Raw genomic sequence first — 70,969 nt, 5'->3', positions numbered from 1 at the left:
AATAGCTGCTAGAAAACCACTGCTAAGGACAGGCAACCAACAGAAGACACTTGTTTGGGCTAAAGAACACAAGGAATGGACATTAGACCAGTGGAAATCTGTGCTTTGGTCTGATGAGTCCAAATTTGAGATCTTTGGTTCCAACCACCGTGTCTTTGTGCGACGCAGAACAGGTGAACGGATGGACTCTACATGCCTGGTTCCTACCGTGAAGCATGGAGGAGGAGGTGTGATGGTGTGGGGTGCTTTGCTGGTGACACTGTTGGGGATTTATTCAAAATTGAAGGCATACTGAACCAGCATGGCTACCACAGCATCTTGCAGCGGCATGCTATTCCATCCGGTTTGCATTTAGTTGGACCATCATTTATTTTTCAACAGTACAATGACCCCAAACACACCTCCAGGCTGTGTAAGGGCTATTTGACCGAGAAGGAGAGTGATGGGGTGCTACTCTAGATGACCTGGCCTCCACAGTCACCAGACCTGAACCCAATTGAGATGGTTTGGGGTGAGCTGGACCGCAGAGTGGAGGCAAAAGGGCCAACAAGTGCTAAGCATCTCTGGGAACTCCTTCAAGTTTGTTGGAAGACCATTTCCGGTGACTACCTCTTGAAGCTCATCAAGAGAATGCCAAGAGTGTGCAAAGCAGTCAAAGCAAAAGGTGGCTACTTTGAAGAACCTAGAATATAAGACATATTTTCAGTTGTTTCACACTTTTTTGTTAAGTATATAATTCCACATGTGTTAATTCATAGTTTTGATGCCTTCAGTGTGAATGTACAATTTTCATAGTCCTGAAAATACAAAAAAATGTTTAAATGAGAAGGTGTGTCCAAACTTTTGGTCTGTACTGTACCTTAGTGAGAACTTCAACTCCAACCTGAGTCCTTTGTGCTCTGTCAATCAGCCAATGAGAAGATAAATTTCTTATCCCGTCACATACTTCTCCAGCTGCTCACAGGTATGTGTGCTTTTGATACAGGTCCTCTGTCATTGAGACACAGATCTTGAGAGCAATGTTTCTGCAGACTGCAGCCCATCCTGATACATGACTAGGACACGCTGCCGTTTGAATTATGTGACGGTGGCCATTTTATTACAGTCTTGGAGAACCTCTTTAACCTTTTGGGTGCATTTGTGACATTTTTGTATCCCCAGAAAACTATTTTAAGTTGAGCATTTGTTTTCTCAGTCGTTATTCCCATACTTTTGACCTGCCATATTGAGATTATGCATCACCATGAATAATGAGGTGGATTAAGGGCATATAAATGTAGAGGTTCTGCTCACAATCTCATTTTAAAAGTCGGAGTGAAGAACCACTAACAGGCAGCAACTGTGAACGACCCGACCTATTCGTGTATTCCCATACATTGCCACAAATTAGCAGTGACAGCCGTTATTTGTGATTAGACAACCCCTTTAATTCTTGCACTTATCCTGACCATATAGTGTATTTTTAATCTGTTAAATATGCTATACATTACCATTTTTACATCGCCACCATGTCCTGTTTCTTCCTCTGTGAACGACACTTTTATCGCTTACTGTAAGGAAATGAAGTGATGCATTATTTATTTTAATTTTGCACAATATTAAATTATGTATTTATGTATTTTAGAAAAAATGCACTTTTAATAGTCTTTGTATTTTGTATGTAGTAAGTAGAGACACTAGCATTCATTACCAGATACCATATGACCGTGAGGAGTAAGATAGTATAGTGCTGTGTAATATGGATACGTCTTGTGCTCTCTGCTGGTTTTCCGACGTCGCTCAGTGTATGACCATGTTGCTTCAGATGTATATATGACTGCTTCATAGTAGTGTGTGTGTGTGTGTATATACTGCAAATGACAGACATATTGCCGGTGTGTATCTGTACAGATGGATATGCAAATATAAAGACCTTTTTCTTGTATGTGTTTGTGTCATTGATATGCAGTTATGGGTATCAGAGAGAATTCTTCTTTGTCTCCAAGCACTAAACTATTAGATACAACAAATATACCACATTATAATGCATCAGTATTCAGAAAAAATAAACATTTAAAATGCTATGGACAGTATTGCACCCAGTTTCTTCTATTTCTCCAATACATAAAAAAGGCAACTTCAAAATCATATGGTCTTGCTTAAATTTATAAATGAATGTGTGTAGTTATATACAGTTCCAGAAATATTTGGACAGTAACTTTTGGCATTTTACCGCTTACCAAAACATATTAAAGATAGTTATATAATTAATATGGGCTTAAAGTGCAGGCCCTCAGCTTTAGGGCGTATAGAGCATATACATCGGATGTTTTATCAGATCGCATTCAGACCAATGTTATAATATGGGGCAGTGCAGATCTGCTTTTTTTTTTTTTTTTTTCCTATGCCGATTCGCCTCCACATATCGGATCACTTGCAACCAAACCAAGTCTATGGGTACATGTAAAACATCAGACTGCACTCGGATGTCATTGTAATGAATATCCACTAGTCTTCTGTAAGGTCCTTGGATAGACTAAATCATGTGCCAGTCCTTTGTACTGACCACACATATATTTATACATATAAATGAGATCCCCTCTGAGGATTCTTTTTTCTAAGGTAAACAAGGCCAACTTTTCCAACCTCTCATCATATGAGAAACCTACATCCCTTGTAATAATCTAGTTGCCGCCTTTGAACTGACTCTCAAGTGCCCAATATCTTTTTTTTTTTTTTAAATGTGGAGCCCACAACTGGATCCCATATTCCAGCTGTGTCCTCACCAGTGATTTATAAAGGGGTAACAATACAATGGGATCATAGGATTTTAGTTCTCTTTTTATACATCCTAAAATGTTGTTTGCTTTTGTGGCTGCTGCTTGACATTGAGTACTGCTGCTCAGCTTACTGGCAATCAAAATACCCAAGTCCTAATAATGTTCTTTAGTCCCGAGTCTGTTTCCATATTAATATATCTAATCCGGTATTGCACTGGTTATTTAACCTGTTGATATATTTAGTCCTGTATTGGACAGGTCACTCATCTGTACACTACATATAACACATATTAGCATTAGGGAATATGCACCAATCATTTTTGGCAGGGTACATCTCTTTCAATCATCAAATATATATCTCACTATAATTATGATATCCTTACAATATATTTTATATATTTTCTTACTATATTCTAGTTTACTTCAATTGTAACCATCTATAATCTTCATAGATGGTTACAATAATCATTTAATGATAGAGTGATCGGGTGCTGGTATTTTTCAACAAAGGGACCCTATTTCGAAGTACTAAACAGCATGTTTAAGAAATTTATTAATAAAAGTGAAGTTCTGTTCACATATTTGGTTGATGAAAGCTAGGCTATTATTTCTGTGCTATGGACCTCTTGTTTGTCTATAATGCTATATTACCATCTATACATTTTGTTTGAAACATGGACCTCAATCGGCTTGAAAGACCTGCGGGCAGGTGTCCTGATTTTAGCTAACTGTTTCATAGACCTGTATGAAGCAGTTAGCTCAGGTCAGGAGATATGGTGGCCGGACCAGATCTTTCAATCCGAGCATGGTTCATGTTTCACGGACGTGTGAAACCGGGCCTAAACATGATTATGTATCCAAAACCGTATGCCCAGCTGCCAACCATCCCGGATAAAGCAGGACAGTGATGGATTTGGGTCTGCTCCCTGCTGTCCTGAGCATCTGCTGAATGTTCTTCATTGGAACCAGTAACATAAAAAAATAAACCTAGAAGAATTCGTAGCAGTGTGTAAACATATAAATCCTCTAAAATCACTATTTTAATTCAATTCATTAAAAAGCACCAATACCCATGTGATAGAGAGTGGTGAATGGATGAATAATCTTCTAAACCAGCATATCTCCTCTAAGGAAGATAGATAACACATTATACAAAATGGACTTAATTTGCCCTGTTTAAAATCTATGATCATCCTGCCTAACGCGGAGGTTGGCACCCTGATAACGAATTTTAGTGCCCCCGCTCAACGAAGGCTGTCCCTGTCATGCCCTGTGCGTGAGCTATAGCAGGAAAATAGGTGACTACCTATTCTAATACATATATAATCCTAACATAAAAATTCAGACAGTTATGAAATTTGCAGCGTAGTATGATATACTTATCTCTGAGTAGTACTGTTAACTTGACGCGTTTCCCCGTCAGGTTCATCAGGAGGCCAGCAAAAAGAGTTTGTGCACAGAAATGATGATGATGATGATGATGATGCATGTTGCAGAATGATAGGGTCTAGTACAACCCCTGGCAAAAATTATGGAATCACCGGGTTCGGAGGATGTTCATTCAGTTGTTTTAATGTTGTTGAAAAAGAGCAGATCACAGACATGGCACAAAACTAAAGTCATTTCAAATGGCAACTTTAGGGCTTTAAGAAACACTAAAAGAAATCAAGATTAAAAATGTGGTACTCAGTGAGGGTAATTTTTTTCAGGCCAAGCAGAGGGAAAAAATTATGGAATCACTCAATTTTGAGGAAAAAATTACGGAATCACCCTGTAAATTTTAATTTCCAAAACTAACACCTGCATCAAATTAGATTTGCTCGTTAGTCTGCATCTAAAAAGGAGTGATCACACCTTGGAGAACTGTTGCTCCAAGTGGACTGACATGAATAATGGCTCCAACACGAGAGATGTCAATTGAAACAAAGGAGAGGATTATCAAACTCTTAAAAGAAAGTAAATCATCACGCAATGTTGCAAAAGATGTTGGTTGTTCAGTCAGCTGTGTCTAAAATCTGGACCAAATACAAACAACATGGGAAGGTTGTTAAAGGCAAACATACTGGTAGACCAAGGAAGACATCAAAGCGTCAACACCGGAAACTTAAAGCAATATGTCTCCAAAACAGGAAATGCACAACAGAACAAATGAGGAACGAATGGGAGGAAACTTAAGTCAATGTCTGTGATCGAACTGTAAGAAACCGCCTAAAGGAAATGGGATTTACATACAGAAAAGCTAAACATAAGCCTTCATTAACACCTAAACAGAAAAAAAACAAGGTTACAATGGGCTAAGGAAAAGCAATCGTGGACTGTGGATGACTGGATGAAAGTCATATTCAGTGATGAATCGCGAATCTGCATTGGGCAAGGTGATGATGCTGGAACTTTTGTTTGGTGCCGTTCCAATGAGATTTATAAAGATGACTGCATGAAGAGAACATGCAAATTTCCACAGTCATTGATGATATGGGGCTGCATGTCAGGTAAAGGCACTGAGGAGATGGCTGTCATTACATATTCAATAAATGCCCAAGTTTACATTGATATTTTGGACAGTTTTCTTATTCCCATAATTTAAAGGATGTTTGGGGATGATGACATAATTTTTCAAGATGATAATGTATCCTGCCATAGAGCAAAAACTGTGAAAACATTCCTTGAAAGAAGACACATAAGGTCAATGTCATAGCCTGCAAATAGTCCGGATCTCAATCCAATTGAAAATCTTTGGTGGAAGTTGAAGAAAATGGTCCATGACAAGGCTCCAACCTGCAAAGCTGATCTGGCAACAGCAATCAGAGAAAGTTGGAGCCAGATTGATGAAGAGTACTGTTTGTCACTCATTAAGTCCATGCCTCAGAAACTGCAAGCTGTTATTAAAGCCAGAGGTGGTGCAACAAAATACTAGTGATGTATTGGAGTGTTCTTTTGTGTGTTTGTTTTTCATGATTCCATAATTTTTTCCCTCTGCTTGGTCCGAAAAAAATCACCCTTGCTGAGTACCACATTTCTTATCTTGATTTCTTTTAGTGTTTCTTAAAGCCCTAAAGTTGCCATTTGAAATGACTTTAGTTTTGTGCCATGTCTGTGATCTGCTTTTTTTCAACAACATTAAACAACTGAATGAACATCCTCCGAGCCCGGTGATTCCATAATTTTTGCCAGGGGTTGTACAATGATCAGAACCCATGTTTAAATATGTTCCCTGTTAAGGTCAAAGAAAAACCCTACAGCCCCTCCCTAAAGAGTGCCCTGGTATGTGTAGAGGTCTCCTGTCCCACTATTGGTATTGCGCATGCCCTAAATCTCGAGCACTAGAGGTTGTCTGTAAATCCCTGTTGCACATGTCCAGTGACGTCGGTTCCAGAATACAGGTCACCTGAATGCTCCAATGGTAGTATAAGTATCACGCATGCGTCATGTGCGGCCGGAAGTGACGTCCGCGCTCCTCCGTGGGACGCGGACTGTGAATGTTCACTAAACAACCTCCGGATTATCAATCTAACCTGTCCAAAAATGAGATAAAGGCTCTATCTAAGCTAGAGAGTAATAAGGACCTTATAATAAAGGCATCAGACAAGGGAGGAAATTTGGTCCTAGACCACAAAAAATATCTGACAATGTGTTGGGCAATAGTGAGTGATAGTGATACATATTCTATGAAGAGAATCTATGAAAAGATCTTAGAGGACGGCAGGGATAAGGGTTTAATATCTAATAACGAATTAAAATATCTTGTGCCGGACTCACCAGTGACACCTACCTTCTATGCCTTGCCCAAGGTCCATAAGGGCTTGACCCCCCCCTTAGGGTCGTCCTATAGTCGCTGGCATTGACTCCATGTCACAAAACGTTGGTATCTACATTGATCAAGTGTTGCGCCCATTCGTGACGTCTCTACCCTCATGTACCCATGGTACACTGCACCTGTTGACCCAACTTTAGGGTATCCATGTGGAGGAGGGCACAATCTTGGCCTCCATCAATGTGGAGGTCCTCTAGAGCAGTATTCCACACGATGTGGGGGTGACGGGTGGGCTTTTGCACATAGGACTTTATTAAGGTAAAACCTTTCAGCATTTATTTATTCATCTATATATTTGACATTTTTGTGCATAAGTGCCTCTGATTGACAGTTACTTATTTTCTAAACATGTCAGTCTATGCTCATCTATTCCTGTATTTATACAGGTGGTAATTTTCAATACATTCTTTATTATGTGCACATAACATGTGAGTCAACCACAAGTTGGGTTTGTTTCCATCCTATAGGCTATTGTAGTAGTACAACTCTTATTTGGGATTATTGAACAACCTATTAGGATCACGTCTTTTTCATATCATATATTCTACTTTTTTTGATAAGGTATTTTCCTATTAATTTTTTCTGCATGTTAGTTAGTTTTTTGCCCGCTCTTTCTGTGAAGCACTGTATTTTACAGTTTTTAATTCATTTTTTGATATAATAAAGTTTATTTTACGGTCCAACAATATACTCGTATAAATTCTTTTTTTGGGGATCAATTTCCTGTGGAAAAAGAGTGTGTGTCATAGTTAATGAGTGTGTCTAAGGTGTGTGACCAAAAAAATGTTCCCTTCTTTCGCTTCTGTAAAAGTTTGGGGTTGTGCGCATGCCTTCAACATGGAAAAACCAGTCATTAATTAGTCTTCTGAATCCAAAGCTGCAATAATCTAGCTACCTAAGTACAGGTAGTTTGCCTAGAATATCCTTTTGCATCTTTTTGCCAGTTGTGATAAGATCCACTGATATGGTGTTTGCTTTTCATTCCGTTTTGTGGACACATTTTGCGAGAAACGAGAAATCTGAATGAAACGGTTACATATTGTATTTGCCTTTGCTGGAGAGGAGGATGCAGTAGACGTCCTTACGGCTGTGGATCACGTGTAGGAACACACCACTTCTTCTCATTCTTTGAGTCTGTACTTGGTCACTGAAGCATTGATAAATACTTGCAACAACAGTAACTCAACACAGGAAACAAAGGCTGATAAAGTGGTAATTGTGACTACAGGGGTTTGTACAGGTGTGCTGGATTTATTTGGGACGTGCAGTAAACCTTAACCGAAATCCTATTCTCACGCTGGTAAGCCATTATCCTCTGCGGGTGGATGATATTGTTTATTCTGATCACTAATTCTAGTGTCTTGGTGATGTTGTTGCTAATAAACGTCAATGTAACATGTATCTGTTAGATCCTTGCATTATTACATCCTCATTCTGGAGAGTGCAATCATAGAAGACTGTAAGTGTATTGAACATGACGAACTGTTTGTTCTCGGGAATATTACATAACAGATTTTATTTCATACAGTACGTAATTTGGGTGTAGGCTCTGTTCACCCTGTGGCAACCCCACATGTCAGGAAAATGGGATTCCCTAATCCATTGTTCAATTCTCAGGAAAAAATGGAGGGATAGCCAGCGTCAAAGGATCTTCGTATCAAAGCACTAATTTATTAGAAATCCATTAAAACACCACAATGGGAATACAGGTGAAAAAGGAATATGTCACAAAAACCCTGGATTCCTTCTTTTATTGTTCAATTCTGTCCAGTTTACAATAGGTGGAAATGCATGTATGTAGGTGGATTTCTGTTTTCTAAAGGAGCCAGGTGGGTTATAAAAGTGGGATGATGCGTTCCCAATATTTTTTTTTCCAGAGGTCTCCACCAACCTAAATTTGCAGAACTTCCATACAAATGAATGGAGTGATGTGGGTTGCATCCTCAGGACCTGCATCTATCAGATATTTATGGCATACCTTGTGTATATACCACCAGATTGAGAAAAAAATTAAAACTGGTTGTTGCACAATGGACCATTATCACCTATCCATAGGATCTGATTACTGGACCCCCAATAATCACTATAATGGGGATGCTGAGCCAAGAAATCTCCCTACCACTTCATTTTCTTTGTATGTATCTGACGAAAACATCCAAGTATGTTCATGCATTAAGGAATATTGTTGGTCCCTGGATCCCTCTCCTACTGACATTGCTATGAAGATATATATATATATATATATATATATATATATATATATATATATATATATATATATATATATATATGAGCCAACAGGTCATTACTAAGGAAAGGAAATAATACAAAAAAAATTGCCTTACATAACAAAGTTGACAGCTGAGATGTAGAGTATGAGTTGTGGACTAAATCTACAAGGAAGATGAGATGTCTGGAGGTAGAAGGCAGAATGTTTGCTCCTGAAGGAGTGCAAGGGACTTTAAATTATTTCCATAAGCATGGTAGGAGATCAGTACAAGTGTAAAGACACGTATGATAACCTCTGCAGATGGGGATTTGTTAGTAATCGAAGCCATTGTCACTGGGGGTAAATATAAAAGTATTCACACAGGGTGCACCAACTGCAGTCCTTAAAAGCCACCAACAGGTCATGTTTTCAGGATTTCTTTGGATGGAATTGTCACTTGAGTAATACTTAGGAAGTCCTGAAAACATGATCTGTTGGTTGGACTTGAGATGGGGAATACTGTATTACACCATATACAATACACTGTAGAGAATATTTGGAAATAGACAAGTGAGTTTTCTGCCTTTTCCATAACCCAAATACAATTGTATGAAATAGTTCGAAACTAAATCCTAGTTAAGGTGGTCGTTCAAGTGGGAAGGGTAGAGAATGATGGGGGTCCCTTCGCTTAGTCCCTCTTCATTCTTACTCTTTAAGTCCATGTCTTTGCACAAAATTGAAAATCTTTTTAAGGGAATTTGGCACTTCAGAAAGGAATACATGAGTTACAGGTGAGCATCTATGAATGTGGCTCTTTCTTTTCCAGTTTAAGGGAGTTGTGATATGCTGGGCTGATGGAACAACACACAAAATCTTTAAAGGGTTTGTCTGAAGTTAAGATTCTCCTGATTGACACTTTGGTCCAGCATTATGGTTGCTCCTGTGGACTAAATTATATGCTCTCCTATGCTGCAATTGGATATTTGCCTCTGGAGCATTGGAAGTGCAAAGGTGCATTTGAGCAGAGCTTACAAGCTCCATAGAAAAGAGTTTGTAAGAACTTTTCTGCTTGCTAGGAAACCCGTCACATGTTTTAATGTACAGTGCCTTGACAAAGTATTCATACCCCGTGAACTTTCTCACATTTTTTCACGTTACACACAAATGTATTTTGTTAGGATTTATGTGACACACCAATACAAAGTAGCAAGTGTTTGTGAAGTGTAAAGGAAATGATACTCTGTTTTCTAAATATTTAAAAAATATAAATCTGAAAACTGTGACGAGCATTTGTATTCAGCCCCCAGGAGTCACTACTTTGTAGGATCACCTTTCTTGCAATTTCTGCTGCAAGTCTTTTAGGGTGTCTCTACCAGCTGTTCACATCTAGAGGCTGTAATTTTTGCCCATTCTTCTTTGCCTTCTAGCTCTAGCTCAGTGAGATTGGATGAAGAGTGTCTGTGAATAGCAATTTTTAAGTATTGCTGCATCTTCTTAAAGCACCACTCCAGCAGGGGAGGGAGGAGGTTCAGCACTGGAGTGGTGCTTCCAATGTAAGGTCCCTACGCCCAGTCTTATAATCACACTCCTGTGTCTTCACCTTTGGCTTGCTTTAAAAAATGTCTTTCTTCTTGACACTTTTCCATAAAGGCCAGATTTGTGGAGTATACGATTAATAGTTGTCATGTGGACAGATTCTTCCACCTGAGCTGTAGATCTCTCCAGCTTCTCCAGAGTGACCATGGGCCTCTTGGCTGCCTCTCTAATTAGTGATCTCCTTGCTTGAGATGACCATTTAGGTGGACGGCCATGTGTTGAGGGTTTGGAGTTGTGCCATATGCTCCATGAGATGTTTAGAACTTGGGCTCTTTTGTTATAACCTAACCCTGCGTTACCCATCTCCAAAACTTTATGCCCAACCTGTCTGGTGAGTTCCTTGGTTTTTACGATGCTGTTTGATCCCTAATGTTCTCAAGCAAACCTCTGGATGTCTTTAGAGAACAGCTGTAGTTATACTGATAATTATTTTCACACAGGTACTAATTATGTGACTTCTGGAGGCAATTGGTCATTCAGGATTTTATTTGGGGGTATCAGACTACAGGGGGCTGAATACAAATACACATCACAATTTTCAGATTTAGAATTCTAAAATAATTAGAAAACCATGGATCATTTCTTTTGCACTTTACAAATACTTTTGTGTTGGTATATCACATAAAATCCCAATAAAATACATTTAAGTTTGTGGCTGTAACGTGAAAAAATGTGGAAAAGGCATTGTATGGATGAATTAGGTCCTTTGAAACAAGAAATGTTCTTATACTCTGGCTTATGACTGAGGACAAACCATGATAGATTTTTTTGTGACCAATTCAACTTTGCTCCTGTTTTTGCTTTTTTTGCAATCTACAATCATTGTGGTTGTATGATAGCTGAGTGGTAGCACTTCATTGCAGCCTTGAGTAGCTATTCAACACAAGTCAAAGTCCAGATTATGAGACAGAAGGAAACCAACCAATAAATGACTGGCATCCAAAGGGCTTCCAATATGAAGACGGCATGACTGCTTAAGAGCATTTACTAGAAGTGAGAACACATCGTGGTTGCTGGGGCAGCCACTAAACACGATTCTGAATGCCTTCTCTTTCTCTAGAAGGAAAGGAGAGAAGGAGAAAATCCGGGAGGAGCTCAGCAGATTGCGCAAGGGGAACTTGATAAAAGACAGCATTCAGGTTCAGCTGGCTGTAATATCCCTGTGATATGCCACATACGCTGCATATAACAGAGGCGCCAAGGCTTTATCTGTAAGTACAGTAAATAACTTCATGGACTCTTCTGGATGCATTGTAGATGCCTGTGTAACAGATCATTAGGAATAGTAATTGTATTTAATTAGTTACAGCATTAATTTGTTTTCATTGGACACTACTTGCTTTTTAAGTAGTTATTTAGCTGTTCTTGTTCACACTAGACGCCTTTCTTGAAAAATATAATATTTCAGGTTGTGAACACGAGATTCTGTGATGGGAACTAGTCTGATTGTTGTATGTGGAGTCGGGAAGGAACTTTTCCCCTAATATGCAGCTATTAATGTTTGCCCCATGGGATTTTTGCCTTCCTCTGGATCCACGTGTTAGGCTATAGGTTGAGCTCGATGGACATAAGTTTACCTTCAATCTTAATAACTATGAAACTGTAAGGTTTTCGTTTCTTCTTGAATAGTGTAACACCTTTAGCCTCTTTTCCAGGGCACTTATCACGAAGAATATAGGCATAAAAGATATTTGACATTAAAGATTTAGTCAATCAAGTTTGTGATATTGTATTCCAGTATAAAAAAAGAAACATCTGTAGTCACAATCCATATAGTAAGCTAAACGCACTGAAAAGAAGAAACAAACACCGATAATAGAAATGCAAGCCAATGTATAAAAAAAAAACCAGAATAAAAAACAGTAAGAAAAGGTTAACATACCTAATAGAGATGAGACGTCACAGGTAAGTAATAAAGAATCGGGGACTCGTAGTAACTGTTTAATACAATCAATAAAATTACTGGTATTATGTTTTTTTTACATATTGGCTTGCATTTCTATTATCTGTGTTTCTTGTATTCCAGTATAGTCACAAAGGAAACGAAAATACATATAAAAAACTATATCATTAGATATAAGGAACAGATAAAAAATTGGGTTTACCATGTCTGTAATGTTTTCAAAAAACTCTTTAGTATAACAGTTCAAAAGAGAGATGGGTGCCAATCCCATAGTGGACCTTCAACTTGTAGGATTGGAAAAACACCCACTGTCTTGTCTGTGGAGCAGATCGAGGTCCTAGTCAAGGGGCTGAACGTTGTCCCGGACTGAGACTTCGATCTTCTCCACTCCATACTTGATGTGAGCAAGCTTATTACCTTATAGTAAAAAGATACTTTTTTTGATTGAGAAAGATGCTTGTGATGTAGAAGGTGATCACACAAATCTGTCACGACCGCACCTTTGATAAGTTAAGTGTGTCTTTTGCAGAACGACAAGCATTATTGTCACACTCTCAACTGAAAAATGAATATATAATGGAAGGTACCGTGTGAGGATCATTTACGTCAAGATATTATAGAAATTAGGAAAGGATCTTATTGCATAGCATCGTGATATCTCCACAAATTTAATAACGAAAAAACAATATAGTGCCATTTTTGAGCTAAAGAATAAAATCATAGTTTAGTTATCTGTAAATTTGGACAGGCAGGGTGTATGCAACATCATATCAAAAACAGATATATATATATATATATATATATATATATATATATATATATATATATATATATATATATATATATATATATATATATATATATATATATATATATACATTGGACAACACTGTTACTTACCAAAGATTGTTGTCTGATCCCACAGCACCATTTTCAGAAATATTAACCAAAATTTTGAAAGAAGGAGTAAATTTGTGGGTTATATGGATAAAAAGCCTGTGAAGCTTTCATTCATAGATCTACTGTCAGTATCTACCTAAAATACACCTCCATCCATACCACCCATCACTGGGTCCCTCAACCATCCACAACCACTAGTATACAGATTAACAGTACTTTGCAAGGAACGTACATCTGTTCTTAAATCCATGGGCAACTTTAAATTACTTTTTGATTAATCTTTCATAATATGTCATATGGTAAATTTCTATTCTTGTCTTCCGAATAATAAAGCATTAATTGCACTACAACATCTTCTTAATAATTACAATTCATATTCTCAGGAACTAAAAGAATTCTTATTAATGGCTACTGATGCTGACTATTTATTGCATAAATTTTTTTATGTTTAATAATGATTTTTTTTTGTAAAATTGAGGAAGCCCCAATGGGATCACGCTTTCCACCTATGTTAGCAATTGTATTTGTTGGATGGTGTGAGGAGAGACATATTTTCTACATCAATAATCACTTTGCCCACCATCTAGTTTGGGACGGCCGGTACATAGATGACATACTTTTTGTTTGGTCGTGATTTGGCTATAATGACTGACTTTATTCATTATTTAAATGACAATTATATTAATTGACCAATAGTAGTACTGTTTTCCAAGTAAAATTTTTGGATCTCTGTCTAGAGGGGGGACAATGTGCTAAACAAAGTTCACACTATGTTTTAGGAAAAAAGTTTCAGGCAACACTACACTCCATGCAAACAGCTATCACCCAACACACAATTAGATCTATCTCTTACATATCTGTTCAGACATTACGGTTTTACATAAGAGGCAAATACAATTAAAAGCTTTTAGATGGTATAATAATAAATTCATTGACAGTGAAATAGATAAAGTGCAAAGTAAATCTAGACACTCATTAACGTATGGACACAAATCTAACAAACATCATGCAAATAAACTAGGTTTTAGTCATCATTCAGTTGTCAATATAACAAAATCTGTCAAATACAATTAATATCCCATTTTAAGAAACATTACCGATATACGTTGTCAGTTTGTTACGAATAAAAGGTAAAACCCAAGGTAATTATCTAGCACCTGGTTTATATAGTATATAGAGGAAAATACGAGCACTACATGGTTAAGTTCTAAAGGTTTCTACAAATGCTGTAATAGTAGATGCCGTGTTTGTTTCATGGCCGAAAAGACAAAAAACAATATATTTGCCGCACGGTGCGGATAGCGAGATAAAATGTTTAATCAGTTGCGATCATGCGGTGTATTGTATAGTGGGTAGTGGGAAGGTAGCAAAAAATTAACTTGTGAACATTTATCCAACATTTCTAAGAAAAATATCACTTATTCTGGAGCAGTTTTTGGGGCTACACAATGCAAACATAGAATGTCTTGTTTTCTATGGTATTGGGAGAGTTAATCGAACGTTAAGAGGTGAAAATTGTCAGAGACATGTATTATTGAGAGGCATTTTGGGTCCTTAAATTAATTGGCATGAATTCTAAGTATGTCGTTCGTTTATTAATGTGGTAGCAATAGCCAATGTACATTGTATATGATGGTTTATTATTATTTTATATTTATGTATATTCGCTCATGATTGGTTGTTTCGGTTTTAAGTGTTTTTCCCATGAGACCATGCCTTTACACTAAGATTAAAGGTGCAGTAAGTCCAGAAACGCATAAGTGAGCTCATCATGTGGAGGATTAGTGCTATGCATTTTAGTATGGACATTTAATAAAGAAGATTTCTATTAAGGAATATGGATGTGCTGCTTCTCCTATTTTTCAATCAACGACAAACAAGGGATCAATGTACAGGAATATATATTCCAAGCATGTGTACGGCTGCTACGTAGACGACATACTTTTTGTTTGGTCGTGTGTTGGTTGTGCCAGACTTTACTCATTATTTAAATAACAGTGAAGTTGATTTATGGTTTACCAATAGTAGTCCTGTCTCTAGAGTTTAATTTTTGGATCTATAGTATGTCTGATGGGAGACAATGTGCTAAACAAAGTTCACACTACTTGGTTTCGGGCAGCACTACAATCCTTGCAAGCTGTTGTGACGCTGTTGAGTCAGGCTACCGGACATTGAGAGCAAAGAGAGGAAGAAATCAAATATCAACAATGACAACTAACTTACATGTGATCCATCGTGTTTGCTGTGTATGGCTGTCCAGGATGTTACGTCTCTCTTGTTTGTAGTCCATTGGAGTAAAGGGGCATTCTCACTTAGAAGTGATCCCGTATCTATGTGATAGGAGATAACTTCTTAATGTCTGGGGGTCCGACTGCTCTGATCCCGAGAACCGGGGCCCTGAAAAACTCAGTATGAATTTAGTAGAGGTTGATCATGCGCATCTGTAAGTCCATTCATTCTCATGGAAGTGCTGAAGACTGCCTGAGCACAGTGCTTGGCTATCTCTGTCTGTCCCATTAGGAATGAATAGAGCAGCAGAGTGCATGATTGACCACCGCTCCATTCACACAGAGTTCTTCAGAGCCCCAGTTCTCAAAATTGGTGGGAGGTCCCGGCAGTCCGGAAGTTATCCCTTTGTTCCTACCTACTAATTCCCAAAGTGTTTCGCCATCTAACGATAGTTCTGATGGTTCTTGACAGGATTTGGTAAGTCCAGACAGTACAGCTTGGATGGCCATGCTGTCCTATGTTTATATAGTGTCATGCTGTCACTCACAACCTGGTGCCACAATGGAAAACAAACATCGGACAGCCGCTAGCTGACAGTATGTATCATATGTAAGTTGTACTGATTACTTTATTGTAATTAGACTTTATTCGTCATTTGCGATTTGTTTTTTTTAAATGACTTTTCTTTGTTTGTCTTTGGTATTCGCTGACATTTTTTTGCACCAAATTTATCAAATTGCAGCAAGCAGTTTGTGAATTTTGCCCTAATTCTGTCTTTAATCTGTTTTGCAACTTTTTAGCACAGTCACATGTTCCGATAAAATGTTGCAAAATTGCACCATAGTACAGTCAGGGGTTACTGGAGTACATTTGTGCCAATTTTTGAGACTTTTCGCAAATGTCAACTCAGGCATAATTATCTGGAAACACTAAACTCTGCCAACTGTGGCAATCTAAAAAAACAAACCAAAAAAAAAGACGTAAAGACATAACAAAGTGAGTTTAATAAAGGCACAAATGTAAAGATAAATAATATATTGCAAAAAAAGAGAAAAAGGCGCAAAGCAATAAAAAAACAGAAGTAAATGCACTAAGGAATTGGGTGCTAAAGCTCTTTGCCTTCAATGTCTGTATTAGCCTGACTCAACAGCCTATCTACGTCATATCTACGGTGCGCACGTGCTTGGAATATATATGCTTGTGCTTGCACTAGATACGTGATTATTTTAAGGGGGAAACTCACTTAAAATAGGGTCTGTTCACAACACATTTGAGCCTGGAATATCCTTTTGGCTTCTATACGTTTGTTTTATTTTCAGTATAACAAAGTGTTCTTTTATACCTAAACTTTAGCATACATCAGAGCTTTAGGTCAGAGGGGCACATCGGGCAATACTTTATCCCAATGACGTGAAATGAACATTGCAGTAATATATGATATAGTTAGTTATTTTGGGGATAGAGTAGGATCACAAATTAAAGGGTTTGTACCAAGTTTGGAAGTTATATCCTCCCCATTGGGTAACCTTCTGATTGCTGGGGGTCGGACCGCTGTGAGCCACACTGATGTTGAGTGCGGGGTACTGCAGAGCCCCATCTGAATGAAGATGGGATCAAGCCTGGTGAACTTCCTGTTAATTCATACTCTTATGTGATTACTAGTGACAGCTGTATACAGATGAATATAGAGAATGAATGGAGTAGAGTATATAGAGAATTAATGGAGTAGAGTATATGGAGAATGAATGGAGTAGAATATATGGAGAATGAATGGAGTAGAGTATATGGAGAATGAATGGAGTAGAATATATGGAGAATGAATGGAATAGAGTATATAGAGAATGAATGGAGTGAAGTATATAGAGAATGAATGGAGTAGAATATATGGAGAATGAATGGAGTAGAGTATATAGAGAATTAATGGAGTAGAGTATATGGAGAATGAATGGAGTGGAATATATGGAGAATGAATGGAATAGAGTATATAGAGAATGAATGTAATAGAGTATATAGAGAATGAATGTAGTGGAGTATATAGAGAATGAATGGAGTGAAGTATATAGAGAATGAATGGAGTAGAATATATTGAGAATGAGTGTAGTTGAGTATATAGAGAATGAATGGAGTAGAGTATATAGAGAATGAATGGAGTAGAGTATATAGAGAATGAATGGAGTGGAGTATATGGAGAATGAATGGAGTGGAATATATAGAGAATGAGTGTAGTTGAGTATATAGAGAATGAGTGTAGTTGAGTATATAGAGAATGAATGGAGTAGAGTATATAGAGAATGAATGGAGTAGAATATATAGAGAATGAATGGAGTAGAGTATATAGAGAATGAATGGAGTAGAGTATATAGAGAATGAATGGAGTAGAGTATATGGAGAATGAATGGAGTAGAGTATATGGAGAATGAATGGAGTGGAATATATAGAGAATGAGTGTAGTTGAGTATATAGAGAATGAATGGAGTAGAATATATGGAGAATGAATGGAGTAGAGTATATAGAGAATGAATGGAGTAGAGTATATAGAGAATGAATGGAGTAGAGTATATAGAGAATGAATGGAGTAGAGTATATGGAGAATGAATGGAGTAGAGTATATGGAGAATGAATGGAGTGGAATATATAGAGAATGAGTGTAGTTGAGTATATAGAGAATGAATGGAGTAGAATATATGGAGAATGAATGGAGTAGAGTATATAGAGAATGAATGGAGTAGAGTATATAAAGAATGAATGGAGTAGAGTACATAGAGAATGAATGGAGTAGAGTATATAGAGAATGAATGGAGTAGAGTATATAGAGAATGAATGGAGTAGAGTATATGGAGAATGAATGGAGTAGAGTATATGGAGAATGAATGGAGTGGAATATATAGAGAATGAATGGAGTAGAATATATGGAGAATGAATGGAGTAGAATATATGGAGAATGAATGGAGTAGAGTATATGGAGAATGAATGGAGTGGAATATATGGAGAATGAATGGAATAGAGTATATAGGGAATGAATGGAGTGGAGTATATAGAGAATGAATGGAGTGAAGTATATAGAGAATGAATGGAGTAGAATATATAGAGAATGAATGGAGTAGAGTACATAGAGAATGAATGGAGTGGAGTATATAGAGAATGAATGGAGTGGAGTATATAGAGAATGAATGGAGTAGAATACATAGAGAATGAATAGAGTGGAATATATGGAGAATGAATGGAGTGGAATATATGGAGAATGAATGGAATAGAGTATATAGGGAATGAATGGAGTGGAGTATATAGAGAATGAATGGAGTGGAGTATATAGAGAATGAATGGAGTAGAATATATAGAGAATGAATGGAGTGGAGTATATAGAGAATGAATGGAGTAGAGTACATAGAGAATGAATGGAGTGGAGTACATAGAGAATGAATGGAGTAGAGTACATAGAGAATGAATGGAGTAGAGTATATAGAGAATGAATGGAGTGGAGTATATAGAGAATGAATGGAGTAGAATACATAGAGAATGAATGGAGTGGAATATATGGAGAATGAATGGAGTAGAGTATATAGAGAATGAATGGAGTGGAGTATATAGAGAATGAATGGAGTGGAGTATATAGAGAATGAATGGAGTGGAGTATATAGAGAATGAATGGAGTAGAGTATATAGAGAATGAATGGAGTGGAGTATATGGAGAATGAATGGAGTGGAATATATAGAGAATGAGTGTAGTTGAGTATATAGAGAATGAGTGTAGTTGAGTATATAGAGAATGAATGGAGTAGAGTATATAGAGAATGAATGGAGTAGAATATATGGAGAATGAATGGAGTAGAGTATATAGAGAATGAATGGAGTAGAGTATATAGAGAATGAATGGAGTAGAGTATATAGAGAATGAATGGAGTAGAGTATATGGAGAATGAATGGAGTAGAGTATATGGAGAATGAATGGAGTGGAATATATAGAGAATGAGTGTAGTTGAGTATATAGAGAATGAATGGAGTAGAATATATGGAGAATGAATGGAGTAGAGTATATAGAGAATGAATGGAGTAGAGTATATAGAGAATGAATGGAGTAGAGTATATAGAGAATGAATGGAGTAGAGTATATGGAGAATGAATGGAGTAGAGTATATGGAGAATGAATGGAGTGGAATATATAGAGAATGAGTGTAGTTGAGTATATAGAGAATGAATGGAGTAGAATATATGGAGAATGAATGGAGTAGAGTATATAGAGAATGAATGGAGTAGAGTATATAAAGAATGAATGGAGTAGAGTACATAGAGAATGAATGGAGTAGAGTATATAGAGAATGAATGGAGTAGAGTATATAGAGAATGAATGGAGTAGAGTATATGGAGAATGAATGGAGTAGAGTATATGGAGAATGAATGGAGTGGAATATATAGAGAATGAATGGAGTAGAATATATGGAGAATGAATGGAGTAGAATATATGGAGAATGAATGGAGTAGAGTATATGGAGAATGAATGGAGTGGAATATATGGAGAATGAATGGAATAGAGTATATAGGGAATGAATGGAGTGGAGTATATAGAGAATGAATGGAGTGAAGTATATAGAGAATGAATGGAGTAGAATATATAGAGAATGAATGGAGTAGAGTACATAGAGAATGAATGGAGTGGAGTATATAGAGAATGAATGGAGTGGAGTATATAGAGAATGAATGGAGTAGAATACATAGAGAATGAATAGAGTGGAATATATGGAGAATGAATGGAGTGGAATATATGGAGAATGAATGGAATAGAGTATATAGGGAATGAATGGAGTGGAGTATATAGAGAATGAATGGAGTGAAGTATATAGAGAATGAATGGAGTAGAATATATAGAGAATGAATGGAGTGGAGTATATAGAGAATGAATGGAGTAGAGTACATAGAGAATGAATGGAGTGGAGTACATAGAGAATGAATGGAGTGGAGTACATAGAGAATGAATGGAGTAGAGTACATAGAGAATGAATGGAGTAGAGTATATAGAGAATGAATGGAGTGGAGTATATAGAGAATGAATGGAGTAGAATACATAGAGAATGAATGGAGTGGAATACATGGAGAATGAATGGAGTAGAGTATATAGAGAATGAATGGAGTGGGGTATATAGAGAATGAATGGAGTGGAGTATATAGAGAATGAATGGAGTGGAGTATATAGAGAATGAATGGAGTAGAGTATATAGAGAATGAATGGAGTGGAGTACATAGAGAATGAATGGAGTAGAGTACATAGAGAATGAATGGAGTAGAGTACATAGAGAATGAATGGAGTAGAGTACATAGAGAATGAATGGAGTGGAGTATATAGAGAATGAATGGAGTAGAATACATAGAGAATGAATGGTGTGGAGGTGTGCATGTGACGCGCCCCCTGGGCCATGTTGTTAGGGATACCCGGAGCCGGATCAGATGGGGGTTGTAGTCTCCGAGTGGCTGTGACCCGGTCCGTGCCCAGGGTGTCAAACTCAGTGTGTGGCAGTCCTACAGATGTTATTAGAGTTCTTTGTGTCGACTACGCCACCCGTTGATTTGTGGTCAAAAGGCCGCCGCTGCAAGATGGTCCGCTGAGGCTGGTGGTGTGTGTGCAGCTGCGGTAGTATAACCCCCAACGGGAGGGGTATAGCCTCAGGGGGTCAGCCGTGGAGGATGGTGGTTGTGAAGGTGCAGCAAGGAGACTCAGAGGCATAAAATGCAGTTCCAGGGCTTTACTTACTGGTGTTGCTCGGGTCACTGTGTACAGCAGTGACCACCCAAGCCGTGCTGCGTCCACCAGGTCCTGGACTCGGTCAACTCCCAGGCAACTCCGGAGTGTGTTCCTGAGCTCCTTTCTGTCTCTCCCTTCTTCTGGCCGTTCCCACCAGGGATCCACCTAAGTCCGGCTCCCTCGGGCCTCTTGTTGGTCAAGCCTCCTCTGGGCTCCCTGACCCTATTCTTGGTCTGCCTTCCGGGTGGATTTAGTGGGTGATCGTGGCAGATCCTGCCCACGACCTCCGGTTCCTGGCTAAGGTGTGCTGTAGCCTCTGCCAGCTTGGGATCCGGTACCCTGTTGCCGACCCTTCACCCTATTAGCTCTCTTATGGGCTCTTGGGGTCCCCTCTGCGCCTCTGGGTCTCTCTCTCTTCTCCTCTGCTCTGCTTCTCAGGCTCTCAGACAGACTGTCTGACTGGCTCACAGGCTCTGACTGACTGACTGACCCTGATCTAAGATGGTTCCCACCTTATATACTCCCTCTATGTGTGAGCTCAGGTGACCAGCACCCAATGAGCTCCTAACTTTACCCAGGCTGCTCCCCCTATCTGCCCCTACACTACTGGGATGTTCCACCCCCCTCCCACTCCAGCCAGGAACAGACACTGTCGTACCTGCACATTTCTCTAGTGGGAGTACCATCGGTCTGTTCCCCGGAAATGGGATGTGTGTAGTGCATGCAGCCTACTAGCTCAGTTCCACACTCCATCCTTACCCGGGAGTGGAATATCACACCTCTGGGTTGAGGTGCAATACCCCTGTAGCAGCCGAATCCTCAGGGTGCTACATTCCCCCCTGGTAAATCACAGCACGTCCTCGGGCTGTAAAATATAAACATCCAAAACATACAATTTTTTTTTTTTTTTTTTTTCATAACATCAACATATAAAACATCATATATATTATCATCAGTAATAAACTTTTCATATAAAACTTTTCATAAATAACATTCTTGCTTCTGGTTCCTCCGGTCACGGTGCAACTTGTGACCGGGTAAAGTGCCACAGTCTCTTGTAGTAAAAACAACAGTTTCCTATAAAACCGGTAGGGGGCGCTTTAGGAAGCGCAACTATATACAAAGGAAATATGGCCGCTCTCAGTCCTCGACCAGTGGGATTAAGGACGGCTGTTCACAGTCCTCAGCCTGTTAAGGGATGGGGACACACGGGTACAGTTCACTCTTTTGTCCCAACGGGGAACATATTTTAAGCAGCAACAGTTTTTTTTTTTTTTTTTTTTTGGTACCCCTACGGGCAACTATATACAGTCTCTTCTCTACCGTACTCAACGACGGCGTCCTCCTGCTCTTTCTTTGGATTCAGTTTCTGTTTCAGACCCGTCCGGGTCCTCTTGCTCCTCCTCACACCGCAGCTCCTCCTCCGTCAGGCGATGCACATGGAGGGCGTAGGGTCCTTTGGCACACTTGTGCCGGGTGAAGGTGACCTCGTCCCCTACATACAGGTCACGACCTCTGTGTCCCTCCGGCAGATGGCTTTCTACGTCTCTGCGGGTGATAAAGACGTCGCCGGGGGTGTGATGATCCCTGATGAAACCCCAACCGTGCTGCAGTTGGAATTTAGTTACAGTCCCGGTGGCACGGGGACCGTGGGCTGCACGGGGGTTCCTCCGGGTCCGGCTCTTCTGCTCCGCGCTCTTTATCTGCGCTTGCTGTTTCCGGACCCGCCTCTCTCTCCGCTCCCTCTCGAAGACTTCGAGCTGCTGGCGGCAGCACTCTGCACGCTCCGCTGCGGCCGCCCAAGTCTCCTGAGTGAACCCCATGAGGTCTTCTCCGGTGGGGTCCCACTCGAACTGTGCCTCCTCCAGCGGGGGCGAGGTCCTCCTTGCGGGCTTCGGAACCGGAATCAGGGGTTCGTCTAGGGGTCTCTCTTTCCGGAGTCGGGGATGGTGAAACTCCGGTGGCCATATGAAGGGCTGCCCATCCGGGCACGTATGCTGGGCGAATAGATCTTCACCCAGGTGCGGCACTCGAGATGTTGAGGGCGCGTTGATGGTAGCGGTGCCCGGGTTGACCAGGCCTTGCGACCAGGCTTGGGGCACCCTAAAGGAAAAGGGCACCGTAAGAACGGCGGCGCCCGTGGTTACTCGGCCCTGCGACCAGGCTGGTGGCTCCGCGGAGGTAGGGGGCGCTGTTGGAATGGTGGCGCCCGGGGGTACTAGGCCTTGCGACCAGGCCGGTGGTATTTCCTGCTTGGCCACGCTCGAGGTCGAGGCGTGTGACGTCACAGGGGTCGCGGCCGCGGTTTCCGTTGAGGCCTAGTCGGCGGCGGTGACGATGCAGCGACGGGCACGGCAGGGGGAATTTCGGGCTCTGCGACGGGGAGCTGGGGCAGGCACGCGGTTTCCCGGCTCGGGGTAGAGACGTCCCCTTTACCTGCCTCCGTCCGTTCAGCTCCCTTCTCGGCGCCGTCTCCTGCCTTCATTCCTCCTGCGCCATCCTCAGAGGCGGTCTGTCTCCTCGTCTCAGGTGGCGTGCTCCGCTGACGGGTTTCGGTCTGCTGGGCCATCTCTCGGCTCCACTCCGCCAACGTCTCTCGCTGCACCCGGGCCATCCTCCGTGCGAGGCCCTCCAGCGCGGTCTGTGCACACTCCCGGTCTCGGGGGAGCTGTGCTAGGATCTCCAGCAGGCCTTCTGGAGTGGCGACCTGCAACAGGCTCCTGACCACTGGGTCGGTGCTGCCTGACTCTCCCTCCATCTCCGGGTAGGCTCTCTCTGGACTCTCTTCCAGACGTCTTGTCTCCGGGTGCGCTCTCTCCAGACTGCTCCAGGCGACACCCATCTTTGTTCTCTTCTTCTGTCTCCGCCCACATTGAGGGTGGTCCCGGGGCAACTTTGTGATTGTCAGTTCCAGGGGCAGTTCTCTTACGCTGATGGACACTTCCAGCATCACAGTCTCTGTTGGTGGGTGCGGTTTCCGCTTTTGGCGCCATTCTTCGACCTGGCCCACGATGGGAGGTGGCCTCTTGCCACCCTCTGGCACGCCCATAATGGCGTCCGCTCTTCCAAGGCGGGAAATCTTTGGAAATGGCGGGAATCGTCTCCCAGTGGCGGGAAACTCCATGGATGGCGGGAAAAAGCTGCAAATGGCGGACAACCGGCGGGAAACGACCTGTGATGGGGTCCGTTGGCGGGGACCCTCCGGAACCGGCAGGAGACTTCTTTTTGAGGTAACGGTGAACTTTTCTTCAGGCACGCAGTACCCGGTTGTTGCGGGCACGTTATCCTGCCGACTACGCCAAAGTTGACGCGCCCCCTGGGCCATGTTGTTAGGGATACCCGGAGCCGGATCAGATGGGGGTTGTAGTCTCCGAGTGGCTGTGACCCGGTCCGTGCCCAGGGTGTCAAACTCAGTGTGTGGCAGTCCTACAGATGTTATTAGAGTTCTTTGTGTCGACTACGCCACCCGTTGATTTGCGGTCAAAAGGCCGCCGCTGCAAGATGGTCCGCTGAGGCTGGTGGTGTGTGTGCAGCTGCGGTAGTATAACCCCCAACGGGAGGGGTATAGCCTCAGGGGGTCAGCCGTGGAGGATGGTGGTTGTGAAGGTGCAGCAAGGAGACTCAGAGGCATAAAATGCAGTTCCAGGGTTTTACTTACTGGTGTTGCTCGGGTCACTGTGTACAGCAGTGACCACCCAAGCCGTGCTGCGTCCACCAGGTCCTGGACTCGGTCAACTCCCAGGCAACTCCGGAGTGTGTTCCTGAGCTCCTTTCTGTCTCTCCCTTCTTCTGGCCGTTCCCACCAGGGATCCACCTAAGTCCGGCTCCCTCGGGCCTCTTGTTGGTCAAGCCTCCTCTGGGCTCCCTGACCCTACTCTTGGTCTGCCTTCCGGGTGGATTTAGTGGGTGATCGTGGCAGATCCTGCCCACGACCTCCGGTTCCTGGCTAAGGTGTGCTGTAGCCTCTGCCAGCTTGGGATCCGGTACCCTGTTGCCGACCCTTCACCCTATTAGCTCTCTTATGGGCTCTTGGGGTCCCCTCTGCGCCTCTGGGTCTCTCTCTCTTCTCCTCTGCTCTGCTTCTCAGGCTCTCAGACAGACTGTCTGACTGGCTCACAGGCTCTGACTGACTGACTGACCCTGATCTAAGATGGTTCCCACCTTATATACTCCCTCTATGTGTGAGCTCAGGTGACCAGCACCCAATGAGCTCCTAACTTTACCCAGGCTGCTCCCCCTATCTGCCCCTACACTACTGGGATGTTCCACCCCCCTCCCACTCCAGCCAGGAACAGACACTGTCGTACCTGCACATTTCTCTAGTGGGAGTACCATCGGTCTGTTCCCCGGAAATGGGATGTGTGTAGTGCATGCAGCCTACTAGCTCAGTTCCACACTCCATCCTTACCCGGGAGTGGAATATCACACCTCTGGGTTGAGGTGCAATACCCCTGTAGCAGCCGAATCCTCAGGGTGCTACACATGCTTGACCTCCGCTCCATTCAGATGGGGTTATGCCATTCTTGGATTGTTGGGGCCCCAGCAGACAGACCGTCAGTGATCTGATGGAAGTAATCCATTGGGGTAGATTACTTCCATACTTGTTATAAACCCTTTAAGAATCATGATCCATGAAGATAAAAAACCCCAACACCTCACAACAGCCCAACTGACCTACAGTATATACAGTATAGTCTATAAAGTTGTAATTAGTGCCTGCTAGGGTGTAGTAGTAAAAAACATTGATAATTAAGGACATAGTATAACCTTAGCACAGGACATTTCTGCTTTTAGGCGAGTTTACGCTGGCCAATTATCAATGATCTTCCTCGATCCAGTGGTTCTTAGTAATGACGCAAAGATAAATGACACCAGTAGCCACATATTCACAGGATATTGATGATTAGCAGATTGAAATGTCCAATCTTCACTGACAACTATCTGGGGCGTGTACTTTCTTCCCTATTTAATAGCATAATCTTCTTTGGGTGCATTAATACTGCTATTTTATAATTACTAATAGTGATCTGATGTCACATTACAGTAATTTGTTTCTTACTCATTTCTTCTTTCTGGCATTTCTGTGATGCCCTTTTCTCAGTTTTCCACTTAACAAATTTTATGAACATATCGAGCTCCAATAAATATGATTTTTTTTTTGTCTTTACCAATCTGACTATAAATGCACTGCATTAATGTTTCTGAAAAGATCAAAAAATGTTTGCATTTTTTAACATTTTAATTGAAATTGATCTTTTTTTTCAGAGAGATTGGTATTATTTCCATTGGGTAGCACATTGAATATATCATTGTTCATCAGAATAGGACATGTACATGATACCTGCTGATAGTGCACGCCACTTAGTAGGTGTGTGGGATTGTAACGTCACCGTCACCGCTCATACGATGCTGAAGTGAGCAGCCCCAGCTAGTCCCTTTAATGGTTGGTTATTGTTAGATGATCGGAACAATTTCACATTACGTTTGCATTTCAAATCAAATTAGTTACGTCTATGGCAGCCATTCCTCACTAACAATATAGTAAAGATACTTAAAAAGGTAAACTAATGAAGGAGTGATGTTAATTGTTTCAAAGACCACCATCCATTCACTAATATGAATGTCCAGTTTTTGAGAGAGGAAACACTTCCTAGGTCAAAGCAAGGCCTTGAAGACTATGATGGAGAACTTGTCTCCTGTGCATGGATCCTTAGGCTGCAGATACTATTAAAACTAAGGAGAATCGGGACAGGATCACAGAAATCATTTTTTCACTTATTCCAACTGAAAAATGATTATGTTTTGCACATTGTTCTGAAGATGTTAAATATGTGATAAGTGACCAACCCCTATAATTGGAGAGAAATATGGTGTAAGAATCTGCCTTATCCCATACATTAGTAAATAATTATGATAATCTTTGTTTCCTTTTAAATCCTATTGTCGTAATGATATACAGTCATCAAAAACATACAAGGACTCCACTTGTGCCGCACTTAAAATAGTAACGAAACCCCAAGTCCATTGTTATCGTGGACTGCATTGAGGTATTACAGAAACATTATCTAGAGATTAAAATCTTGCCAGACAGGTTGTCATATTGATAGATTTTTTTGCGTTAGTCACTGAGTGATCACAATGCGGAGGTGTGCTTACAGTAATCGCACCAGTCCGGACGCAATCCCTGGTGCCAGTACTGTCTGAGTAAGACAATCAATCTTTTTCATTCCCATAAAACAAACCTATGAAAGTCTGTTTAGTTAAAAAAGCAATAAATTGTAAGACGCTTGAAAAAGTGTCAGTGATCGCTTGAACTACATTAATGCCATGAGTAGGGCCGGATCATCAATCAGTAGCTTTTGATTATTATTTTATTTGTGCATCATAATGGTGCATATTATATGTAATCCATATTGCACTTGAGTTAAAACATTAGTTTTATTACAATTTCCTGTGTACATGAGTCTGATCGTAGAGGTAAATGTATTTGGGTTTGATGTGTAGGGAGACTGCCCAACCGGATGCCCTGAGTACTGTCCCTGAGTAGCAAGTGGGAGACCTAGGACCACTGCGGGTACATGTGGATAAGCCGTGTACGGTGCTCATGGTTTATTTTTGCATCATTCAAGATAACAGTCCTCATAATGGAAGACCCTATGATAGTTTAACTTGTTTATGGCTTTCTGTTGGGGAACCTGAGTCGCCCAGGTTTCGTCCAAGGAGGTGTGCACATCTGACGCCACACCTACAAAATAGTAAAATAATCTATAGCAAATGTCCTCCAATATGGAAATTTTTTTGAACTTTATCTTTATTATTTGGATATATGGAGAGATGAACAAAAACATACAATCATAAGACACTAACCGTGCCAAGACACATACAGAGAAACATATACTGAAACATGGAAATATCAATCAAAACACTTAACTGATTGCTCATATCCTGAGGGTTATACAGAATAAAAACATCGTTTGAGCATTAAAGGGCAGGATATGGAAAAACATAGCAAGAATTGCTTAAGTCGATTGTAGCAAACTAGACATCAAAATAAAGAAAGAAAAAAGAAGATCAGCTGAAGAAGAAGCATGAAGAGAAGAGGGGAGGAGCAGGAGATAGGGAGGAGCAGGAGGAGAGAAAGGAACGGTAATATCAAAAAGAGTTCCCAGATGAGGCCCAAAGAGCACAATCCGTTCTCCCCAAAAAAGGCCAAATAGTTATCCGACGCTCTAAATTCCATCCAGTAGAATCAGGTATCAGGTAACTCTCAATATGGCAATTTCAATAAATAGGCAATCATTTCTGGCTCAACACTATGTCATAATCCACAATTTCCAAGACTGAAAAGGAGAAATGTGATCTACCTATCTGTGCTATGTTTAACCAATGAGCCAATATGTTTATAATTTGATACCTGAGGAAAGATATTAAGACAGCAGCCATAGATAAGACAGCAGGACAGGAGCCAAAGGTAAGACAGCAGGACAAGAGCCAAAGGTAAGACAGCAGAACAGGAACCAAAGGTAAGACAGCAGGACAGGAATCAAAGGTAAGACAGCAGGACAGGAGCCAAAGGTAAGACAGCAGGACAGGAGCCAAAGGTAAGGCAGCAGGACAGGAACCAAAGGTAAGACAGCAGGACAGGAGCCAAAGGTAAGGCAGCAGGACAAGAGCCAAAGGTAAGACAGCAGGACAGGAACCAAAGGTAAGACAGCAGGACAGGAGCCAAAGGTAAGACAGCAGGACAGGAACCAAAGGTAAGACAGCAGGACAAGAGCCAAAGGTAAGACAGCAGGACAGGAGCCAAAGGTAAGACAGCAGGACAAGAGCCAAAGGTAAGACAGCAGGACAGGAACCAAAGGTAAGACAGCAGGACAGAAGCCAAAGGTAAGACAGCAGGACAGGAGTCAAAGGTAAGACAGCAGGACAGGAGCCATGCTTCCACTTAGGGCAACAGGTATGTGAAGTTTGTAATCCATAAGGGTAAGGCTGGACGGGAGGACAGCCACCTTAGTGTCTTGCTTCACCCTATGAAGGTGGGAGGAAGAATTAATCACTACATCAACGAACCAACCAGAGTCTTCCCTATCTACTTGACTATACTTTCTTTTTTTATGGATTCTGGAGAATTTCTGCAGATTTAGGATTTACATTTATGCTGCTGTCATTGCAGTGTGATGTCTAAGCTATGAGACGCAGGCTCTGACCCAAGTACCCAACTCCCACATATTGCTGATTGACAGCATTCTCCCCATGCACTGTAAGGCTTTGTTCACACCAGAGCTTTTAGATTCTGAGAAAAGGAATTTATGTGGGTGGCAGATCTGTTACATAATGAATGCAAACAGGACCAAGTGGACCCCGCTCACTATAATGGTGCTTATTACAGCCGAATACAGGGTGAATAAACCCTTGCCGGCTAGAACTGAGCAGCAGCCATCACTGTGTCCCGAGATACTGCTGTGAATAAACTGTTGTAAAACCGCCAGGCATCTGTGTCCAAATGAACGTAACCATAAAGATTGTGCCCCAGCTGGAGAGACATTTGCGTTCTGCGCCATTCTTATGTGTCTGTGTCCCACCAGCACCATGCCCAGCAGTGTAAGCCACACACTTGAGTGCTTTTGAATAGTCAGTCATATTTTGGCCATCTCCACGAACTTCTATATTTTGCATGGCTTATTTCAATTGCTTGATGTTCATTCCCATGTTAGTCTTGATGGTATTTAGCCAATGGCTTTTGGTCTCACCCATTTCCTTTTACCACTGACCTTTCCGATTAGCATCTCCCTTTAGAGTGAATCTGCCTTTATCATATCTCCAAATTCGGTCAGTTACTTCTTGGTGATCTTGCCTTCCAGGGATACCTCTGGGCTTATATGATCAAAACATCTTTGTTGGTGATCCTAGCAATCCATGGGATTCGAAGAAGTCTTACCTAGCACCACAAATTAAAGGCATCAATTTTTCTTCTGTCTGCTTTGGTTACCGTCCACGTGTCACAGTCGTATGTTGCAATTGGGAACACAATTGCAGTGATCAGTGTTTGTTTGATGGTGATTCAGATGTCCTTGCACGTCTATGCACTTCTATATTTGGTCTGTGTGATGCTTGATCTCTGCTGTCACACCGACATAATGATTTATGAGGAACCCAAGAAAAAGGAAGCTATCAACCACTTCTATTTCTGCATTGTTGATCTTTATATGGACTTCATCATTGGTGGTGGTTTGGTCTTTTGGTCATCTTGATTTTTAGCTAAAGTCCCATCTCCTCGCTGTTTCCTTTCAACTTCAAGACCAGCTTTTCAAAGACCTTTTCATGCTCTACCAGCAGGGTTGTTAGAAGTACCTTGCTGGCACAGGGCGTCAGGGAGACTGCTCTTTTTTTTCGCACAGTCCCTGGTGTTGCCTTTCTTTGGTAGTGGAAAATTGATATTTTGCCAAGTGCAGGTCCTCCAGATCTTCTGGCATAGTGCTGTCAGTGCGGCCCTTGGGACTGGTTTGAGCAGCTCTACAGGGATACATCAATACCAGATGCTTTGTTGTTTGGGAACTGTGTTAGTGTCTCATCAACTTCACTTTCCAATAGGCCTGGTGACATATCTGAAACAACATCTATGTGTAACTCCCAAATTCAAATAACTCACATGTGGCAAACTCTGGCCCGTGGGCCAAATCTGGCCCGCAGGGTGGTTTTATTTGGCCCTTGACACCAGAACTACCACCCCTACGTGGGGCTCATTATATTGTATGGAGGACTATTTGGGGTCCATTATACTGTATGGAGGACTATGTGGTGCCCATTATTCTGTATGGAGGACTATGTGGGGCCCATTATTCTGTATGGAGGACTATGTGGGGCCCATTATTCTGTATAGAGGACTATGTGGGGCCCATTATTCTGTATAGAGGACTATGTGGGGCCCATTATTCTGTATAGAGGACTATGTGGGGCCCATTATTCTGTATGGAGGACTATGTGGGGCCCATTATTCTGAATGGAGGACTATGTGGTGCCCATCATTCTGTATGGAGGACTATGTGGGGCCCATTATTCTGTATAGAGGACTATGTGGGGCCCATTATTCTGTATAGAGCAGTGGTTGGCAAACTTTTTTGCACCAGGGACCGGCTTTAAGCAAAACCAGTTTTCAATGGCCCGGTGGGGGTGGGGGCGGGGCTTTGGTCATATGTGGGTGGGGTTATGGAGGGGTGGAGCTTAGTGCATACTTATCATATAATTATGACATTTATAATGAGAATGTGATTCAACTTACCATAGGTTCAGAATGAGTGGGAGCACCAGGCTTGTTTCCCTGGATCAGTGGGAGCACTGGGCTTGTTTTCCTGCAACAAGACGGTCCCATCTAGGTCCCATCTGATGATGATGACCACTACTGCTGCTACTGGACACAGCCACTGCTGCTATGAATTTTCACTGTTATTTGCTTTTTTCACTTTAACCAGAAAATCTGCTGCTGGGCCGCACGACACCAGAACACAGCTACAGGAGTCATAAGGGTGGGACACCTGACGTCATATCTAGCTGCCCATTAGCATCCAGAGCCCCTCCCCCTCCAACTCGCAGCTAGCAGGAGGGGAAGGAGCGCTGGACACACATGACCTGCTTGTCCCTGCTCCTGCCTGAGCACATTCTGAGAGTAGGGCTGCATGGCTAATTATCTATTCACTGCCAGTCCCTCCTCCTCTTTTCTTATAGGCTACTGATCACATGCTCGCTTTCTCCCAGCTGATCCTCTACAACTGTCAGCGGCGCCGCGGACCGGCTGAAAAACCCCAACGGCCCGGTCCTGGTCCGCGGACCGGCGGTTGGGGACCTCTGGTATAGAGGACTATGTGGGGCCCATTATTCTGTATGGAGGACAATGTGGGGTCATTATTCTGTATGGAGGACTATGTGGGGCCCATTATTCTGTATGGAGGACAATGTGGGGTCATTATTCTGTATGGAGGACTATGTGGGGTCCATTATTCTGTATGGAGGATTATGTGGGGCCCATTATTCTGTATGGAGGACTATGTGGTGCCCATTATTCTGTATGGAGGACTATGTGGGGCCCATTATTCTGTATAGAGGACTATGTGGGGCCCATTATTCTGTATAGAGGACTATGTGGGGCCCATTATTCTGTATGGAAGACTATGTGGGGTCCATTATACTGTATGGAGGACTATGTGGGGCCGATTATTCTGTATGGAGGACTATGTGGGGTCCATTATTCTGTATGGAGGACTTTGTGGGGTCCATTATACTGTATGGAGGACTATGTGGGGCCCATTATTCTGTATGGAGGACTATGTGGGGTCCATTATTCTGTATGGAGGACTTTGTGGGGTCCATTATACTGTATGGAAGACTGTGTGGGGCCCATTATACTGTATACTGGTTGGCCTGCGACTTTGTCCAAGTTTTTCATTCTGGCTCTCTGTGTGTTTGAGTTTGACATCCCTGAAGTAACTCCATAAATTTGTCGGATAGACACACGTCTTGTTTGCTGAAACTTTTATTTGATAGCTTTGTATGTTATTGCTGCCTGTTCTTGCAGTGCCTTGATGCCTTGATACATGATACGTTTGGTGGGTATATGCTAATATAAAGTTCTCCAATTTAATCCTTAATAAATGAGTTCCAACCTCAACATTCTCATCACACATTGGTGCACACATTGCACTTCTCACACATAGTGACTCTGATTTTTAAATAAGAAAGAGAATTATATGACCTTTATGTAGCCTCTCATGTCCATTCTACACACTTTTTGGGTGCATAGGGGAATAGAATACTAATAGGGGCCTGTACGTTTACACTCATGTGAAATGAAAGGCACCATATTGGGAACCCGGTTTGCCGTCCAGTGACTAGTGACTAATCGGTGTGTGTTTTGAGCCTTGCTAACAGCCCCCACGCTGCACAGTCACAGTTCTGCAGATTTGATGGTGATTTCTCTGCTGAACTTGGGCACAGGAAATACATTACAACCTACTGTCTTCTTCTCCATTCCTGTAAGCCCGCAAGGGCAGGGTCCTCTTCCCTCTCTACCAGTCTATCATTGTTAGTCATCTACTGTAAGTGATATCTGTATTTGGTATGTAACCCTTCTAATGTACAGCACTATGGAATCAATGGTGCTATATAAATAAATAATAATAATAATTTATAATGGGAAACTGTTTTAACTGGAGTGTCCCTGTAATATTTGCCAAACAGAATGGAATGATTTACTATTTGCAAACATATCCGCCGTTATACCGTGCTTGATTGTAAATACTCCTACCTGAAGGCCAAGTGACAATGACGCTACAGGGCACTCAATGTGAATTTCACATTAGCCAACCTGACCACAAGTATTTCCCCAGAGCTCGCACAATGGAAATAATCTCTAAGTCAGATATGGCATTGGTAAAAATACAATATACTGTTTATCTTTCCATTGTGGTTAAGTAAAGTGATCGGGTTAAGATAGTGAAAGTGAACAATGTTTATAAATTGTAGATGTTAATTATATGTTTTTTACCCTTATTTTCAGTAATTCAACTAGTGGACTTTGACATTTTTTACCCAGCAATGTAATGGCATCGAATCGAGTGTCTCCGCACCACCAGGTCAGATTTCTCCTCCATGGATGGATTAATGGAGTTGTAATGTGGACAATAGAAGATTCTGTCACTTTGTAAATTCATTACTTATCTTATTATTATGAATATATAGCATGTGATACTATTATTCTTGTCTGCTGAGATACATAATGCTGGGAATGGAAAGGTGGCCACCCATACTTGGCCAGCTTGTGACCAATGCAGCAAATCAGTGGCCACGTGCTGTACTATTGGCATCACTGCTTAGCAACGGGTAGAGGTACGGCTCGTGACTGCTGTGGGATAGGCCATAAATGTTATTGTCCCCTTTAATGGAATAGCTCCTAGTAATAGAAGTCTAATGGTGCCCATACACATAAGGTGATATTCGGCCGAAATGGTCGGTTTTGACCATAATGGAAGAATTGTTGGCTGTTTCTGTAAAATGAGTGATGAAATTGTTGACCGATGGTTGGGCATGTTGGATTTTGTGCCGTCCAATGTCGTCTGGCTGCATTATTGGCCAAAAAAATTCAATTTGATGGATGCAGTGTGAAATGTACTTACACATTCGTCTGAGATACTTATTCATCAGACCATTTTCATCTGATGTGTATGGGGACCTCTAGCCCTTTAATTGTACTTTCTGTTACAATCTCTACAGGATTATGACACATTCTCAGTTTCAACTGAATGGGATTCAAGAAGATCTGTGTCATTTCAGCAAGAGAAAGGTAAAAGTTCAAAATCATCTTAGCAATGTTCACAGCAGATGATGTTTGGAAAAGTCAAATTATTGAGTGAATGACAGATTAAAGGAAGTCTGTCACCCCCAAAACACAATTTGCTATGGGAACATTCACTGCTCAAAAAAATAAAGGGAACACTCAAATAACACATCCTAGATCAGAATGAATGAAATATTCTCATTGAATACTATGTTCTGTACAAAGTTGAATGTGCTGACAACAAAATCACACAAAAATCACCAATGGAAATCACATTTATTAACCAATGGAGGCCTGGATTTGGAGTCACCCCCAAAATTAAAGTGGAAAAACACACTACAGGCTGATCCAACTTTGATGTAATGTCCTTAAAACAAATCAAAATGAGGCTCAGTATTGTGTGTGGCCTCCACGTGCCTGTATGACCTCCCTACAATGCCTGGGCATGCTCCTGATGAGGTTATGGATGGTCTCCTGTGGGATCTCCTCCCAGATCTGGACTAAAGCATCCGCCAACTCCTGGACAGTCTGTGGTGCAACGTGACGTTGTTGGATGGAGCAAGACATGATGTCCCAGATGTGCTCAATCGGATTCAGGTCTGGGGAACGGGCGGGCCAGTCCATAGCTTCAATGCCTTCATCTTCCAGGAACTGCTGACACACTCCAGCCACATGAGGTCTGGCATTGTGCTGCATTAGGAGGAACCCAGGGCCAACCGCACCAGCATATGGTCTCACAAGGGGAGACATTACATGTAAGGACATTACATCAAAGTTGGATCAGCCTGTAGTGTGTTTTTCCACTTTAATTTTGGGGGTGACTCCAAATCCAGGCCTCTATTGGTTAATAAATTTGATTTCCATTGATGATTTCTGTGTGATTTTGTTGTCAGCACATTCAACTTTGTACAGAACAAAGTATTCAATGAGAATATTTCATTCATTCATTCAGATGTAGGATGTGTTATTTGAGTGTTCCCTTTATTTTTTTGAGCAGTGTACTTATATGGGGGACTTAGCCCCTATAAAAATCATACATTTACTGTATAAATATGTCTCACTGTTGTGCAAAAATGCCCTTTATTCCCATAAGCTGATTAGGGTGCTCAGTACACCCCTGTGCACTGTTCTGCCCTCTGAATTTGGAAAGCCCTCTGGTGATGGAGGGTACCTGTGCTCATTTACTGTCAAAGTTCCCGGAGCACGTTGCACACAGATCTCTCTTCTGTGATGTGGTCGCTACATTACACTGTGCACTGAGCAACATAATTAGTAAAAACAGCATTTTTTGCGCTACAGATTTATAGAATAAAGGTATGATTTGTACAGGGGCTAAGTCTCCTGCATGACTATGCACTAAGTTTTAAGAATCCTTGTCACCAAGTCAAAAATTGCTAGTTTTTGCTTTTACTTTATTCCTGCTACTCCCGAGTATCCCCCCTTCTTATTTTAGAGCTATCATATGGTTCCAAAGATACAGACCTTTTTAATTAGGACTATTTTTTAAGGGTTGCTACTAAGAGGACATGTTTTTCGGTTGCTCTGCATCACTACCTTGTGTGCAAAGACCAATATCTCTGGAATCCGTATGTCAGACTTAAAAAAAGAACAAAATACTTAAACACGGGGAGCAGCAGGAATAAAGTAAGAGCAAAAACTGGCCACTTTTGAGCAGATCATAGGTCCTCTATAAGTTTTGTATTGGGGTTGAGAGACCCCCTTTAACTGAAAGCTTCAAATCCACACAAACCTTAATAAAAAGCTGTTCTGTGTATGGCCATATCTCAACAAAAAGCAACACTTCTAGTCTGTAGGAGACATCATCCTGTATTGATGCGCTATCAGAGCTGTATATAAAGAGGCCGGCTGACTGCTTATTTCATAAGTAAGCCAGCCCCCTTCTGTGTCACAACTATTTGTTCTTAGATCTTACAAGAGGGCTGTCCATAATGTAGGAAAAGGAAAAGTGGTTGTCCAAGCCAGTTGATTACTATTTATTTTTCTTGCTTATATGGCGCCATTGTGTTCTACATTGTTTTATAGACATCATCACTGTCCCCATCGGGACTCACAATCTAATTTCCCTAGGAGTATGGCTTTGTAGTGTGGGAGGAAACCGGAGAACCCAGAGGAAACCCACACAAACACAGGGAGAACATACAAACTCCTTGCAGATGTTGTCCTTGGTGGGATTTGAACCCAGGACCCCAGCGCTGCAAGGCTGCACTGCTAAACACTAAGCCACCGTGCTGCCAACTTAGCGCTTCCATATGAGGGATCTTTTTTCTTCATTCGTCTCTCCTTAGTATGATCTCCTTATCTTTACAGATTGTGGCTGCTGCTTTAGAAGAAGATGCTTCTGTATTACTGGTGTCGTGCTCCTCACTCTGGGAGCGATCTCAGCATTCATCACATTAGGAGTCATCTATGGAATACCAAAAAATCAAAGTAAAAATAAATAGTTTTCTGACAACTAAGTGCCAAATATCAGTCATAATTAATACTATGTTATGAGTTAAAAAGTACCACTCTGGGCTACAATTGATTACATCTTGGCACCTATTATAATCTGGGTTACTGGTGTCCATAGAGAACACAAATTTCTAAGGCCCATTCCACGTCTTGCCTTATTCCTCAGGAGGCCTCTATTCGTGGGTCAGAAGTACCTTATATGATTGTTTATTATTGCTCCTGGGATTACTAAGAATTTAATTTACATATCCTAGTAAAGCGCAGTTCAACCTGATGAAGCCTCAAGCGTTCTTCTAGGGGTGAGTCTTCTCAAAGAAGACATGTCAGAGCAGAAAATCTGTTATAGGAAATCTGATCTTGTTACTGGATCTGTAGTAACACGTGGCTGGATACAAATCCGTGTAATCTTTCTCTTAGGCCCCGATTCATCATTCGTGCTTTTATTTAAAGTTACTTTTCTGTCTTGTCTTTCTTTTCGCACTCGCAGATTTTATGCAAATTCATCAAAGTGACTGCCAATGTTTGGTGTATTTTGAGTCAATTCAAAGATTATTTCTTTTGGCTTTTTTGCTTGTTTTTTGCTTTTTTTAGAGTAATATGTTGGACAATCCTTTAAAATGTTGCACATTAGTCTTCAACTGTGCAAAAATTACGTTGGTGGTAATAGAGTACATTTGTACATTTTTTAAAAAGTCATAAATGATGATTTAAGTGAAAACATCTTAAAGTGTTGTCTGGGACTTTAACAATGATAAACTATCCTTAACATAGGTCATCAATGTCTGATCGATGGGGGTGAACCCGGCACCCCGCTGATCAGCTGTTTCCGGTGTCGGACGGAGCTGATGATGGAATAGTGGTTGCGGCCGGGTGCTGCACATTGATTTGATTATGGGTGGATGTGCAGGATCCGGCCATGGCCTCTATACAGTTGATGGAGTTGTGCAGCTCCGCAACCGAGCAGTTCTGGCCGCTGCCGACCGTGGGTACAGATGATTGGCAGGGGTGCTGGATGTCGCATCCCCCACCGATCAGACATTAATGACCTAGCCTAAGGATAGGCCATCAATGCTAAACTCCCAGACAACCCCTTTAAATTGACTAACCATGTGAACATTGATAAAAAAAAAAGGAATGCGTCAGAGGTTTCAAATGGTGCAAAACAGCTAATGACATAGGCAAAAAAACACAACTCTCCAAAAGGCGCATATTCATAGTTGTGTCTTCACTTCTCTCCCAGCAGATTACATTACACGGGAGTGTAGAACGCTGTCAGGCCAAACTGGCTTTCTGTGTGATGACAGAACCACATGCATTGTAGCCTCCGCGGTGTGTGACGGGAAGGTGGACTGCGCAAATGGGGAGGATGAATCTGCAAAATACTGTGGTTAGTGTGACATATGTAGGAAATGTTAGGCGCTAGATATACAGTGCCTTAAAGAATTCACCCAGCGACAAGAAAAGCTCTTTGAGGTACAGGGGACAGGTTTCATGGTGAATCCTATTACCCTCAGACCCCAAAAATCTGTATTACCGTTGTTGGATGAACATCCACATTCAGCGCACAGCTGATTCACCAAGTAATGTCATAACGGTCATGTGCCACATATCACATATGGGTCACACATTATCAGCCACAAAAACACATTCAGTTGATTACACAAATAAACGTAAAAAGAGTGTTTTTGAAGGCCACGGCCCCACTGTCAGTATTTGGTCAGTTTATTTTCTCAGGAGTGGGAGACAAAACCAGGTGAGGAACAATCAGAGAAAAGGTATAATAGAAACAAGTCACCAATTCTGCATTTATCACCCACTCCTGGTTTTGGCTCCCACTCCTGAGAAAAAATACTGACCGAATACTGATAGTGGGGCCATGGCCTAAATCCATTAACTGCTCTCCCTACATCAATGACGCTGCAGACGGTGGCCTGCTCTGCCTATCCCTCATACCCATACCATAGGCATACTAGAGATGAGTCATTTGATTCAATCTGCCCGGTCCGATGTCCACACTGCTCCTCCGTGGCGGCCAGTCTTCACTTCTGCTACAAATCCCAGAGAAGTCATAACGTTGCATGGTTTATTAAGCGCCAAATGCGGCCATGATGCCGGATGCAGAAGTGTGAATAAACCTGACATGGAGCGACCAGGGCAGCACAAATCAAATAGCTCATGTGTACATCTTAGACTCTGTTCACATACTGCTTTCAGATATGACAGCAAGATATCTGGCTGCATGCCAAGACCCAAATGAGAACAGAGCCGTATGAAGGGCAGTATGTATTGTGCTTCTGCCTCATAAAAGTACTAACAGTCATTACTTATTAATGCACCTGCATCTGTAACTTTTTGATTCTGATTTTTTTTCTTCTTTCTTTTACCTTTTTAGGAAATGCACCAAACAGTCTTCCAGAAGGGTTGGTATTCCAGTGTGCTAATAAGAAATCATGGACATACATTGACAAGCTTTGTGACAACAATAATGACTGCGGAGACTGCTCAGACGAAACAGGTACCACTCAACGCCAAAATACTCCAAAGTGTAAGGAGCAAATGTCTGGTATCAGTTTTCATGTAGAGTTCAGAAATAGAAAACATTTACAAGGCATTGTACAAATAAGAGAGGTATTTGTCCCAGGTCACCTACTAATGAAGAATTGTCACAAAGTTACATAAGTTGGGAGCTAGGAGTTCTCTCGTGGAGGCTAAGTCCACACATCAGTCATTTCTGTGAACTACAAAAAAAAAATAAAAATTGGTCTGTTTTTCATGCAACCTTGATCCATGGGTCCATTTTTACAGTATATGGTGAGTTTTTCTCAAAAAAAAAAAAAAAAAAAAGATGGCTATTTTCCCAAGCTTCCCCTGGCAATCAGTGAAAAACAGACAGCACAAACATCTTATGGCAGCTGCGTGTTGTTTGTATTTTTTCTCAAACATTGAAATGAAAAGGAACCTTTTGATACACAAATCGGACCTATATAGGACGTGTTTTTTGCGGATCATTGCTGGTTAATTCCATGTGAATAGAAAACTGATTATCCCTAACTGATTACAACTAAACTATGCATCACATAAAAAATAAATAAAAAAAACACACCTCCCAGCGGTGGCATGATATTGATATGTCTCATGACCACTGCAGCCAACCAGTGACCACTGATCGGCTGCAGCTTTCACCATTTTGTTGGAGCAGACTTCCACTTTGACGGAATATTGAAAGTTTGCAGATCATCAGCTGCTGCGATCACGACATTATGTCAAGGCTGGGAGAGACAGCACAGGCATCGCAGAAGAGGTGCCGGTCCCGGAGGTAAGTATGTTTTTTATTTTATGATGTACAGTTTAGCTGTTAAGGGGGTTGCTCAGTAGAGGACAATTCCTTTAAACATTTAAGGAAAAATGACAGATACTCTTAAGAAATCCATAAAATAAAAATTTGTTACCAAATAAAGTATGGTTTTAAATTCTACAGTTGAAATAATTTGTGTATCTTCAGAAAAGTCGATCTGAACTTGCACACCTTATACTTTGAGCTTTAGTAACGTCTCTGTGGATATATACACACGTGGTCAAAATTGTTGGTACCCCTCGTTTAATGAAAAAAAAACCCACAATGTTCACAGAAATAACTTGAATCTGACAAAAGTAATAATAAATTAAAAATCTATGGAAATGAACAAATGAAAGTCAGACATTGCTTTTCTGCTTCCACAGATTTTTAGAAAAAATTAAACTCATGAATTCGGCCTGGACAGAATGATGGTACTCTTCTTAATATTTTGTTGAACAACCTTTTGAGGCAATCACACGATTCCTGTATCTGTCAATGAGACTTCTGCACCTCTCGACAGGTATTTTGGCCCACTCCTCATGAGCAAACTGCTCCAGTTGTCTCGTGTTTGAAGGTTGTCTTTTCCAGACGGCATGTTTCAGCTCTTTCCAAAGATGCTTAGGTCCGGGCTCATAGAAGGCCACTTCAGAATAGTCCAATGTTTTCCTCTTAGCCATTCTTGGGTGTTTTTAGCTGTGTGTTTTGGGTCATTATCCTGTTGCAAGACCCATGACCTGAGACTGAGACCAAGCTTTCTGACACTGGGCAGCACATTTCTCTCTAGAATCTCTTGATAGTCTTGAGATTTCATTGTACCCTGCACAGATTCAAGACACCCTGTGCCAGATGCAGCAAAGCAGCCCCAGAACATAACAGAGCCTCCACCATGTTTCACAGTAGGGACAGTGTTCTTTTCTTGATATGCTTAATTGTTCCGTCTGTGAAGATAGAGCTTATGTGCTTTGCGAAAAACTTCCATTTTTGTCTCATCTGTCCATCAGATATTCTCCCAGAAGCTTTGTGGCTTGTCAACATGTAGTTTGGCAAATTCCAGTATGACATTTTTATGATTTTTTTCAACAATGGTGTTCTCCTTGGTCGTCTCCCATGAAGTCCACTTTGGATCAAACAACGATGGATGGTGCGATCTGACACTGATGTTCCTTGAGCTTGAAGTTCACCTTTAATCTCTTTAGAAGTTATTTTGGGCTCTTTTGTTACCATTTGTATTATCCGTCTCTTTGATTTGTCATCAATTTTCCTCCCAGGGCCATGTCCAGGGAGGTTGGCTACAGTCCGATGGATCTTAAATTTCTGAATAATATGTGCACCTGTAGTCACAGGAACATCAAGCTGCTTGGAGATGGTCTTATAACCTTTACCTTTAACATGCTTGTCTATAATTTTCTTTCTAATCTCTTGAGACAACTCTCTCCTTTGCTTCCTCTGGTCCATGTTGAGTGTGGTACACACCATGTCACCAAAGAGCACAGTGAGTATCTGTAGCCCTATATACAGGCCCATTGACTGATTACAAGATTGTCGACACCTGTGATGCTAAATAGTGGACACAACTTGATTTAACATGTCCCTTTTGTCACATTATTTTCAGGGGTACAATCATTTCTGTCCAGGACTAATTCATGAGTTTAAATTTTTTAAAAATTCTGTGGAAGCAGAAAAGCAATGTCTGACTTTCATTTTCATAGAATTTTAATTTATTACTTTTGTCAGATTCAAGTTATTTCTGTGACCATTGTGGGTGTATCTTTCATTAAACGAGGGGTACCAACAATTTTGACCACGTATGTAGGGCGGCAGTCACACTGCTGTGTTACAGTCCTTGATTCACAGAGCGGCCTGGGGTCTCCTGACCCAAACTCAACAGCCTCATAGACATATCCGGCCATCAAGTTCAGGTCAGACCTGTGGCCAGTCTGTGCCATGACCATGGCACACGGATGTGAACCCGGCCTTAGGGACAGGCTGTGGGCAGCGGCACTTAAATATTACACATCCTGTGGCCTGAAAGATAAAGCCCAAATTCAATAATACACTGATAGAAATGTTCATAGGAGACTTTTGTTAGATTATAACTATATATATTATCTTCCAGCTGCTCGCTGTCCTCCATGTCCAGGCTGGAGATGTAATACAGTCTTCTTTACGGATTGTGACTGTATCCCAAAAACCCGCTGTCATGATAATGTTCAGGACTGTGTAGACTGGAGCGATGAAATATCCTGTCGCTGAAAGTTTGTAACCAACCCTACAATGGAACGACAAGACCCTACACAGAACAATTTTCACCACCGAAGACTGGATGAAATTTTCAGCTTTTTGCCTTGTTCCTATTGTACAACTTACACTGCTCACCCAAATCGGCACAAATTTATATTTATAACGACGTCTAAACTTTTATCAGTGTAAAATAGCCAATGATGTAATTTATCTAGTGTATTTTAGGAATGGTTAGTGTTTTAGAAGTTCTCTAACCAGAGTGAAAGGGATTTAGTCGACAATAGGGCTTTTATATACTGGGGATACATGGCGACTCTGCCCTCGATCAAGCTACATCACAGTGTAATGTTAGTAAATGAGGCCGTGTTGCGATCCACAAGTTCTACAAAAATCTAAATTATTTTGTTTCATTGTGACTTGAGGGTCGCACCACAAACCCAGTCACTGACATTAGCAGGTCACAGCGACACAGCACCATCACTGACCGAGTCATGCTTATCACAGCCAAAGGTAACTTTTAGCCCCTGCAAGACAGATACTGCACATACATCAGACATTTAAAACATTTCAATAAACGCTATTTTCCTACAGGAACATCGCCATTTTTGTCTGCAGGCTGCTACTACAACAATACACCTCAAAACTCCTCAGAAACAGAAGTCGCAGACTGTGGGACTTGATCTTGAATCTGCTTATTGACCGAGTGTTGATGTACCATACATCAGATAGAAGGCGAGTTCACAACACCCATTTTCTCACACCCCCATTGCCACTTGGAGGGATGTTTTGCTGATGTAATTTTACTTTTTAAAGGGAACCTGTTACCATGAGAATCCAGTCCAACCTGCAGGCACCATGTCATAGAGCAGGAGAAGCTGAGGAGATCGATGTATAGTTTTGTGAGAAAATATTCAGTATAACATGTGATTTAATCCTCGGCTCTTTCTGGGATTTTGGGTCCAGCGGGTGGTCCTTTCAGTGACTGGCAGCTTTCTATATATAAGTGTGCATGTAGAGAGCTGTCAGTCACTGATAGGACTGCCCACTGGTCAAAAAAATCCCAGAAAGAGACGAGGTTTAGATTAATACAAAAGTTATATTGAATCTTTTCTCACAAAACTAAGTATTAAACTACTCAGCTGTCCCTGCTCTATAACATGCTGCTTGTAGATCCGGCTGCATTTTCATTGTGACAGGTTCTCATTAATTACAACAGCTGCTCAAATTTAAGCAAGTGCATTATATCATGGTTTTGTGCAGACTTCCACATTGAAGACTTACCTCCTCCATAGAAACTATACATAGCTTGGAGAATATACTTTTAGGTAATTGTGAAGTGTAGAAATTTTCAAGTCATGCCCAATACTACCACTATTTGCATCAAATAAATTTTGGGACCTGGTAATCTAAATAAGATCACAAAGTCTTGATTCCATATATAAAGGGAATATCTTTTACCAACTAACACAAAAAGCCCTTTTATCTATTTATTATGAAAGATAATCTTTAATAGTCATATTTGACAAATATAACATACATAGTGCCCATAAAAAGTGACCTAGTGCAGGCAGAAATATACATTCATCATGATTAATTTTTCCTATTTTCACACCTTCTTACTGAAGACGATAATCTTTCACTACTTGATATATAATATATAGGTGTGAACTTGAACAAAAACAGCCTATACATAATAGGTCACTAATCTTAAAAACAGCAGGAGAAGGTTATTGTAGGTGGGACTTATGAATACATATCTATTATTTCCCAAGCTGCATCAATATACCACATACATGTCAAGGGCTCAACCCTATATATGGAGTCCTTAATCAGATGCTTTACACATATTACAGTATGATATTCACAAGCTTAACTGTGCTAATCCCCCTCACAGTTTGAGTTTATATAATAAGCTGATACTCCATTCCAAAATACTTTTTCAAGACATTAACATGATCAAAAATAGGACTTATCTGAAATATGTATTTAGGTTGCCCCCATCATTCCTCCAAACTCCTCGACGCGTTTCCCCGTTGTTTAGTGGTTCATCAGGAGAAGATCATCCTGCAGAGAGCTACATTGTGCCACTCTATCCCCTTCCTTATATGTGTTCACCACGTGAAATCTGATTGAATCCACTTCCACAATCCAGAGACAGAGCCCCATTCACAATCATTATACTCCTCTCTGTCTCCTCTCTCTACTACACATGCTCTAATGGTGATTCAGACACTAGAGGTTCCCAATGTCTACTGCGCATGCCTGAAAGTCCCGTTTGTAGCCAATTTATATCCTTAATCTCTTATCTCCACTGTGCATGTGTTAGTCTCGATTCAGACACTAGAGGTCTCTGTTCCCACTGCACATGACATCCCTTCCCTCTGGAGCCCTGAAGTCATCACCTCCCATCTAATCTGATGCTGACGTCATCTCCCTGTCAGGAAGTGTTCTGCAGCTGCGTTCGTACTGCCATGATTTAACCCATACATGACAGGTAATGCAGCTCTTTCAGAGTCCAGGCATTAAGGATGTGTGTGTCAAATCGCTCCTAAAGCTTCACATATAAAGCATGTTATGTTTCATTTTGCTTATGTGATCCATACACATTGTGGTTGTCTATAGGGTCATTTAACAATGAAAATGCTTCCCCTAATGAATAATCTACGTGGCAAGTTGTCCTTCAATACATAGGTTATCCTATACCCCTTACCGGGGATTAGGTTATACCCTCAGTTATTTTTCCTAGGGGAAATATCATATCTGTCATATATATATTGGATGATTTAATTTTTGATATTAGATAAATATAATTTAATAATCAGGCCATTAAGCAGGTTGATAAACCATGGGTTTTAGAATCAAATAAAACAGCAGAAATTCTGCTGTTCATTGAGTCCCACCGGAGTGAGGGTGTTCAATCTGTATATCCATTGGCACTCCTTCTGTAGGAGTAGCCTATCCCAATTTCCCCCTCGTGGGTTCTTGGGAACAGAGACCTCTAGTGTCTGAATCGCGACTAACACATGCACAGTGGAGATAAGAGATTAAGGATATAAATTGGCTACAAACGGGACTTTCAGGCATGCGCAGTAGACATTGGGAACCTCTAGTGTCTGAATCACCATTAGAGCATGTGTAGTAGAGAGAGGAGACAGAGGAGTATAATGATTGTGAATGGGGCTCTGTCTCTGGATTGTGGAAGTGGATTCAATCAGATTTCACATGGTGAACACATAAGGAAGGGGATAGAGTGGCACAATGTAGCTCTCTGCAGGATGATCTTCTCCTGATGAACCACTAAACAACGGGGAAACGCGTCGAGGAGTTTGGAGGAATGATGGGGGCAACCTAAATACATATTTCAGATAAGTCCTATTTTTGATCATGTTAATGTCTTGAAAAAGTATTTTGGAATGGAGTATCAGCTTATTATATAAACTCAAACTGTGAGGGGGATTAGCACAGTTAACCTTGTGAATATCATACTGTAATATGTGTAAAGCATCTGATTAAGGACTCCATATATAGGGTTGAGCCCTTGACATGTATGTGGTATATTGATGCAGCTTGGGAAATAATAGATATGTATTCATAAGTCCCACCTACAATAACCTTCTCCTGCTGTTTTTAAGATTAGTGACCTATTATGTATAGGCTGTTTTTGTTCAAGTTCACACCTATATATTATATATCAAGTAGTGAAAGATTATCGTCTTCAGTAAGAAGGTGTGAAAATAGGAAAAATTAATCATGATGAATGTATATTTCTGCCTGCACTAGGTCACTTTTTATGGGCACTATGTATGTTATATTTGTCAAATATGACTATTAAAGATTATCTTTCATAATAAATAGATAAAAGGGCTTTTTGTGTTAGTTGACCTGGTAATCTAGTAACTGGGAAACCCTACTAAAAATAGGACAAAGATCTCATGAAGTTTTTTGTAGATCAATCTTTATTTCCAGGTGTGTCTAGTTGAACTAGGCCGCACACGCAGGTTCTGCCATAAAGTAGGTGCTGAAGCCGAGCTGCTACATATTGAATGTTATTAAGGAATTCCTGTTTAATCTCATCAAGTCAAAAAAAGCAAAGCACAAATAGATAAGTCACAATATAAAATAGCAGCTCTTTTCAGCAGTAGGTTCCTCAGTGGTTTTCACCTTAGATGGACTCGTTCTTTGAGGCTTCGTCAAAGTTCTCAACCAGATCTGTGGAAAAACATTTTTTAGAGGTCACTAAACCAAAACATTTCTTTGGGGCATACATTCACCTTACATATAAACACAGCCCTGAGATCTGGGATTAAAGGATAGGTCTACCTACTAACAAGTGCATAAAGAATAAAGCAACTTTGCAATAGAAGCTTAAAACCAACAAAAAAAACCATAAAAAGCTATGTTGTATTCTTCTTACCCTAATTCAGACAATTTATGTTTATGCAGAGTTCTTTTCCGGCAGTCAAAAACTATTTTTCTAGTGGAAACTTAAGGAAACTTTCGTTTGGGAAGTTGTTGGATCAGTTTTTTGTTTCCTAAAGCCTTTTAATTGGATAATGCCTAGTGGCGTTTTCCCATCAGGGGGTGCTGTAAAGTAGTGACATGTACGTTTTCTCCCACTATGTGTTTTTGAGCCTGAAGCGTTTATATGACACTCAAGTGAATGAGCATAAAACAGCATGTTGTTTTCCAATGGAAATGAATAGGAAGACCCTTTAAAAAGAGCGCTTTTAGCAGCGGACACGCACAAAAACCGCCATAAAGAGGCAAAAGAGGCAGAGTGATCATACCTTTAAAAGGAATCTGTCACCACCTGGGACGTATATAACCTATTAATATGGGCATACAGATGATAGAAATGTTAAACTAGTCCTACCTGTATGCCTCATATTAGCGGTTTTGTTGCGGAGATATGTTATTTTATTTCTTTATGCTAATGATTCCTGCCTCCCGAGTTCATTATACCACCCCCCTCGCATGCACGTCAGTACCCTGTGACGTGAAGTTATGGTGCCGAAATCCTGCACCCTGCACTCCCTCCACAGTCCGTATCCTTTCCTCCCTTCTATGGGCAGTGTATGCAGTGATCTTCTGCGCAGGTAAGTTACTGCAACTTCCGCTCCACTGACCTCCGGCATGCGCAACTACAAAGTGCTCTCCCCACTTCCTCCCTGCATAATCATCACTAGCACTATTTGGGAGATTGAGCTTTCACTACAAACAGTGAAACGTGCGGTTAACATCTCAATACGGAAACAACATTTTTATACAATTTGGATGTGAAGAATTTTCGTTTTCTTTTTCACCCCCTGACAGTACTAGCTCCAGTTTTTCAGAAAAGTGTCATCCCCTTAAAATTAGATTAAATGAAAAAAAAAAAAAAAGTCATATGAATGAAACTTTCACAATATAAAATACACTTAAGCAATGCTACCCTACTGCGAGTCTTGTTAGTGCAGCTTTCCCCCCCAGACGGCACAGCGCTCCTGTCCATACAACGGCTGCTGGTGGAGGAGCAGTGACCAGACCCGTCCATCAGCAGCTGCTGTGGACATGAGAGTCCTGCAGTCTGGGGGGGGGGGGGGGGGGAAGAGAAGGTGCAGAAATGAAGAAGCATAAAGTGACATTGTGGATATTAAATCTATAGTGTCAGTCAGTTCAAAGATTTTCTCATTAGATTGCGAATGACATTTGCTTGAAATCTCATTCACAATACCGCTGCAAATTAGAAGATCCCACCCCGCAGGATTGTACCCCAATATAGTCGTCTGCTGCAGTATTCCATCCACTGAAAGGGGTTTTCCGGGACATTTTTTTATTACTATAGGTCTAAAAACTAACAGGCAGGTAGTTGCTAAAAGATGCAGGAATCTGGGATTTTATGGCTTTTAAAGACAAATTAGGGAGAAATTATCACCAAATGATAACTTCTAGTTGGGGGTCCCAGCAGTCAGACCCCCACCCATCACCAGAAAGGGGCACTTTTATCCCTGTTAGAATGGAGCAGCAGTGAGCACGCTGCGTTAATTCTCCTTGGGACAGCAGGGCACTATGCTCCTATGACAGGCGAGGGACCCACAACTATATGAGATTTCAGCCACATTCAAGTAGAAACTGAATGGATGAGAGGAGGCATTTACATAGCTTTCTCCAGTCATTTCCATACAATCTAAGTAAACAGCCCAGCAGGGAGGCAGCCACCTCATATTCTACCTGGATGGCATGGCCGCCTCATCAGAAGGGTCCATAGGAGGACCACACCAGACAAGTACGTCATTTGGATATGATATAAATGTCTCAGATGTGAATCATCATGACAGATCCACAGTGAACCTTATAAAATGTAAACTACGAGTGCAAAGAGCACAACACGCCTTATATCCCCATTTATATGATGGTCAGGGACAGAAGAGGATCACGGACAATAATAAAAATAGACATTTCTGAAGGTCGATACTAAACCGATATGCCATCTGAACACGCAAACACTGACTGGCAGACTAGATCTTCACAATCAAAAAATCTAAGTGGTTACAAGTCAAGATGACACCGAATTTGTCAGGAACAGGGTCTACATCCAACTACCAAACAACCAGGGAACAAGAGGGTACAGGTGCGACCTAAATACTGCCCCCTAGTATAAGCTCTCCAAAGAGAGCAATGACGTGGCCATGAAAAGGACGATCCCACACCAGAACCTCTTCTAATGTCCTAAACTGTTGTTAAAGTCTGTCACCCCTAAAATGCTAATTGAACCACTTATAAAAGTATGTAAGGGACTAAGCCCCTGTAAATTATACAGACCTATATTATACATTTTAGTGGCTTATTTGCAAATAAAAAAAAAATCCATATGCTAATGAGGGGTGCTATAGTGTGACCAAGGGCTCAGTGCACCATTACACCCCTCAATTTGCATACTGATCAGTGTGTCCTATCTTAATGGACAGCGCTTACGCAAGCACTCCCTGAATGCAATCAGTGGCTCTGCACATCAGCACAGGCCCTGCAGGAGCACAGCTTGCAGTGTCAGTGTGCGATCTAATCGCTGGCTCCTGTCTGCAATATAGTACCAAGCAGTGGCTGCACAGGAGCCAGCCACACTGATACTGCCGCTGCGTGCGTCTCATACAGTGCCAGTGAGCGCTCTCATCACTGGCTCCTGTCCGCGGCCACCACTTGGTACTATACTGCAGACAGCAGCCAACGACGAGAGCACCAAGCACGGCTAGACTTTTGCCACGTCCGTGCAGAGCCACTGATTGAGTTGAGGCAGCACTAGCACTAGCTTGAGTGCTGTCAATCAACATATGACAAAGTGCTCAAGTATGCAAATTGAAAGGGGCAACAGTGCACTGAGCAATTCGCCATGCAAAAAATGCAACGACTCCCCCTTGTTGTCATACTATTTTTTTCCCTGACAACTAAACCACTAAAATCTATTCTACAGGTATGATTTTTATATAGGCCAAGACACCTGCATAAGTGGTCCAATTAGCCTTTTGGGGGTGACATTCTCCCTTCAACCCCAAAACTTCTAAATATGAATAATTCTCTGCACAAGTTGAACTGGTCAGAAAACACATTCAATGACCATAGAAATCAGACCGATCATACATTACAATGCATCTCGTAAATGTGTTTTTCCCATTACTATTAATTCATCATTGGTCGATATCAGAAAACAACAAGTGAAGGATAGAAATGATAACACTGGTATGAGGAGGCAGGCAAAACATGTTTCTCTGCAGAACAAAGAAGAGTCTCCAGTGTTCAGCTAGGTGGTCTTCCAACATGTAACGGAGACTGTCTTCATTTTTTTCTGTCCAATTCATATAAAGAAGGAAGGTACATTAAAATCCCAATGAGACCTAAAGCAGAGAAAACTGGACAAAATCCTACCTGGAACGTCATCATCTTCATCCTCTCCAGTAGCAAGCGGTGCCTTCCCATCTACAGCTAAAAAAAGTCAATGGAAAGTTAGTATGAAACAGAACTCACCCAGTAATAAAATGAAGTGATGCCGAGTCCTTCACTATGTGGCCACGTTATATACACAGTGTGTGACCCGCATGAGAATCCACAAATTAAAGTCCCACAAACCACCACAAATACAAAATGTCATCTTAGAAGGGTACCCTGTCATTAGATTTATGCTGCCTGAACCATGGGCAACACAAATCAGAGCCTGGCTGTGTGAATTCAGCCATGTATTGTCTTTCTTGGAAATGCTGTGGCGTTTCAGACAAGGTAGTTTGAAAGGCCGACCGGGTTCTATAAGGAGAGACCAGATTATTCCGGCACTATCACAGACTTCTCCCCGCACCGGCTCCTGGTAATTGGCAGGTCTCTCCCTATATACATATATTGGAGAGACCTGTCAATCAACTGGAGTGGGAGGGTGAGAGGCTGGCCGGGGGTAAAATCTCCCCCTATAGTCCAGGCTGGTTTTCCAAACGATGTTTTTTCTTAATCTCCGTAGCATGTCCGATAAAGACACTATCTGGTTGAATTCAATTCCGATTCATGTTGCCTGAAGCAATTTAATGACCGGTTCCCTTTAATGTATCAAGGGGACAAAAATAAATATAACTGCTTTAATATATAGTAACCGCATAAAATGAATGACGTTCAAGACATTTAGACCCTTGTAATGTTATTGGGGAATGTTACCAGCACTAGAATTTTAATAAAAAGACTATCAGCACATGCTTCGCTTACTTTCTCTCATGCAGTTACTTGTATTAACAGCAGTAAGTTACTTTTACAACTCCGCTCTTGGATGAACACAGCCATTAGTGAAAATGTCACGTGGTATCATAAAGATTTAGTTATTGCCGATGTACTTGGAAGCCTGGAAACATCAGTCCACAAATGTGTGATGGTCATGGAGCTGAGTAATGTCAAATGCATAGTGATTTAAAAAAAAAAAAAAAAGAAGTTTTCCTTACATTGTTTTGGCAGGGCCTCTGCGAGTCTCCGCAAGCTGGTGAGGCTGTCTGCCCCGAGCTGGTTCAGGATACTAGGTAACATCTCTGTAAGCTGCTTGGTCTCAGCGTGCCCGGTAATGGTGAAGGTGTTGGCAGCCAAGGAAGCCTGAACTTTAGGATTATTGAAGTGGATGACTGTTCCTTGGTTTGTAAACATGTTTACCTGGAAAGATGAACACAATGTAATGAAAGAGCATAAAGGAAGCTACAATATAAAGTGTACCCACGCCTCTATTAGGAACTGCTTTAAAAAAGGTCCAATATACAATTTTCTGAGATACACCAGCAGACTAGTCGGACAGTTGGGTCCCTAATGGCATCTCCTGCCCACTGCCCTATATTGACAGGTCTCTACCTACGTGCACGTATACAGGCAAAGACCTGTCAAGTCCAGGGCAGCAGGAGGGAGAAGCCACTAGGGACCCAACAGTCCGACTAGTCTGCTAGTGTATCTCAGAAAATTGTATATTGGAAATATTGGACCCACTTGTCCAACTATTCTCCAGCGTGGCTCAGTATGTTCTTCTCTGAAACCCCGCAGCGATTAAGAGTCAAACTTACTTGGCTGAGATGGTACAGCCGGGTGCCTGATATACGCTGCTCACAGATTGGGCAGTATGCATCAGCTGTCAGCTTCATTTTAAAGAGTAATTCTCAAATATTTTTCTTATATCAATAATACATGTGAAAATAAATAACTTTGCTCTATATATTAGAGAAATCATCTTTTCTCCTCCCGAACCGACCTTCCGTTTGCAAAATTATATATTCACTGAAGACAGATTTTAGCCAAGAATTGAGAAATTCCCATTATGGAGACAGAAGAGAACAGCTGGTGCATATGAAGTTTTATGGAAAACTGTAAGAACTTGTCGACTTCTAACTCCTCACTCCATAACATTTTAAAAACACCAACTGTCATCTCCTATCTCAGTAAGTCTATCTTCACTGAAAAGATTTTGCCCATGAACTGAAATATCAGTCCAGGAGGAGAAGGAAGCAGATTTCTCTGATAAAATATATTATACATTTGTTTATGTTTACATGCAAAATTGATTTATAAAGCAAAAATTAAAACAACGGTTAAACTCTAAGAAAAAACCCCGCTAGCGATGTTTCCTGGGCTCATTTTACACAAACAACCTAGTTGTGTAGCTAACACTTCAATAACAAATCAGCACTGATGTACATACAAGAACATAGGGGACAAATCACACAATAATTACTTTGTAAAACCTAAGACAGAAACAAGATGAGCATATACCTTGCTGTAAGTAAATAAGTAAAAGCAAATCGTGCATAGAAATAAATAGGGTACTTCGTAAACACAGTTTTTGATTAAAAAAAGCTAATAAGCCATCCGACCAGCGTCAAGGTGTACCCATATCGGGATGGTCCTAACCTCTAGTATTAAAACCTTACCATGCGTCATAGTGACATCTGTGTGAATAAAGGCTGAACAGGACAGGGTCCCGAACATGGACACACAGCAAATGGGATGTAATGTCCAGCTCAAAGGCATGATAAGGTTTTTAATACTAGAAGTTAGGACCATCCCTGCCGTTGCTCCTCCGCACTGTTCTGCTCCTCTGTGGGCGCTGTCTTCAATTTTGATGTGCGCAGGAGCCGGAGAGTCAGTGTAACGTCCAGTCCCAGTGATCTTTGGCGCACAGTAAAGTTGAATTCACCAGAGTGTAGAGAGACGGTAGGCAAATGCCCAAAGAGGGATTTCCGGACGTGCAAATGACATGAAAGACATCTGAAGAGAAGGGGAGGAGAAAACTTGTATAATGAAGAAGGAAGGCACTCTTATCTTCTGCTCCATAGCCTGGAAGAGCCAAGGTATAAAAGATAAGTTTTACTTAAAGGGAATCTGTCACCCCCTGGGACTTTTCAGACCGCTAATATGGGCATACAGGTGATAGAAATGTGAATCTATACTTACCAGTATGGCCCATATTAGCAGTCTGGTTTCTGTGTAATAGCTTTTTTATTAAATTATTTCTGCTAAGCTTCGTGTCCCCCGAATGCCAAGAAATCCCCACCTACTAGCCCTATTTCCATACTCACACCACCTCCCCTGCACGTCACAGGGCCCTGTGACGTGCAGTTACCGGCCGGATCCCGCGCTGTTTCCTCTGTACGGACGGCGCTCTTCTCCCTGCCGTCAGTGTAGTGTTGTGTAGCAGGGAACGTGTGCTAAGGTGAGTCACTCTGCCCGTGAAAGATTCCCTTTAACAAGGCCACATCCAGGAGGCATACAGGTATGACTAATTTCAGTTGTATACAACCCGTATGCCCACATTATTAATGCCAAAACCTCAAAAGAGTGACCGATTTCCTTTAAATTGAACATGTGTCCATACAGGTTTCTCCTATTTTCTGTCATTTCCCTAGTGAAGCAACAACTGACTTTTTAAAGAGTAGCAATTTATAAATCTGACATCCACTCAAATAATTTTGCACACTTTACAAAAGTAGCACCAGGAAATAAAATCACTAAAAGACAACGGCAAATAAAATGCCACAAAATTTGCAACTCATTTGGCAATAAAACTGGTGCAAAGGTCTTGAAATTTCCCTCCATTGTTTTTATGGCAATCGTTGTGCAGTAAAAATGACCATGCAACTTGTAGGGTTTTTTTCTTTAAATAGTCCTCAGAAGATTTGAACCTAGGATCGCTATATTGCAATATATAGTCAATTTTACAGTTGCTACAGCAACTCATACGCACCCTGTAATTGTATCAAAGGATAAGGTGCAATGGGTGCCTGGAATGGCGTGCCATAAATTATGCTGTCAGAGATTGAGGTGTTAACTAGGGCTGTTGAGTCAGAGTCGGCGTCCATTTTGGTGGAGTCGGTATAAAATGGACCGACTCCAACTCCTGTGTTTAGAGGGATCACTTGCTAATCGGTGGGGATCCAACTGATCAGACTATGAATAATTCCAAGGGCTCTGTAGAGGAATGTCTTGGATGGAGAAGAGGGTGCAGGAGCTTGACCTCCGTTCCACTCATTGGTTTTGGGACTGCTGGAGGAAGAGGAGGAGAACATTCTTCTGCTATTTGAAGACGTCCTGTTCTAAAACCAATGAAGGAAGCAGAGGGTAATCATGCACAACTCTGCTTCACTAAAGACAGGGCTTTACAGACCTCTGTTGTCAAGATCGTTGAGGGTCCCAGCAGTTGGGCCCCCAATGATCAGCAAGCTATCCCTTTATGAATAGGATAGAGGATAACTTGTGATTTTAGGAAAACCCCTTTAACCATCGGAGTAAAGTGTCTGCTGGGTGTTTCCTTAGTGTGAAGTGTCCTGGACTCTGTGAAGTGACCTCTTCCCCTCTGCTTAGCAGTAATGGTTATTATGATCTCCTGTATGGATGCTGGACCTGACACTCAATCACAGATGGGAAAGTCCAGAGCTCCAGTAGCACCAGACTTTTGGCTAATCAAATATGTTTACGTGGGCATGACACGCGAGAATGCACAAATGAGGCTTGTCACTAGTGATGGGTCATTTGCCACCGATCTGGCACAAAGAGCCGGCACCCTTCAGTGAACGATGGCACTCCAGTGAGAGCCATTTGCAGTCTCTGAATGGGAGTCACTGGCAGGGCTGTGGAGTCGGAGCCCATTTTGGTGGAGTCGGTATAAAATGGACCGATTCAGACTCCTAAAACATATAATAAATTGGGTACAGTAGCTCAATGCAGTTTGTGGGAATATTTTTTTCATAAGAATTTGGGAAAGTTATGAAATGTCCTATAAATGTCTGTCCTATTCCTGATCTAAGGGTCTAGCCTTTTAGCTGAGATGAATCTGTGCTACAGTAAATTTATCACTTAAAGATGAGCCGTGTATGAGGGAGTCGGAGTTGTGGAAATTGAGGAGGTTTGGCTTACCGACTCCATAGCCCTGCTGTTAACAGCACTGATCGGCATGGTGTGGACTCAACTTCTGAGCTCGCTCCATACATATAATGCTGATACTGGGAAGGGAATAAGAACATCAACACAGCTCTTTGCAACCCATTTTTAAGGTTTATTACTTGTATATTGTGAAAGCATTGGAGAAAAAAAATAGAGTGTCAAAATTGAATATTGTTTTTAAAGAGAAAATCCCTGAAAGAGAATCACTCACTTCCTCTATGCCTGAGATGTTATTAACACCCAGCTTCTTAAGTGAAAACTGTAGTTTCTTGTCATCAGCAGTAGCCGTTCTGTGAACAACCTTCTTCTTTCTGCGGGCTGTACCCTGAAGAGAGAGAAAACAAAAAAAACTCAGGCTTAAAAGGAGTTGTGCACTACGTGGGCAACCCCTTCTCAAATGCTGCATTGCTTGGTTCAAAATAAAGATATTCATACATTTAGGGGACACAGTACGTTTTTCGGTCATTTGTTTAAAAAAAAAATAAAAAAAAAAATGTTGGGGGTGCCCCGTGGTACTTTTTAAGCCAGGGGTTGTCCAGCCCCAAAAAGGATGGGAAACATTACTTTGCACAAAGCCCCAAATACAAAAAGATGAAAAGGCTCACCAAGATGACTCTTGCAAGACACAGATGAAAGCAGGGAGCTGAACACACACAATTATCTCCACCCATACATCCATATCTTTCCAACACAGTCAGCACTTACAGCAGTCATAACAGATCAGAAACACCCTGAAATGGAAGCTCGCTCGGCACAGTGCTAATTCCCAACTGACAGCTGCAGTCCATAAGGTGGCACTCAAATAAGTGTACTCTTTAGCCCACGTTCAGTATTTATAAGTCAAAACCAGGAGTGGGTGATAAATACAGAAGTGGTGACATGTTTCTATTATACTTTTCCTCTGATTGTTCCACTCCTGGTTTTGGCTTACAAATACTGATGTCAAATACTGAACAAGTGAGTGAATGTGGCCTTAAGACTGCAGCTGTTTCCATGTAGCCCTAGCCTAATGGCAAACATTCCAACAACAGCAAAATCACTTAAAGGGACAAAAATATTGTCCACTTTCAAATCATAAAAATACAGAAATTACCTTTCCACCAATGCGGACTTGTGCTTGAAGTTTTGCTAACTTTTCTTGATTCATGATACTTTCTTTCATCTGAAAAAAACAAGACAAAAGGACAATAAGAGGATTTCAGAGCTATCAGTCTCATGCATGCTGATGACCACTGTGAATATAGTAGAGGAAATAGCTTCATGTCGTGCAGTCTATGGTACTAAAGTGTACCATATAGGGATGAGATGACCCGTGGAAGTTCGAACTTTAGTCCATTTGGTTTGGGTACCAGAACTCTACCCAAACTTTAACCAGAACCAGAACCCAATAGAAGTGAATGGTGACCCAAACATTGGTGCTGTAAAATGGTTGTAGTAGCGTCCGTCTCTCTTCCTTCGCCCAGAAATCCGAACAGTAAAATGGACTTCCGGGAGAAGTCTGTGTTTGGAGTTCAGCGCCGGGTACTAAGTGTCCGGTACAAACCCCCGAACTTTACATCTCTCTTGTACCATACACATTATACATACACAACACATACCAAAAACGAAGGCTTAGGGGTGATCTAATTACTATGTACAAGTATATGAGGGGACCGTACAAAGACCTTTTTACTCTGAGGCCTGAGACGGGGACAAGGGGGCATCTTCTACGTCTGGAGGAAAGAAGATTTAATCATAATCACAGACGGGGATTCTTTACTGTAAGAGCAGTGAGACTATGGGACTCTCTTCCGCATGATGTTGTAATGAGTGATTCACTACTAAAATTTAAGAAGGGCATGGATGCCCTTCTTGAAAAGTATAATATTACAGGTTATATATACTAGATTCCTTGATAAGGGCATTGATCCAGGGAAATAGTCTGATTGTTGTATGGAGTCAGGAAGGAAACTTTTTCCCCAATGTGGAGCTTAGTGTTTGCCACATGGTGTTTTTTGCCTTCCTCTGGATCAACATGTTAGGCTATGGATTGAACTAGATGGACTTAGTCTTCCTGCAACCTTAAAAACTATGTTACATTAGGTGAATGATTTTGGTGGCACTGGTTGACTATTTAGGCCTACTCAAAATTCTGTGAGTCACATGTTCTGCGATGTTCATGGATAATATACGTACCACTAAAATCTATGGTGCTACTCCCAAGTCCGTATTTTTTTGCGACTTGTAGATCCACAAAAAATGTGTTGATTGCCCATTTTTGATCTGAGTATGAGAGCAAAATTACCCATACACAGCTATGGGTCACTAAAAAATGACTGCCAGTACACATTGCTACCCATGTGCTGTCCATTTTTAACACTGTAGTCTATAGGAGAGGCTTGACAACTTATTTTTCCATATAACAAATTCACTGATGAAACACTGATGGTAAAAAATGACTGACCAAACTGATGAAAATTTGATCCAAAGATTTCAGTATTTTTTACGAAGAAAAATCACAGACTTCTAAACGAGAGGCCTTAATGTGTTTGGTGGCAATGTGACCCAACTTTCCCCAAGATGGAAGATGTTGGCACGCTGAATCTCCTTATGTTTTTACAGGAGATAAGCATAGGTATTGGGATGCGGAAAGATGAGACATTTGGGCCTTACCCATCTAAAATGTATGTTCAAAAGAATCATAGTTGAGATTTTTATAGCCTTTCTTGGAGTTAGGAGTGAAACTGGAGAACATGGCTGACAGCAAGCAGGCAACTCACATATCGATAGGAAACGCCATAAATGGCTGTGGAACAGGCGACGGAGACCCACATCCAACTAAAAATAGGGACCATCTTGCCCTGTTAGGAATAAGGTAGGTGGATGTGCATACATTAGTTTCTATGGGCACTCCAAAAATTGAAGAGGGACCATGCAGCCATAGGACATGTGTTCAGCCTCACCGTCTCCTTCACCCCAGAGATGGTCGCACACAGACAGATCTTGTAGGCATCTGCATGCGTCCTCTGTGGACATCTAATGTGTATGGTGACCTTCACTCAATACACTTATCACAATCATTTCTTTGTAACTCAAAACTAACATTAAGGCTGTGTGCCCACGAAGCATTTTCCAAGCGTAAACGCTTGGGAAATGCTTGGTAATCCGTCCCCCATGGTCCCCAATGAAAAGCTGCAATGTCAATGCCCATGCTGCGGATTTTTCCGCAGCATTTATGCTGCGCTCAAAAATCCGCAGCATGTCCATTAATTTTGCGAACACGCAGTGTAATCGCCGCCAATAACTTGCATTGGACTGCGTGACATCCGCATCACTACATGTGGATAAGCGGATATCACACAGTTCAATGTGCGGATGGTACCCAGGCCTGGAGGAGAGAAGACTCTCATCCAGACCTGGGTACCATAGAAACTGTAAAAAAAAAAAAAGTAAAAGTAAACTAAAAAATAAAGATTATACTTGCCTTCCGATGTACTCCTGGTGTTTTGTCTGCTCCGTCCGGTCTCTTGCATTGCTCGCGCTGTTGTGAAGGACCTGCCATGACGTCATTGAGTCATGTGACCTGACACATGACTGAATGACGTCACCGCAGGTCCTTCACAACAGCGCGAGCAATGCAAGAGGCCGGACGCAGCGGAGACAACACCGGAAGGTGAGTATAATCTTTTTATTTTATTTTTTACCATTATTATTCTTTTTTTAACTAACTTGGTCACACTACTATAAATCCATGCCGGTTGCATGGATTTATATAGTGTGAACAAGTTATCAAGTACTTTTCCAAGTGATGCTAAAATCGCTTGGAAAAGCGCTTGATAACCCGCATGCAGAAATGCATGCAAAGACGCTTGACAAACTCTTCTACCTGGCGGGAAAAATGCATGTAAAAACTGCATGCGTTTTTCCTGCCAGGGAGAAGCGTAAAAAATATGCAGCATTTCTTCATCGTGGGCACATAGCCTTAAAGGCAGCAGGTTTCATTATTTCATGACTGTTATAATGTGCAAGTAGATCAAAGCCAAGAAATGCTGACACTAGCTATATGTAGCCCACACTCCACCCAACATCACAGGGGTGAGACATAATGAGCGCGGCTCACGTACATCGATAAGTCATAATGCAGAGTATGTCAACTCCAGTTCTCAACTAATCCCAACAGGTCAGGATCTGAGCATATACTACTGAGAAATACTATGGTGATGACTATTTAACAGGTATAATGATGTGGCCATGTGGTGTAGATAACCATGCGCCCAAAACTCTGCCCACCCGTGGTGGGGGAATGGCAGAAAGAAACAACGGCACTGCTATTGGCAAAACACTTATTTGTCGTGAGATATGATCTTTTGATTAGCTTTAAAAAAAAGAGGCATCATTCTCAGCAGCACATGCACAATGGCAACCGTTATGCCTGTCGTTCTGTGGCCGTGGAAAGTGGGGTCAGCCTGTCTACACAGGTCGTTTACTGCTGCATGTTGTGCGATGTATACAAGCCCTTACTTGTACCTTCTGTATTATGCTTTGCTTATATAGTAGCATTAATCCCACGGCCTTTATGGGCATCTTCATCACTATCAGAATGGGGGTTCATAATCTACATTGCCTGTCACTGTCTTTTGAGCATGGGAGGAAACTCACAAAAACCAGGGAGAATACGCAATCTCCTTGCCCAATTATGAGCTTACAAACGGTGTTCTGCAGTGTCTTAGGCTGCGTGCCCACGTTGCGTATTACAAGCGTATATGCTGCGGAATTTCCGCAGCGTAAACGCTTGTAAAAAGCATGTATATCCGCACCCCATGGTCCCCAATGGCATTCCGCAATGTCAATGCCCATGCTGCGGATTTTTCCGCAGCGTATATGCTGCGATCAAAAATCCGCAGCATGTTCATTAATTTTGCGTTTCCGCATGCGGAATCAATGTGCGGATGGTACCCAAGTCTGGAGGAGAGGAGACTCTCATCCAGACCTGGGTACCAAAGAACCTGTAAAAAAAAAAAAAAAGAATAAAATAAAGTTTATACTTATCTTCTGATGTTTTCCCTCCGTCGCGCTGTTGTGTGAAGGACCTGCCACGTCATTGAGTCATGTGACCCATCACATGACTCAATGACGTCACCGAAGGTCCTGCACACAACAGCGTGAGCCGCTCAAGACTCCGGACGGGGCAGAGAATGCATCGGTAGGTGAGTATAAACTTTATTTTTTTTTATTTTTTACCATTCTGATTCTTTTTTTTTTTTAACTATTACTTGGTCACACTATATAAATCCATGCCGGTTGCATGGATTTATATAGTGTGAACAAGTTGTCAAGCACTTTTCCAAGTGATGCTTAAATCACTTGGAGAAGTGCTTGATAACCCGCATGCGGAAATGCATGCAAAGACGCCTCACAAACGCTTCTACCTGGCGGGAAAACCGCATGTAAAATCCGCATGCGATTTTCCCGCCAGGGAGAAGCGTAAAAAATATGCTTCATTTCCGCAACGTGGGCACATAGCCTTAGAGGCACACACATCAGGACATGTAGGACACACACCGCCGCTGCACATCAGTGGACATAGATTGGCATCAATCACACAGTATAAAAACAAACATTTTCTTTGACGTCACAGAATGATGCATCTGCTGCACCACTTCATAAAACGTTACTCCCAGAATATCTTACCCATCCAAAAGACCTCCTCCTCAGGCGAATAGATGACTATGGTAACGTGATTTAGGACCCCCATACACATCTGATTATCTATGTTTCTAATGTGTATGGGGCCCATATCGATGGGTTTGACAGACGGTTTAAAGTGTATGGGCGCGACGGCCAACTGGTGGTTGGGAAAGATGTCGATTGTGCATTGCCAGGCACCATACCCAAGCCCACCTAGGCACCACACTGCCACCCTTATGCCCAGCGTCACCAACCCAATGCTCTGCCAGGCACCACCCGGCACCCACACCCCCATGCCCAGCCAGGCACTGTGCATCATGCCTTCCCCCCATGCCCTGCCAGACTCCACATCACCCTGTGATGCCCCAATATCAGGTCCCATCCCCGGCCATGCACTGTGTGACAGCCATGGCAGAGGGGAGAACCTTGGAGTCACATTATTATGGCTGCACCAGTGGCAGAAACATAGCCAGCGGTAGAACACAACGGCCTTGCACTAGTGGTACTACAAGTCCCAGCAGTACTCAGAGCAGCACAGAACCAGTGCCATATACAGCGCTGCGCTCACCACTACCGCACGAATATGCCGGCGCCCCCGTCCATGACAGGCCTATAACCCGCCCAGCATGGCCTGAGCCCCGTCCTCTCACCTTCTGCAGCCGGCAGGCGGGTGTATACAGGGAACGCTGAGGGATTACAGGCCTCCAGAGAGCGGCGGCACCGGGCGCGCACACACGCGGGGAGCAAGATGGAAGCCAAAAGGAAGGACCGGAAGTGAGGCGCGACCCACGTGACCGGCGGTGCGGCGCCACCTGCACAGTGAGGCTAGAAACAGTGGAGAGGAGAGGAAGTGTCAGGGTTACGGGCAGATGGATAGAAGCCGGTGACTGGCTGCCGCCTTGGCCGTCTAGTACGCGGTGTACTGGAGCATTAAAAAAAACTAGAGCAGGGAAAAATACAGCAACCAATCAGATTCCAGCTACTGTTTCTCTTAGGCCGTTTGGAAAATGAGAGCAATGATCTGATTGGCCACTTTTTTTGTGATGCGTTTTTAGAGTCCTCCCAGTGTTTGTGGGGGGCGCATTGCGTAGGGTGGGGGTTGGCATTGCAGAGGGGTGTGTGTGTGGGGGGGGGGGCATTGCAGAGGGGTGTGTGTGGGGGGGCGCATTGCGTAGGGTGGGGGTTGGCATTGCAGAGGGGTGTGGGGGGGTTGGCATTGCAGAGGGGTGTGGGGGGCACATTACAGGGTGTGGGGGGGTTGGCATTGCAGAGGGGGTGTGTGGGGGGGCGCATTGCGTAGGGTGGGGGTTGGCATTGCAGAGGGGTGTGTGGGGGGCACATTAGAGGGTGTGTGTGTGTGTGGGGGGGGGGCATTGCAGAGGGGATGTTGGAAGGCTACACTCATAATTTACAGGGACTCAGGTCCTTTACAGTGTTGCAAGTAATGTACTACCTGCTATAGAGCGTGCTGAGTTTTTTTTATTGTTGTACTACATTTATCCGCTATCAGCTTGTGACACTCACTCACTGCAGCTCTGAGTAGTCACTTGTTATATATTGCATGCCTCCCAATAATCCATATGCTTGAGAATCGCTAATGATGTATGGCCATACTTAGCCTTTCATACGCACCCTGCCGCCCTGAGGCATTATGTCTTGGTTGACTTGCGCCTGTGCGGTTATAGAGAGTGCGGAGCACACGCTGTGTGATTTTTCCCACTTGTGTGCCCACCCTGTGTCCTGGCACAGTGCCTCCGTACTGTCCTTTGCAGACGCGCTTCCAAATTGTGAGTTTGCAGGATTGATAACCGGTCAGGAGCTGACACACAGGGCGAGATGTGAGCTGCTGTGTAGAAACCAATGGGTTGGAGAGAGCTGACTGGGCTCTCAGGAGTTAACCCCCAGCCTGATCTACAACTACTGCGCACATGTCACCAATCACCTATGTACTCTTTAAAAATAAAAACTCACAGCAGATTGAAAAAGCGAGTCAATTGCAAACTTGCTTATTATCATTCTGTCTAACCAAATACTTTAAATAACATGAGAATACCCCTTTAATTATAAGTCACTACACCACCAATATTTTTTCTTATGAACAGCATAAATATTTCTGTCCAAATTTGTGATAATGGATGCCTCCTACCTATGAATACAACCCCTGGCAAAAATTATGGAATCACTCCGAGCCCAGTGATTCCATAATTTTTGCCAAGGGTTGTATAACTGGGCCTTTATCTGTACAGTCTGCAGTGGACAACCAAGACAGTCTACCTTCCGATCAATTAGTGCCCAGCTTTCATTTTTTAAACTGTGCTGGTAAAATGAAAGCTGTGCTGTGATTGGTTTCTGTAGGCAACAAAGACATGTGTTTTATAGAGTTTAGAGAGGTCACAGAGGGGGAATAAAGTTAGGTCCAGAAATATTTGGACCTTGACTGAATCTCCGTGATTTGAGCTCTGCAGGCCACTATTTTTTATTTAACCCCTTTGCGACCTTGGGATTTTCCGTTTTTGCATTTTCGTTTTTTGCTCCCCTTGTTCCCAGAGCCATAGCGTTTTTATTTTTTGGTCAATATGGCCATGTGAGGACTTATTTTTTGCGGGACAAGTTGTACATTTAAACACCATTACTAGTTTTACCATATCATGTACTGGAAAACGGGAAAAAAATTCCAAGTGCGGTGAAATTGCAAAAAAAGTGCAATACTACAGATGTTTTTTTTTATTTTTTTTACCACGTTCACTAAATGCGAAAATTGACCTGCCATTCTTATTCTCCAGGTCATCACGAGTTCGTAGACATCAAACATGCGTAGGTTCTTTTTTATTTAAGCGGTGAAAAAAAAATCCAAAGTTTGCTAAAAAAAAAATTTAAAAAATGGCGCCATTTTCCGAGACCCATAGTGTCTCCATTTTTTGGGAGCTGGGGCCTGGTGAGGGCTTATTTTTTGCGCACCGAGCTGACATTTATATTAATACCATTTTTGGGTAGATCCGATGTTTTGATCGCCCGTTATTGCATTTTGTTGCAATGATTCGGCGACCAAAAAAGCGTAATTCTGTAGTTTAGAATTTTTTTCTCATTACGCCGTTTACGGATCGGATTAATTATTTTTTTATATTGATAGTTCGGGCGATTCTGAACGCGGCGATACCAAATATGTGTATGTAGGGTTTATTTTTTATTATTTTATTTTGAATGGGGCAAAAGGGGGGTGATTTAAACTTTTATATTTTTTTAAATTTTTTTTTATATTTTTAAAAACTTTTTTTTTTTCACTTTTTGCTTGCTTCTATAGTCTCCATAGGAGGCTAGAAGCAACAACTGTCCGACGCCTCTGCTACATACAGGGGACCAGTAGATCCCCTGTATGCAGCAGAAATGCTCCTGTACTATGAGCGCCGACCACTAGGTGGCGCTCATAGTAATCTTTACATGACAACCACTGGGGTCTGCTGCAGACCCAGGGTTGTCGTGACCACCCATCGGTGATCCGCGATCACGTGACGGGGTCACCGATGGGTGGGGCTAAGGCCGCACTTCCGGCGCGGCGATGTTAAATGCTGCTGTCAGAGATTGACAGCGGCATTTAACATGTTAACAGCCGCGGGTGGATCGCGATTCCACCCGCGGCTGTTGCGGGCACATGTCAGCTGTAATAATCAGCTGACATGTGCCCGGTTCAGTGCGGGCTCAGCGCCAGAGCCCTCACTGAACCGGGGGTGATGGCCTGGGGCGTACTAATACGCCCTGGGTCGTTAAGGGGTTAAGGTCATGGCCCCACTATCAGTACTTGGTCAGTATTCGGTCATTATTTTTTCTCAGGAGTGGGTGATAAATGCAGAATTGGTGACTTGTTTCTATTATACCTTTTCTCTGATTGTTCCTCACCTGGTTTTGGCTCCCACTCCTGATAAAAAATACTGACCGAATACTGACCAAATACTGATAGTGGGGCCGTGGCCTAACATGAAACAACTGAGATGCAATTGAAGTCATTGTCTTTGTCTTCTTTGTGTCGTGTCCCATTTTTGAGCTTTCTAACTTGACGCTCCATAATAAGTCCTTCATTTCATCTACCAGATATCAGATACCAAAGAGGCGTTTTACTTATGGTGTAACCAAAGAGGTATAAAAGGATAGGGAGAAGGTGTGAGACCAAGACATTACCCCAGCAACTGTGACTTCCTCAGGGGTGTTCAAGTGTACTGCATGCTGAATGGCGTGTGCATTAAAGTGAGCCACATCGCCAGAAGTGACTTCTGAAATAAGAGACACCAATAGATGATTCATGCATATAGAGTAAGAAACACCCATAGATGCTACATGCAGAGTGGTATGCATATCAAAGTGAGCCACAGTACTGGAAGTGACCAAATATAGAACGTTACATATACAAAGTTATCAAAGCTAAAAACGATGTGTGTATCAAGATGGAAGCACACCATCAAAAGATCAATCAAGAAGGTGGACTGCCCAGAGATAAAAGGTGGAACATATAGTAAAGGAGATAATGTGTGTTTCAAATTGGAATGCATTATCAAAACACTAGATGTACCCAGCATACAATAAAAGAAATATAAATACTCTAGAAGATGTTAAAGGAATAAGAAACAAAATGTAAAAAAAAAAAAAAAAAAAGTTTTTGATACGGAAACTTGTGTACATTAGATAAAGCCCAGAGTTGCATCTTATATGATGAATAAAAAAAGTTCACAGTCTGCATATATGACAGGACCTTATCTTGCGGGTCTCTCTGACAAGTCATCTCTTGGAACAGGTCACAGATTGGAGGGGTATGAGAGTCAGCGGGTTCCATGGCCTTAGCAAACTGTTACACATGTGGTTGTGGTCCGGGGAGACCCTGGAGGGGCAAAACGAAGCGAACACCTGGTTCTTCACTAGAACTCCTGATGGTGTGGTTAGACTTGATGCCAGGTGCTACTCCACAAGGGGAGAAATTAGAACAGAGTATTGGGTTGCACAATATAATTATATATATCAAATGAAGCATAAATATATCGTCCATATTGCAACCTACTCATAGGATATATATCTGGCCAATCGTTAAACGACTATAACCTAGGGCGTGCCGAAGCAAGAAATAATTATCATATGGCCCATATGTATAGAAAATATGAAAAGACTTTATTCAAAATACATGCCAAAAATACATACATTGTTTTAAAACATTCTTAAAAACAAGCAAGTACCGCATGGGGTGCAGGTGGCCCACCTCTCAAATCACCTTATTTACTGGTGTCATGTGATGGAGAAAGTATACTAATATATATGGGAAACATGAACAACCAATATATAAATAATCGTCCCAACACTATTCATGTCCCTACCCTTCATATATCACACATGATCACTTTTCATTATCATTACCTTAATGAGAGGAATAGAGCCTGCACCGAGCGTGATTCCCCGACCCGCGTTTCGGCGCTGATGCCTTCCTCAAGGGGACTGCTCTGGTTAAACAGCTGGTGACTTAAATGTAGAATCGCACAAACCGCCAACCAATGGGGCGGCGATACCGCCCCCAACGGAAGTTGCAGATCACGTGTACGTTTCCATAGCGGCACACGACACTACCCAGTAATGCACCGCGACTCGCCGGAAGTGACGCAGGGCGCGTCGCCGTAACTAGGACACCAGACCCTGTCGGCATCGCGGCAGCAGAAGCTACCCTGGGATGCCGAGAGAAGTCCGGCGTGCCAGGACGGCGATGCCCCTGCGTACTGAGTCTCACGGTACGTACCCTGACAGAGAAATCACATCTATACCAATGGCAAAGAAAAAAGAGAGAAAAAACCATACATTGTGAAAAGCATCATTACTAGTTGCACCACACAACCCATTCTGGAAGGATTTGTGCCCCATATCATGGTCACATCCTAAGGCTCATACTGATAAATTAGCATAGATGCATACATATGAGATATATATCGTTCACTGCTATCAGCTTAGAATTTAGGAATATCCACATTATATACAGTACAGACCAAAAGTTTGGACACACGTTCTCATTTAAAGATTTTTCTGTATTTTCTTGACTATGAAAATTGTACATTCACACTGAAGGCATCAAAACTATGAATTAACACATGTGGAATTATATACTTAACAAAAAAGTGTGAAACAACTGAAAATATGTCTTATATTCTAGGTTCTTCAAAGTAGCCACCTTTTGCTTTGATGACTGCTTTGCACACTCTTGGCATTCTCTTGATGAGCTTCAAGAGGTAGTCACCGGAAATGGTCTTCCAACAATCTTGAAGGAGTTCCCAGAGATGCTTACCACTTGATGGCTCTTTTGCCTTCACTCTGCGGTCCAGCTCACCCCAAACCATCTCGATTGGGTTCAGGTCTAGTGACTGTGGAGGCCAGGTCATCTGGTGTAGCACCCCATCACTCTCCTTCTTGGTCAAATAGCCCTTACACAGCCTGGAGGTGTGTTTGGGGTCATTGTCCTGTTGAAAAATAAATGATGGTCCAACTAAACGCAAACCGGATGGAATAGCATGCCGCTGCAAGATGCTGTGGTAGCCATGCTGGTTCAGTATGCCTTCAATTTTGAATAAATCCCCAACAGTGTCACCAGCAAAGCACCCCCACACCATCACACCTCCTCCTCCATGCTTCACGGTGGGAACCAGGCATGTAGAGTCCATCCGTTCACCTTTCCTGCGTCGCACAAAGACACGGTGGTTGGAACCAAAGATCTCAAATTTGGACTCATTAGACCAAAGCACAGATTTCCACTGGTCTAATGTCCATTCCTTGTGTTCTTTAGCCCAAGCAAGTCTCTTCTGCTTGTTGCCTGTCCTTAGCAGTGGTTTCCTAGCAGCTATTTTACCATGAAGGCCTGCTGCACAAAGTCTCCTCTTAACAGTTGTTGAAGAGATGTGTCTGCTGCTAGAACTCTGTGTGGCATTGACCTGGTCTCTAATCTGAGCTGCTGTTAACTTGCGATTTCTGAGGCTGGTGACTCGGATAAACTTATCCTCAGAGGCAGAGGTGACTCTTGGTCTTCCTTTCCTGGGGCGGTCCTCATGTGAGCCAGTTTCTTTGTAGCGCTTTATGGTTTTTGCAACTGCATTTGGGGACACTGTCAAAGTTTTTCCAATTTTTCGCACTGACTGACCTTCATTTCTTAAAGTAATGATGGCCACTCGTTTTTCTTTACTTAGAATTTGTATTTTGGCAAGAAAAAAGCAGCTAACAGTCTATTCAGTAGGACTATCTGCTGTGTATCCACCAGACTTCTGCACAACACAACTGATGGTCCCAACCCCATTTATAAAGCAAGAAATCCCACTTATTAAACCTGACAGGGCACACCTGTGAAGTGAAAACCATTTCCGGTGACTACCTCTTGAAGCTCATCAAGAGAATGCCAAGAGTGTGCAAAGCAGTCATCAAAGCAAAAGGTGGCTACTTTGAAGAACCTAGAATATAAAACATATTTTCAGTTGTTTCACACTTTTTTGTTAAGTATATAATTCCACATGTGTTAATTCATAGTTTTGATGCCTTCAGTGTGAATGTACAATTTTCATAGTCATGAAAATACAGAAAAATCTTTAAATGAGAAGGTGTGTCCAAACTGTTGGTCTGTACTGTATATCTCCCATATGGAGCAATACATCTCCCTTTACTATATGGCCCACAATGGACATCCTCTCACATAAAATTTTGAAAATGGGCACATATTTTAAATATAACTAGATATTGTCTCTAGGTTAACTTCACATTGTGGGGGATAATTATCAATAGCTACACATATATATAGAACATTCTTATATGAAATACCCCAACAAGCCAAATCCCTTCATAAGGGAGTGGTATCCAAAATATACATATATCACACACATAGTACGATGAAAATTCATACTACAAAAATACGATACTACAAAGTGAAATCATAACATATGCACTTTCTTATTTTCATAATTCTCATTGTCCCGGGCGAAGTATCATGGTGCGTAAATCATTGGTGAAGTATATGCATATATATTCCAATGGTGATCTCATATGTTCAACCAGAGCAGAAAACCATTAAACCTGCTAAACAAAATATAATTAAAATCACACCACCAACACATATTTAAAAAGGAACATTGTATGCATTGATTGCACAGGCATTATGATGTGCCTGCAGGACTGGGTTATAAAAATGGGACAAAACTATTGTTCTCATTGAGACCATTCAGGTGTAGTGTTTTCAGGGTCCAAATCCACCTCGTCTCTATCCGGGCGAGTCTCTGGGACACAGGACCACCACGTATCCCTACATCCACCATATCAATCCCCCTCACCTCCAACAATTTGGCATTACAGTTATGATGTCATTTGAAGTGCCTTGGTATAGTTTTAAGCATGTACATATCACTTTGTTCAGATGCGGCTGATATCCCCAATACATGTTCCCTAACACGTGTTTTTAGACAACATGTGGTCATCCCAACGTAAATCAGCCCACAAGGACATGTCGCATAGTATATCACATTCCGTGACGCACATGTAATATATTTTTTGATCTCAAATGAGCGCTTGCCCTTAGAGTCAACAAATGTGGTACTTCTAATCACGCTGGGACAGGCCACACATCGGCCGCATGGCATACAGTACAGACCAAAAGTTTGGACACACCTTCTCATTTAAAGATTTTTCTGTATTTTCATGACCATGAAAATTGTACATTCACACTGAAGGCATCAAAACTATGAATTACCACATGTGGAATTATATACTTAACAAAAAAGTGTGAAACTACTGAAAATATGTCTTATATTCTAGGTTCTTCACAGTAGCCACCTTTTGCTTTGATGACTGCTTTGCACACTCTTGGCATTTTCTTGATGAGCTTCAAGAGGTAGTCACCAGAAATGGTCTTCCAACAATCTTGAAGGAGTTCCCAGAGATGCTTAGCACTTGTTGTCCCTTTTGCCTTCACTCTGCGGTCCAGCTCACCCCAAACCATCTCGATTGGGTTCAGGTCTGGTGACTGTGGAGGCCAGGTCGTCAGGCGTAGCACCCCATCACTTTCCTTCTTGGTCAAATAGCCCTTACACAGCCTGGAGGTGTTTGGGGTCATTGTCCTGTTGAAAAATAAATGATGGTCCAACTAAACGCAAACCGGATGGAATAGCATGTCGCTGCAAGATGCTGTGGTAGCCATGCTGGTTCAGTATGCCTTCAATTTTGAATAAATCCCCAACAGTGTCACCAGCAAAGCACCCCCACACCATCACACCTCCTCCTTCATTCTTCACCGTGGGAACCAGGCATGTAGAGTCCATCCGTTCACCTTTTCTGCGTCGCACAAAGACACGGTGGTTGGAACCAAAGATCTCAAATTTGGACTCATCAGACCAAAGCACAGATTTCCACTGGTCTAATGTCCATTCCTTGTGTTCTTTAGCCCAAGCAAGTCTCTTCTGCTTGTTGCCTGTCCTTAGCAGTGGTTTCCTAGCAGCTATTTTACCATGAAGGCCTGCTGCACAAAGTCTCCTCTTAACAGTTGTTGTAGAGATGTGTCTGCTGCTAGAACTCTGTGTGGCATTGACCTGGTCTCTAATCTGAGCTGCTGTTAACCTGCGATTTCTGAGGCTGGTGACTCGGATAAACTTATCCTCAGAAGCAGAGGTGACTCTTGGTCTTCCTTTCCTGGGGCGGTCCTCATGTGAGCCAGTTTCTTTGTAGCGCTTGATGGTTTTTGCGACTGTACTTGGGGACCCTTTCAAAGTTTTCCCAATTTTTCGGACTGACTGACCTTCATTTCTTAAAGTAATGATGGCCACTCGTTTTTCTTTACTTAGCTGCTTTTTTCTTGCCATAATACAAATTCTAACAGT

The 70,969-nt window shown here is 41.9% G+C and overlaps 2 protein-coding genes across 3 annotated transcripts; one reads left to right on the top strand and one right to left on the bottom strand.

Moving 5' to 3' along the window:
* Positions 1 to 11,362: 11,362 nt before the first annotated feature.
* On the top strand, positions 11,363 to 43,112 carry LOC141168040 (low-density lipoprotein receptor class A domain-containing protein 1-like). 2 transcript variants are annotated; one of them, XM_073655037.1, is made up of 7 exons: positions 11,363 to 11,586; positions 33,692 to 33,767; positions 34,405 to 34,474; positions 36,797 to 36,916; positions 38,184 to 38,327; positions 39,333 to 39,455; positions 42,394 to 43,112. In XM_073655037.1, the coding sequence occupies exons 2-7, from the start codon at positions 33,735 to 33,737 to the stop codon at positions 42,528 to 42,530; spliced, it is 627 nt and encodes a 208-aa protein (XP_073511138.1). In that variant the 5' UTR covers positions 11,363 to 11,586; positions 33,692 to 33,734; the 3' UTR covers positions 42,531 to 43,112. The 2 variants fall into 2 exon arrangements, with proteins under 2 accessions (XP_073511138.1, XP_073511137.1); XM_073655036.1 differs by having other exon boundaries at positions 11,371 to 11,586; positions 38,181 to 38,327.
* Positions 43,113 to 46,548: 3,436 nt separating this feature from the next.
* On the bottom strand, positions 46,549 to 61,886 carry BTF3 (basic transcription factor 3). Its single transcript, XM_073679735.1, has 6 exons — positions 61,754 to 61,886; positions 56,530 to 56,598; positions 55,648 to 55,761; positions 51,467 to 51,668; positions 50,418 to 50,474; positions 46,549 to 46,727 (listed from the first exon to the last, which is right to left on the bottom strand). The coding sequence occupies exons 2-6, from the start codon at positions 56,596 to 56,598 to the stop codon at positions 46,681 to 46,683; spliced, it is 489 nt and encodes a 162-aa protein (XP_073535836.1). The 5' UTR covers positions 61,754 to 61,886; the 3' UTR covers positions 46,549 to 46,680.
* Between the last annotated feature and the right edge of the window lie 9,083 nt (positions 61,887 to 70,969).

Source organism: Phyllobates terribilis, unplaced genomic scaffold, assembly GCF_046119375.1.
Source record: "Phyllobates terribilis strain yellow unplaced genomic scaffold, ASM4611937v1 Scaffold_1__5_contigs__length_1240528914, whole genome shotgun sequence".
NCBI classification, from domain to species: Eukaryota; Metazoa; Chordata; class Amphibia; order Anura; family Dendrobatidae; genus Phyllobates; species Phyllobates terribilis.
Note: the sequence above shows the minus strand (reverse complement) of the source record. Positions and strands in the feature narration are given on the sequence as shown.

Bases quoted from the DNA above. Each gene is read 5' to 3' on its own strand.
- LOC141168040 (XM_073655036.1), top strand. From the start codon at position 33,735: ATGGCATCGAATCGAGTGTCTCCGCACCACCAG. The intron at 36,917-38,180 runs GTAAAAATAAAT...CTTCTCTCCCAG, and splicing joins TGGAATACCAAAAAATCAAA to CAGATTACATTACACGGGAG. The intron at 39,456-42,393 runs GTACCACTCAAC...ATTATCTTCCAG, and splicing joins AGACTGCTCAGACGAAACAG to CTGCTCGCTGTCCTCCATGT.
- BTF3 (XM_073679735.1), bottom strand. From the start codon at position 56,598: ATGAAAGAAAGTATCATGAATCAAGAAAAGTTAGCAAAACTTCAAGCA. The intron at 55,762-56,529 runs GTAATTTCTGTA...CTCTCTCTTCAG, and splicing joins AAGTCCGCATTGGTGGAAAG to GGTACAGCCCGCAGAAAGAA. The intron at 50,475-51,466 runs GTAAGGAAAACT...GACTTTTTTTAG, and splicing joins AGAGGCCCTGCCAAAACAAT to CTGTAGATGGGAAGGCACCG.